The following is a 53,729-nucleotide window of genomic DNA, read 5'->3' as shown; positions in this document are numbered from 1 at the left end:
TTTAAATGCCGTTTGAATGATACAATACATTTCTTAACACATTCAGTACTTATTGAAAAGGACGAATTTGTGTGAAAATGACCTTTTTGAACTTTTTTCCTCGACTTGAAAACTTAAATTTTTTGATGCAAAAAGTTTCTTCAAACAAAAATAATAGTAACTGCAAAAAGAATTTTTCAAAAATCATTTTGCTTATATTTTTTATGATTTTTTAAAGGTGACACTGTCGGAAAAAATTTGTATGAAAAAGAGAAAAATATGGCTAAAATGCATGTTTCTAAGCATTTTCAAGAAATCATAAAAAATATAAGCAAAATGATTTTTGAAAAATTCTTTTTGCAGTTACTATTATTTTTGTTTGAAGAAACTTTTTGCATCAAAAAATTTAAGTTTTCAAGTCGAGAAAAAAAGTTCAAAAAGGACATTTTCACACAAATTCGTCCTTTTCAATAAGTACTGTATGTGTTAAGAAATGTATTGTATCATTCAAACGGCATTTAAATTACCTTTCCATTGATGCCAAAGTTAACAAGATGTAAGTTCAAATTATGAATATATTTAACTTTTTTTTTGTGAAAATACTTTTGACCACCCTTGTATATTGCATTTCTCTCGCAGTCACTGTTTACACTCGGTTAATCGAAAAGCTTATCCCGACTTTGTGCAGCACTTCATAAAAAAACACTAACGCGAAAAGCTAACTGCTTTAAAGGCACTAACGCCTTTTACTAACGGCAGTTGTAACTGAATGAAATATTTAAAAGTGGAATAAAATACCAATTATTGATCAAATTGGTACAACTAATAATTAGCTTAGGCTGTAAATAAAATAACTATCCTTAAGGTTTACAAAAAAGCAATAAATAAACAGCTAATTTGCTAGATAATTGGCTTTTTATGACTTATTTTCCTCCCTCTACTGTTTACCATCTTCCCTCCCGCTCGGATTCGCGCTCCTCCGTCTCGCTCGCACCCATGCGATGTGATGCTGCGTCTGCGCTGCTCTTTTCGTTCTTTTGCTCTCCCGTTTTCTCCTGTTTTATCGTCTCCCGTTAACCGTTATCCTTTTCGTTCAGCAATTCGGGTGTTACGTCCTTTGCTGCTCAACAGTTTCCTGCCAACGTCCCGTTACGACACACCGTTACGTTATTCCAATCAGGACACGGGATAGCGATTGGAGCGTCGGGAATCGGTCTTTAAATAGGATTTAATGCAACCACCTGCAACCGTTAATCCAGGGATATTCGGGTAATAGTCCCCTGCAGGTCCTTCACCGTTATCGGTCGGACTTAACCGTTATTTCGTTGTTTGTTTTAGTGCGACTTCATTTTTTTTCGCGAGTGTGTTCTTCGGTTATATAAGTGAGAATTTCTTGGGCCACAAAAAAAGATTACAATCAAAGGCAATCAACGCGATATTCCCCGCCATTGAAACAGGCCAAGAAAAAGTAATGTTTTGAGCCGAAGTTTCCCCCAAAAATTATCCCTAAAAGCATGCTAATATAGAGTAAAAATGTAGGTCTCCATGGCAACCAATTTCACTCCACCCTTTGTAGAAAGTAACCTCCATCGCCTTGGGAAATTAAGCCTATGCAATTTGCAGGTCGAAAAAGAGTTTTAATTCCATTAAGCTGCATTAGTGAGTGGGCGTAAAATGTGCACGGGGGTAATGGGGGTTAAAGGGCACTTACGGTTGATTGATTTATTGTGTGGCCCTAGTCACGCAAGCCCCATAGATGTCTCAGTGTGTGTGGGTCCTTTCTTTGCATGATTTGATTGATGGAAAGGACACGTGAAAAAATACCCCCTGCCAATATCGAATGATTACTATCATAATTGAACATTTAATACTTGGAGCTTTCGTTACCTTTTTTGTTACATTATAAGGTATTCGATTTAAACAATAAGTATTATAAAATTAAAAGAAATTCATTAAACTAATATTCTTAAAGCCTTAATATATCCTTAAGCCCATAATAAATTGATCTAACTTTATTTCTGTTTTACCTTTATTATTATTATATTATAAAATTCAACAAAATATTTGATTTACTTATTTTATTAAATGATAATATTAGTACCAATAAATTCTTCAACCTTGTTTTTCATCATTTCCTTTAATGAGTTTGATATATTATAAACTTGAATGGGAATTGTCAACGACTTTTGTAAGCTAGCAATTTTTATCATATTTTCTTTCTGTGCATGCAATTTGTATACAACTATTAGTAATACGTATTTCACTTGACAAAAGCAGATAGCGGCACTGCGATGGCGTCTACTACTAATGCACCGTTATCACCTGCAATTAAGCACTAACAAAAGCACCAAACCACAGTAAAAGCCACAATAAAATCCAGAAATCAGCTAAACCAAAACTAAAAACACAGCCACAAGGGGTTAAAATGCGATTTATTTAGCCAACCAGAAAAGTATGCTACGAAAAATGTCCAGTGAATTGGTAGTTACCTGAACGCAACACCAGGTGGCGCCGAGGAAAGTACAAGCAGAGCAAAAGTTTGGTGAAACGGAAACGGAAGTGATATAGAGCACACTAGGCACCCACACAGGCACACACACAAAACCCACACAGCACCCACACGCACACATATAAAAGTTTGTAATAAGTCGAAATAATAATAAAACGCAATCATGGCCAACACAGCTCAGTTATTGCGCCGCCAAAGCTCCCGGGATATAGTGCTGAAAAGCCAGAAGAGCATCGATCAGTTGGAATTGAGGGTAAGTCAAGGGGATTAGATTGAACTTGTTTATTTAGATATTTTAAAATATTTTAAATAAATATTAAAAGTTTAAGGATTAAGTATTTATTTTCTATTGTATGTTTTTTTATTTTATGGACATGTTTAAAGATTTAATATTATTATTTTAATTTTTTTTCTATGGGGGATATTACCAAAATCGCTAGGGTTTTAAAATCACTTTCAAACGTTCAGGGTCTAAAAGTATGCAGTGAATAAACAATAGTCACCTTTCTGTGTACTTCTGAGCTTAAAATATATAGTTGCATACTCTTAGACATCTAAAATGACATTTAAAAGTGATTTCAGAACCCTAGTGATTTGAATGGGCACCCCCGTATATACTGATATTTTAATACAACTTCACTGAACCGAATTACTTTTCCCAGGAGCTGCGAGGTCGCCTGGTGACGAAGGAGCATGGCGTCAGCCACCACCACCACACATCGCTGCACCACCACCAGCCGCTCTATGGGGCCACCAACCAGGGCTTCATGTCCGACGCCTTCGACGAGTCCTCGGAACTGGAGCAGGACCCGCCGCCCTTCGGATCGGAGGCGAGCACCTCCAAGGCCAAGGCCGAACTGGTGGCCAACGCGGATCAGCAGGACATCGTCGAGGGCGAGAAGGAGGGCGAGGAGCGGGAGAGCTGGGACAGCAAGATCATGTTCCTGCTGGCCACCATTGGGTGCGTTTAACTTTTGAAGGCCTCCGTATTCATGCTCGCTTAAAAGTTGCCTGGCAGATAATATAAACTTAAAATAATGATTTCCAAGGATTCCGAAAAGGTTTTTTTTATTTTTTAATATATTTTGTATTTTTACCTTTGAACATTTTATAAAAATCATGTTATTTTGCGGGATTAATATGGGGTGTCTAAAAGTATGCAGTGAACACCTGATTTCTGAATGAATTCATTGTACAAGTGTACAAATTGTTGCATACTTTTGGACACCTTCATGAAATTTACAAGTGATTTAAGTAGTGTAAGGAAATCTCATTTATTTTGTTTATCGGTTATTGTTATTTACCTTACCGTTTCTCGAATTTTTTACCCAGTATGAATACGGGGTTTTTTTATAATACCAGTCACTGACAGTAATTTCCAACCCACAGCTATGCCGTTGGCCTGGGAAATGTTTGGCGTTTTCCCTACTTGGCCCAGAAGAACGGCGGAGGGGCCTTCCTGGTGCCCTACTTCATAATGCTGTGCATCCAGGGCATACCGATCTTCTACCTGGAACTGGCCATTGGCCAGCGACTGCGAAAGGGAGCCATCGGCGTTTGGAGCCAGGTGTCGCCGTACCTGGGCGGCATCGGTATCTCCTCGGCGGTGGTCAGCTATATAGTGGCTCTGTACTACAACACCATTATCGCCTGGTGTCTGATCTATCTGCTGCACAGCTTCGAATCGCCACTGCCCTGGGCGGACTGCCCGACGAGGCTGTACAAGAACTTTACCTACGATCATGAGCCGGAGTGTGTGGCCTCATCGCCGACGCAATTCTACTGGTACCGCACCACACTGCAGTGTTCGGAGAGTGTGGATCTGCCGGAGAACTTCAATTACCACATGGCCATTGCGCTGATCGTCTCCTGGTTCTTGGTCTACATCTGCATGGTCCAGGGCATCACGTCGTCGGGCAAAATCGTCTACATGACCGCCATTTTTCCCTATGTGGTGCTCATAATATTCTTTTTCCGGGGCATTACCCTAAAGGGAGCGGCCGATGGGGTGGCCCACTTGTTCACCCCTCGATGGGAGACCCTCTTGGATCCAGTCGTTTGGCTGGAGGCCGGCACACAGATCTTCTTCTCGCTGGGATTGGCCTTCGGCGGTCTGATAGCCTTCAGTTCTTACAATCCGGCCAATAATAATTGCTACAGGGACGCCATACTTGTGTCGCTGACGAATTGTGGGACCTCCATGTTCGCCGGGGTGGTGGTCTTCTCGGTCATCGGGTTCAAGGCCACGGCGACCTTTGATCGCTGCACCGAGGAGCGGAATGGGTTGATGGCCCAGAACAGGACGCACAACCTGCCCGTCTGCGATCTGGAAAGGGAACTGGCCAATGTGAGTTTAACTATTATAATCAAGTTCTATAAGAATCTGATAAATAGTCAATATGTTCTTCCAACCGCGAATTCTTCAGGATCTTCCTATAACATCAATTTAGATGAAAAACATTTGTATATTTCCATAAAGGAAAATACTTTTATTTCGATACCTTTGAATCATTTTCTTAATACTTAACAAAAGTTATACTTTGTATATTTTAATGACCTTAATTAATGCACATTTTTAGAGTGCCTCGGGTACGGGATTGGCCTTCATTATCTTCACGGAGGCCATAAATCAGTTTCCGGGGGCCCAACTCTGGGCCGTCCTCTTCTTTCTGATGCTCTTCACTCTGGGAATCGACTCGCAGTTCGGAACTCTGGAGGGCGTGGTCACCTCGCTGGTGGACATGAAGCTATTTCCCAATCTGCCCAAGGAATATATTGTGGGGGTGCGTAATATGAACTATTGTGTACTTTAAAAACATTTGACTTTTACATTAATTTTGTTGTATACCTTGAAATTTTCCTTATGAGTATAATCCTTATAATGGTTCCTCTTTTTCACAGGGCCTCTGCTTCTCCTGCTGCCTGATTTCCATGTGCTTTGCAAATGGAGCTGGGAGTTATATATTCCAATTGATGGACAGTTTCGCCGGCAATTTCCCGCTGCTGATCATCGCACTTTTCGAGTGCCTATCGATCAGCTATATCTACGGGGTGCGCCGATTCTCGGACGATATAGAGATGATGACCGGATCGCGGCCGAGCTTCTACTGGATGTTCTGCTGGAAGTACCTGTCGCCCTGTGCGATGGTCACCATCCTGCTGGCCTCCTTTTACCAACTGCTGACCGAGGGCAGTAGCTATCCGGCCTGGATTGGAGCCAAGGGCGCCTCCGAGTCCATGGAATGGCCCCACTGGTGCATCGTCGTGGCCTTCTTCCTCATCCTCTCGTCTATCCTGTGGATCCCGATTGTGGCGGTGTTGCGGTAAGAGATATAGATAGATATGTTCCTGGGATATCTAATCCATTTCTGACTTTCAGTCTGTGTGGCATCAAGGTGGTGGAGGACTCGGATCCCGCCTGGTTCCCCGAGGCCGAGCTCAGGGAAGTCCACGGCATCGTGCCCCACGAACCAACCGAATTGGAGCGCAGCATTTTCTGCTTCAACATGGATGGAACGGAGGGTATGTGCTGCCCAAAGTACGGACTACCCGAAAAGTCTCTTGAGGAGGAGGAGTAGGGTCCCAGGGAGTCCCTGAAAGTAAAATAGACAACAACGACAATAAATGAATCCGAAACCGAATCCAAACCGAAATAGAAACGGGTGAAATATATGATGATTCTCGATGTAAATATGGACAATAACTAAGCATAACTCACCGATGTTAGGCGGCGTCGATATCAACACTCCTATATATGGTCCCAAAGACTGTTTGAAGATAATACAAAACCAAAAACAAGCCATACTAATAATGCAAAGCAGCCACAACCAGGAAAATAGGAAAATAGCAATACTAGGTAAAAACTCGACGCTGGATGCGCGGTTTCATTCAAGCAGAAAGCTATAGAAAAGCATTAAAAAAATTCAACGGCCGAAATCAATGGAAATATTTCCGCATAACTTCATTAGCATGTGGCCATATAAGTGTTTATATATAGGTACGCGATTATTATTTTCCATTGCCTTTTCTCATTCGCGTTTCTTTTTCGAAAAGGGCAGAGAGAGCGTAGAGTTGTTACTTGGCCACCCTTATAGGGTCTACATATCCGATTTCGCTATCATACAAAGAGAAACCACAACTTGCTGACTATATACGATATATACGATAACTATATATGATAACTACGCTGTATTCTAGACTTAATTGTTTAATTTGACCATATCATGCGAGCATGGGGCACCACCTATAAGAGATATATAACTATATAGTAACTATACCTACCACAGTTCATTCTCTGTTGTGATCAGCTCGGCTTTCTGTGTTTACTGTTGTTAATCGAGGATAATGTTGCTCGTGCAGGCGAAATCGAAATCACGAAATCATATCACATCCACAACCATGCTTAAGGGCTAAAATAAAAACACAACTTTAATGTCTAAATGTTATAGAGAAAAATAGGAGGGAAGATATATTGGAAATGCGTTATGTTTTGCCCAATCGAAAGTTATACGATAAAAATTGCTTGTTAATAACCAAAGATCAAGGTACTACACTTCCACTCCACTCCATTGTACTTATGATACGTAATGATAGGGGGTATATCCGTAGTTATATATTTACATTAAACTCAACATTAACAAATCGCAAACGCAACCGTTCAAATAGGTGGAAAAGGAATACTATATAGATATACATATACATAACTGGAAAAGGCAGCATAAGGTTTATCGACCCACGATATCATCGCATTGAAGAACTATTATTATACAACTAAACGGATATATATATACATATATTTATGTGTGTTGAAATTCAGCTAATGGGTGTGTGAATTCGTTTTAAACCATCAGATTGGGTTTACTTTTCTGAAAACATGGACACTACTTGACCATTTTTAAAATCGAGCAGAAAGATCTCCTTAAAATCAATTCACTCCCCCAAATAGCAAATAATTTCACTGTATTATAAATTTTACATTTCTTTATGGTATATTTATACATATACATCGATATATTATATACATCTATTTAAAATGAAAGGAAAACAGATATATTATACATGTATTAAGTGTTATTGATGTTGACAATAAAGAAACCCCTACGAAACCAGTTTTTAACCCGAACGAAACAGATGAGATATATAGACAACCTTCTACTACCCAAAATACACAGACACAACCCACAGATTGCAAAAATCCAAATGAAGTATGATAAAAAGCATAAATATATTTACGGCAAAGCAATAATTATACAAATACCAGAAGAGATTCGATTATAATTATTGTATTCTTATCATAATTTTGCTCCCTCTTAAGATCTCGTAATTGTTGTAAAATTCACTCATTCGTACTGATCACATGAAATGATGATAAAGTTAATACCACGTATCATAATTTACTAATGTTAAATTCGCAACCGATAAATAATACAAAAAATTACCACTAAATGACAATAAACAATAAAAAACTAAAGATCAGGTGGTATTTCAATTGGAATTGTAAAATTTTGGGCTTTTTCTTATGGTTTTTTTTTGTCTTAGATTTAAAATTAGGTTTTGCAGCATTTTTTTGTAAGCTTTTTACTATGAAATTCTTATAATTTTATTCAACAATTAGAATGTCCAGAATTTTTAACAACTTATAAATTTCCTTAGAACTTTTCCAAGTTCTGTGAAGCTTGGATAGTTTCTTGCCAGTGAGTAACTGTAAGTAATACACGGGAAAAAATGTATGCCAAGTGCTAGGCCGAAGATAAAACAAGGTAAGATATAAAGTAAAAATTGATTCACCTGATAATATTTATAATATCATGGCAGCAATGTGAGCCCCAATTTCTTTACTAGAACATTTTTTCATAATATTCTTTGACAAAACTATTTTTGGTTTTTGGTTTAAAATATTGTACTGAAAATATGAATTATGTCACAAAAAATGGTTTATTTTTAATCAAAACCTTTTTTTTTCGTTTTAAGTATTGTAATTAAGTCAATCTGCATTGAAAGTATTAAAAAATGTTGCTAAAGTTGCTGAACAATTAATTAAATGTTTGTTAAGAAACGCTGTGGACACGAAATTAAAACATTTGTAACTCTGGTCAATACTATGTTATATTGATGGGCAATATCTTAAAAGAAGTCTCAAACATCCACCTTTGTTACTAATTAAATGTAACACTTTTATTCTTCCAGTGCACCTCAGTGTGTGCGCATGTGCAACGGTAATCTGCATTGGGCAACGCCTGCAGCAGCCCTTGTGATTCCAGCGGAGCGCAACAGGCGGAAACAAACTGGCCAAGTGACCGGCCACTGAGCTGGGCGGTACGAGCGGTACAAGGGGGCGGTACGGGTGGCGGTACGTTCGTATATAGTCGTCATCGTCGGACGTCTCACTGCATCGAATTAGCGGTAAATTACAAGCTGCAATGCAACAGGTTGCATGTTGCTGCTGCACTCGTACTTTCTGCATACTGCAAGTGCAGCTTTACATTCCGCTGATTGCACACACAAATTCGAGGCGTCTTTCTTTCGGTTTCTTCTTTTCCTTTGCATAAACACTTTGGTATTAAATATAATTAAAAGCAAAAATCCATTGGCAATTGTTCAGCCAACGGAGCCGCTAGGAGGAAAGTTGTTGTTTGTTTGTATACTTCAAAGCGGAAATTTCGGTTTCATATTATGGGTATAGAAGTGGTGACACCAAAGATCGGGTACAAGGCACTGAAGACCCCATTAAGATGCATATACCAATAAATATATACTTACCGAAATTCTATTAAAGTCCCATATATTTTACAAAAGTATTTTGATGAGAAATTTTCAAAAGGTGCCAGCTTCTATAATATTATTATTAATAAACAATGCAATTGGGAAAAGTTACTAACGTACCCGTTTGGATATACAAATAAGTATATATTTACCAAAAAAACGTTAAGCCTTGCAAATAAATAAAAAAATATTTTATTAAATTTATAAACTTTAATCCAATAAATAACAATAAAGAAATAGTTCAGTACCCTCTGCAAGGGATAGAAAATCATAGGTAACAAAGCACTTTGTTAGATGAAAAGGCAAGAAAGAGAGCCAAAAAAACAGAGATAGGGATAGCAGTAGAGATAAAGATAGAAAGATATGCATAGCTAAAAAATGAAATAGCTAAGCCAAAAAAAAATAATGCAGCCACAGCCACAAAAAAAACCAAAGACGTTTATGCGACCGCCAGTGGCATGCACAGTGGGCTGAAATGCGTGGGGAGTGGAAAGCTACTAGGTCAAAAAGCATTAATTAAAATAAAAAATAAGTGCCAATGGACTACTTGGCCCACTCTCGTTTTTATAAAAAAAACAACTTCTAAGCTTTCGACGCACTACTGCTAGGAATTTTATTAAAAACGATCTCTAAATCTCCTTGCTTATTATATAATAAAAAACATTTACAGTTCTTTAAAAAAATAAAAAAATTTAAAGTATTAAAAAACTTTTAGACTTCCGAACATGAATACTTCTTCTTTCTCCACAAAAAGGAGATAAAGTTTATGAATTCTGTTAAAGTTGAAATAAGAAAAAATTTTTACTTTAATTTCTGTACTATAATAAGTTTTGTCAATAACTTGTATAAAAATTTGATATTTATATATTATAAATGTATTTTTTTAAGAAATGAGCGATAAAAACATTGGTTTTACATAGATTGTCAAGCTTGTAAGCGTTTCCTAACTGATATTTACTCCATCCATATTTCTGGGTTCGAACTCGACCAATCTTACCTGCGAGTTGTTTTGATTGCCAGCGGAATCGGAATTCCTGCTCTAGAGTTGAAGTCTCAATCGGCGGCATCGTCGCACCTGAGCCCCTAAAAACTGGAAACCAGTTTGAGGCCTTGCCACATTCCATCCAGCAAACTGCGGACGGCCACTGCCCACTGTGCCCCGCGCGCTGCTCGATGTTCCACTGTGCGGCAGCTGCGGCAGCAAACAATTAACTTTGGCAACAAACGAGTACTGCGCCACCAGCAACACCAACAACACCAACAAAACTAGCAACAATAACAATAATAAAAGCGGCGGACAAGTGCCGACGTCGCCGTCGACTGTGGCAGCGACTGCGGCAGAGGCAGCGACGCAGACTGCGGCTGCGCATGCGCACGTAAACAAATTCTCAGCGCCGCATATTTGTTGTACTTTTCGAAAGGGTAATCATGTTTTTTCAACCAACTTGGAACATAAGCTATTCAAAGTATTTTTCTAGAATTTTTCACTTGGAAATCTTAAAAAACTATAATAGCTATGGTAATTCCTAACCTTTTTGGTCTTAGCTACAGCTGATTTTTAGTTCTAAGTATTTATATTTTTAATACAACTTAAAACATAATAATTACAAATTTTATTTTTAATATAGAAATTTAAATTAATTTATATTTGAAATGGAACACTATAATAAAACTTTTAATTTAAATCTAAATTGTTATGCTTAGAAATAGAGTAGGTAGGTATGATTTTAAAATATAGTGTTGCTTTCTTTTTAATTTTACTTTAGTTGAAACCTATGACTTACTAATAATCAAATCCAAATGTTTTAATATATTATTATATATAATATTATGGTGCTAACATTTATACATGATTGAAAGCCAAAAATAAAATAAAAATAAATAACTATATATAATAACATAAACTTATCCGTAAAAATTGATTAAAAGAGGATCTTCTGCGTCAAACACTAAAACACAAAGAAAATATTTATACTTTGATTAAATAAAGTAATTTATTTACTATAAGTTTGAATTTAAAAAATCTTCACTTTAATTTCTGTTGAAGATTTGAAAGTGTATTTAAGTCTTCACTCTACGAAAGTGCAGCTCTCTTGTTTTTGTTTCAGGTAATTTCTGCGTCTGCTGCTTTTTTGTGGGTTTCTTGAAAGCAAAAATTAAAAAACCACAACAACTGGCTTCAGAAAGAGACGGCGAATGGGCGGCGGAAAGAGAGGGCGCTACATGGAGAAGAAGAAGTAAAAAACAATCCCTGGCGAAACACGCCAACCCAAAGCGACTTTGTTGCTGCGGTTTTCAGTTGCCAGCGCGATTTTGAATGGGTTGTACGCGCGGCGAGTACTCGAAAATATTTCCAAACCAATAGAGATATTATATCTCATAGACCCGAAGAAATACAAAAGGCCACTAAAAACAGAAAACAAATAAACCGAAGGAAAATAACAGTCAGCGTGCGTGTGCAATATATGGAAAATATACCCCAATAAAAAAATCTCCCAAAGTGCAAAACTGTTTTTCCGAATTTTCTGATTTTTGTTTTATTTTTTCAATGTGTTTGTGTGGTTTGCTGCCAAATGAAAATTGTGTGCAATAAGCGGCGAATGCAGGCCAGCAGCAGCAACAGCAACAACAACAACGGGTAAGCGCCGCTCAAATATTTCCAAACAACAAAAAAAGACGGAGAAATACCAGGTTCAAGTGTAACCAGTTTCCAGATTCCAACAAGAAAGAAAAAATTGGAAAAAACCGAAAAAAATGCCGCAGGCAGAGCGCGCCCAATATTTCAAGTTCCCCAGCTATTCAAATGTAAATCCCGACTTGTTCTTTCCTCCGAAGAACATTCCCTGTCGAAAATAAGAAGTTGCTACACTAATTGGTCTGGCTTGGCCCACTGTGGGTACAATGGGTGTCACAAGAACAACATTTATTGGAAATATGATGAGTAAAAAGAACAACAAGAAAGTAATTAGAGCTTCTTATGCACCTGTTGTTTGATAAATTAAGTATATCAAACACATGTTGCAAGTTGTTTATAAAGAAGTTTGGAACTACTGTTAAGTGAAACATTATCTTTTTCCTGTTCCGTTGTAGAAATCTTTATATCATCTGTAAGCCTAAGTATATGGTTTACAAATTTCACAGAAGTTGGAAATGTACCCAACAGATTTGACGAACATTTTCATTCTTTCTTTATATGTTTATAACTTTATTTCATATATTTCTTTACGTTTACATAAACAAATATATTTAGTAAAAAGAAATTATAGATTTCACCCATGTTTTGATTTAATGAAAGTAAATATATATAATCATATAAAAATGCCAACGAACTTAGCAGAAATGAGAAATCAAATTTTTTAAGATAAACCATTATTAAGATAATAATGAAAACATAAAGAGGTCATGAATATTTATATTATTAACACATTTCCTATTATGATAAAACAATAAACAGAACGCTTCTGCCGCAGGAAATCGAATATCGCTAGGTGGCGACACCTCAGCCGCCAGGTGGCGTCACCTACTTGAATTTCAGGGTATTCAGGGTCTCCCTTTTGTTTATGGCAGTCTTCTGCCTTTTCTGCCAGCTTTTTGCGGTTCGTGTTTATCATTATTATGATTATTGTTTTTTTCTGGTTTCCCATCTGTTCTTTTTTTTATATATTTTTTAACGCTGGCAAAGCTTTTAACATTTATTCGGCATCATCTTCGGTTTAAATGTCAAGCTCGTGTGGCGGCTTACACACTCGGAGAAATATGGGGTTTGAATTAATTAAATAATTATAAATACTTGAACGGTATCTACATATATTTACTTAAGTAGTCATAGCATTTATTTTATAACTTGAAAAAAAACATTATTTTTGGCAATGCATTTACCTTAGTTTTTTAAGTCAGTTTTGTAAAAACAATAGAAATCAGAAAAAATGTTCTGGAAAATTCATCTTCGGTCGTAGTCCAAAATTTTTGTGTCTGTCGCTCTAATGCAATTCTGGTTTGCTTCTTCTTTGCAGCAGCAACATCAGCAGCAACAGCAACATCAGCAACAGCAACAGCAATTGCAGCAATCTACATGCGGTCGTCTAACTGTAAAGCACTTGGCAACGGTCAGCAGCAAAAGCAGCAACAAGTGGAACGCACAGCAGCAACATCATTAGGCGGCGGCATTTGATTGCATCAACTTAGAGCCATAATATATAGGCATTTGATATCTGAAATCGGATATAGACAGCCAAATGCTGTAGAACCATGGCGGCAATCACCAGCAATGTGTCGCGATTGGAGCCAATGCGCGGTATTTCCATAATCATCGAATCGCCAGAAGTGGCAACAGCAACAGCAACATCAACGGCAACGGCAGCAACACAAGTAGCAACAACTGCCAAGAGCAACAGCAACACTGAAATGTCGCTCAAGTCCCAGGCTGGCATGTTGCTGGCATTTGGCGACACACCAGCAGCAGCAGCAGCAACAACCAAAGATAATTTGGAAACTAGTTACGACACAGCAGCAACATCAGCAGCAACAGCAGCATCAGCAGCAACAGCAACACCAGCGACCACCAAAATCTATCCACAATTGCTGCTGCGCATTGGCGGAGAAATTGCCGGTGCAACAGCAATAGCAACACCAACCACTACATCAGCAACATCACCGACCATAATCAGTTGCAATGGTGAAATTGCTGCCAGTCAGCCAGCAGCAACAGCAGCGGACACAGCAGCAACATTGCAACATAATAATACGGTGAAGATACAGATTGAAAGCCAGGGTCAGCCGCGAATTCTGGGCAAGCAGATCAGTGTGGTGAAACTGAACGAGGGCGTGGAGGAGATGCAGTGGACACCGGTGGCCACCAGTGGTCAGTACTCGCCATGCGAGACATTGGACAGTGGGACGGGCAGCGATTTGGAAGGTCACCAGCAGCAGCAGGTGCCGCATCAGCAGCAATTAAAGTCACCGCAGCACTTGGAGTTGCATCTGCAGACCACGCGGCTGAAGGTCAAAGAGGAGCAGGAGGAGGAGGAGGAGGAGGAGGAGGATTGCCCCCTGGTGACCCCGAATCCGAATCCCATTTCGATTCCCCAGCGGGCCTACAGCCTCACCGATGACAGCGAGGAGTGCGACGATAGCAGCAACTCCTCGCTGAGCTGCGATTCCCTGCATTCGGGGGGTCTCCTGCCCACCTCCCTGCTCCGGGACATCCGGCTGAGGGAGCGGGAGTCCTCCGGTCCCCTGGCCACCAAAATCGATGGAAGACCCCTGCAATACGAGGCGGATGGGTACTACACCTTCCATGTCAACGAGCACGAGAACTTCCGCAGCTTCGGCTCGAACTCTTCGAACGATTACGAGGCTCAGGCCTTTCCGGGGGAGCCGCAGGACGAGGACTTCGCCGGCTACCGGGATGTCCGGACGGAGGGCAAGCGGTCCGGCAACTCCACGATTCGATCCGCCAAGGGAACCGTCAGGGGCGTCAAGAATCGTGTGCGCAATGGAGTAGCCACCTTCTTGCAACTGCAACAGCCCAATGTCAAGGTGAGTTCTTAAATAAAAAAGAGTTAATAAAGAGTATCTCAAAAAATATCTCTTATAAAATCTCCAACATCTGGAAAAATAATGTAGTAATTGGAAGGCTTTATTATTCAATTTTTGTATTGTTTATTCAAAGCGGTTTTTGTTTACTTTAAATTAGCAAATATTAAACTTACCAATTATACTTAATTTAAATGTTTAACGCTTTGATTTCAATATTCCCCTTTTTAATGACGTAAAATGTTTTGGGTAAATAAAACTAATTGCACCTAATATTTGTTACCTTGACTGAAATATTTTCAAATATAATTATTCAATTGAATATGCTTTTGTATTTAAGCAAATATTTTAAACGAAATATTAATTGCAAATATTGGTTTATAGCATTCCATTTTTTTTATCAACGCAATTAAATAGTTTAATAAAGAAATTAAATGTAAACAAGAGAAACCCAAAAGGCTTAATATTATAGTCTCTTCATATGATAACAACATTAATAAAATTAAATACCAGACTCTAAAACAAACCCCCTTAAACAATCAAATGCCAGGGAAAAGTGCAGTCTGCAAATGTATTCGGTGAATGGCTACATCAAGTGAATTTATTAATTGCAGCTGAATAATTTTATACATTTCTTTGTTAAATGAAAGATATTTCAGTAATGAAAGTAATTGAATTCACTTGCACTCACCGCTAGCAAAAGAAATTTATCAAGTAAGCTAGTAGTGAAGTTGTCAAATCAATTTTCATGAATTTATCTGTGTTATTTTAAGGTTAAATAAACATTTTAGAATGTGACTTCTCGGAAGCCTTGACAACTGCAATTAAAGTCTCAGCCAAGTTGAGCAATTATATGTATTTCAAATTGAGTGTGCTTAATCTAGTGATTATGTCTATACTTATAGTGGAGTAAATGTAGGTATACTTTCGAAAAAGTTTACGCTTTAAGAAAAGGGTCTTTTATAATTTAAAATATTTCAAATCGTTAATACTATCTTAAAATAAAACAAATGAATATAAAACGTTCGTTAGGGAAAATATATGACAGAATGAATAATTTGTATTTCACACATTCACGGCAGCTCTTTTAAGAACAAAACTAAAGTTCACAGTTATAAAACTATGCAAATTCATACAGAAATATTTTATTGTCAGGGGAAATTCCGAATAGATATTCAAACAAGTTTATTCATGCTCCCCTGTGAACTTTTGATTAAAACCCATTTCTTCAAATATGCGTTTTATTAGCTTGCATTTAATTAGCACATGGGAAATTCCACAAAGCGTAATTGAATGCCACAAAATATTCAAACTATTATGTGGCTATTTTGAATATTCCGTTTGTCCAGATGATTCACACAAACACTCATTCAATCGCATGTGGGTGTTATTCATTGAGAAAGTTTTCGGTTTCGTTATGGATTTCTTTTTTATTTTTTGTGTGCGCAAGTTTTTAGCATTTTTTTGTATATTTTGTGTTTAACTTTTGTCTTTGGGTCGCTGACTTTTGCACACCCACACTTGCGGATAAAAAGATACAGATGCAGCCGAAACTTAAGATACAGATGCAGTCAGACGGCATTATGCAATGCCAATAAATATATATATATATATTGCATGTGAGGGCTCGTTTGTTGGCCTGTGTGAAAGTGAATCCAGACTTTTCTGTGATTCATCTCGGCTTTTTTCGGGTCTTAATATTTCTTTTTATTTCATTATGATTACTTTTTTTGAGAAATTTCTTTCTCGAAAGACAATTAACACCTGACTGCCGCTGTCTATTTGCGGAACTTGTTGTTGTCTCGATTCGCCGTTAAGTGGCTTAATATGTCACATATGTACGCCCTTCATCTCTATATGGTTCCAAATCTGAAAAGGCAAAAGAAAGCTGAAAAGCTGACGGAAGTACGAAGCCAGATAGTCGGCTAGATAAGTTAGATAAATGCCGGCTTAAATGGTCCGCCACTTGACTAATTGCAAGTGTCTTTTTGTCTCTTTTTTTCCTCCTGCTTTTGATTTCTGTTTTCTCTTTTGGGAAAGTTCTCTTCTGACGGGGGGATCAAAAAAAAAATCCAAAATCACCAAACAAAAAAAAACGAAATTAATTGACCTATTTTTCGGTGGGGGAAGCGCGTCGAATCGCTATTTTATTGAGCCCGAATTGGCCACGCTCGCACCTCCGAAATACCCTCGATTTTTGCCTTGTCATCAGGTTGATCTGTGCTATTGTATATCGTCTTTTTTTCTATTTTAGACGCCCTTTTTATGTGATTTTGCGAAATCAATTTACAAGACTGGGGGTATCGAGTTAACCCTGGACGTTGTGCAATATATTTACAAAGATCGAATTCTCCGATTTGATTGGCCAAGTGTAATGGGATTTGTTTATTATTAAAAGGCTTACAGAGATCTAAAAAATATTTATTTTCATTTTCAAGTAGAAAAGTAGTGGTAAATATAGTCATAGGAAAATTCTTTATTTGATATTATGATTGATTATTAATCAATTTGCTTTATATTTTAAATTGATTAACCGCAACCTATATTAGCCCAAAAATGGCTACTAAAAATCCCAAGGCAGCTTTCAACAACCTTCGCGAATTAATTAAAAATTCGACAAGTATATCATGGGGCTGTCATCTTCGGATGACCCCTGAAACTCATTAATTTCTCATCCGCGATTCAATCAAAAGTTTTACTGCCTCATCAGATTAAATGTCAACTTCTCGGACGACTCAAAAGTTTTTTGTCTTGTTAGTTTTTCTTAAGTCAAATTAGCAAAGCCAACCTTGAAACCAAAATCAATATATAATTATTGCCAAAAAAAGAGACATACGAACAAAAACGAAGGAAACCAAATTGTTTGGCTAAAAACAGCTTGCATAATTCTTCAAGAAACACACAAATTATGATAATAAAGAGCGACTAATGCGTTAATTATGCAACAACAACACAACTCGGATATACTGAGCAGACAGATCGAATTATATTTTATGGGCCGCAGTCGATTCCTTTTGGCTTTTGTTTCAGAGACGAGTTTTTCTCTCGCATTTGGAGTGGTGTCATTAAAATATCATTTAGCTAATTTGAGTTCGAGCACATGCATAGGAGTATGTTTGTGCACATTCGTGTCTAAGTTTGAGCACTAATCGGTATTGCCAGAAAATGAAAGTTTATCTGTGTGTAATGACCCGATGACAAGCCCACTTACACACGTAAGTCCCCCTCCAAAAGATTGAAATCGAATGATTTTCCCCGAAATTGCCCTTGAAGTGTACGACAAAAGCAGAAAATGTGGGAAAAACACCCTTCAACAGGTGGTTTGCCAAAAAAATTACCTTAAAATTGCTGACCTGTCCTTACCACTCATTTCGCATATTTTTTAATTGCTTATAAAACATTTTCACTGCCCCCCATTAAACAAACGAATTTTATGCAAACAAAGAAGTGAATTCGGGTCACAAATGGTAATCAAAAAAAAAAACAGAGAAACAGTACATAAAGAAAACCTGCAACTGCAATATTTTGGCAAATAACATTTATTTTTGTGACAGCAGTTTTGAAGTATTTGGAAATTGCTTAAAAATATGGAGGACAATGCCATACAAAGTTAAATCATTTCCTTTCCAAAGAGAATTTTCTAGAATCTCTTTTCAAGATCATACAGCAAACAAAGAAGGCAGTGAAATAGTACCTAAACAAAACCTATAATACAATAATATGTATTAGATATGATGAGCTGTAATGTTTTGACAAATAACATTTTTTTTAAGCCAGCAATAATAAAGAATTTAGAAATTTCTAAAAATATGGAGAAATATTTTTTTGAAACTATTTTTAAAGACAAAAATCTTTATACTTTACCACCTTAGAAAACTTTTTATATGGAATTACTATTTCTATTTACCTTCAAACGAAAGTGAAATTGAAAACGAAAATGTACGTGACTGCGCTGCAGATTTATGGCATTTTTGGGCGATCTTCAACATTGTACGGGAGTACAATAAATAAAGATACATTTCTGGGCAGACAATTAGGCAACAAAAGCTCGAGGGGCGTTAGCTGCATTTTAATTTCGATTTGCATTCAGGGCCAAAAGAAAGCCGCAAGAGCCGCCACCGAAATGGGCTTATTAAAATATCCAATTATTGCCAAATTGAAGCTCGTTCAGGGCATGGCAGAAAATACAAAAAAATACCAAAGTCTGAAAACACAAAGCCAAAACCCAAAACCAAAAACCAAACGAAACGAAAGTGAAATGCTTCCACTCCGCTCACGTACGTGTGTGAATTTATGCAAAAGAAAGGGGCATTGACAAGGGGGGTAAGGCGATATATATTTAAGTATATATATCGGTATAGCTGGGTGTGAGAACCGACTTGCAGACAGATCATGGCGCTACCTCAACCGCAAAATGTCGACAGCCCCCTTCAATACCATAAAGCAAGTGCATACAGTGCGTTTCGGCCCTAAATTGAAAATAACACATAAATACAATAATAGAAAAAATATATTAATAAAATAATTAATTTTAGAAACATATTCTCTACGGTTCTAGTTTGAAACCGAAATAAAATTAAGCAAAGCAAAGACAAAAACAATTTCCAAAGAATTAAGGTCTAACATCTTAAATAATTACATTTAAACTTTAAATTCAAGTAAAATATTTGAACATCTTTTACATAAATTAAAATGATATCAAAATAAATAAAAAACACTTTAGCATACATAAATACAAATTTTAAAAACAACATATTTTTCAAGTAGTTCCCCAACATTTAAATTCCCTAAAAATTTAATATAACATTGCAAGCAATCTTTTTTATTTTCTCCTTGGTTTCGCACCTAAAAAACCCAATGGACGTTCGAAATTCGTTCCCATGATTATGTGGCGCTGCCCAAAGAAATGAAATAAAAATAAATATCCATCGATCGGCATCGAGAAACGCACTTTCTGGTCGTCCGAAAGTCTGAAACAAAGGGTTATGTAACGCAACGTGTGACGTATTAATTGAGTTTTTTTTCTGGTTTTCTGTTGAGCATATGGGCATATGGGCATATCTTTCGGGGCTCCTTGAAGCCCCAGACCCAGATCAAAAGCTAGCGATTGCCAAAAGCCCCTCCTTTGCCGAACAACTGACCTGCTTTCTCTTTTGCGGCTCTTGAAAAACTGTTCAAGATGCTGATTTTTCAGTGTTTTTCGAGTGTTTTCTGTGTTCTCCTGAAGATGGCCAGATTTTTGAGTTGTCATTTGGCCTGCGGTTCACAGTTCACAGCCTTGTTTACATTCGTATTCATACGCGTGTTCTTCATTTTTTCTAGTATTTTTATTATCAGACTTTTAAGTTATTTGGCCTGCGGTTCACAGCCTCATTCATATTCATGCCCATTTCGTTGGCTATCTGTTTTTTATTCTCATGAACATGTTCATTACATTCGATGGCTTTGAACCCTCGTCGGAGGAGCGACAAATGACGCTTAATGGCAAATGGCAACTATTAATGTACCAGTTTACCAGCTTTACATTTGTTTACGTCTCTCCCGAGCGGCGTTATGTTTGGTTATTATATGCCATATATTAAATAACCGCCACCTGAGGCGATTTTGCGACTGGGCTCCAATGGGGGGCCACCTGATAAAGTGGATGGGGTCTGGGGATTCGACGCGGACTTGCAGCTTATGCAAGTGCAATGCGCCGATGCAAGTCGAGAAATCGTATGAGCTTAGACTTGGTAGATACCCTTTGTAAGGTATGGGAAAGAGGGTCTATGTATTTTTGCATTTCCTTGAATGAAGTAAATGTTTTCATTGTATTCGATCTTTTTGAAATGAATTTTTAATTTTTAAAAATGAAATCATTTTATTTTAAATACAACTATATAATAAGTTGTATGTACAGTAATATAATAAATATTAATTGGTATTTTTGTTCTTAGCCCAAAATAACCATATTTTCCATAGATGTATATTAAGACAATAAATTGTTCAAAAAATATATATTATTATATCGATTTTAATATAATCAAAACATTTTTATTGGCGCATTAAACAAATTGTTTAAATTACGTATCTAAGCTACTTTAGATTATTACTAGCTCAGTTTACTATATTTATTTCGTTTTCTTTATAGATTATAGATATTAAATACTGACTAACTTTAAAGACCATCCTTTCCCACTAAAATTTTTTAAATTATTATCGTCGTTAATATAATTAATAGCTTTCATTTGTTTTTAATTACACACTCCCGATGGTTAATGCAAAATAATTCCCTTGTGTGCGCGCTCAAAGAGCGAGAGACACAATTAATCTGATACCATTTCTCATGTTCAGATCACATTTCACCATCATAACTCTCTGGATAGTTGCCAGATGTCCTGCTCTATTAATTTATGTTTCTCATAACAATAAATCATGGCAAAATTTGACAACTCACTGAGGCAACTGGTCGCTGCGGGAAATTCGATCGAGTTGAAGGTATCGGCTGTCTTCGCCGATGGAAATCTAGTTAATCAGGCTGACTAACGGAAGAGCCCCCCCCCCCCATCTATACTATCCGACCAAAAAAAAAAGATATATAAACAAGTCCCAGTCGGGGAAAAATATTTCACATTTCGCATTGTGCACAGTTTTCACTTCGGACATTCATTTGCCATTTACACAAATTGGCTATGCGTAATTTTCAATTGAATCCGTTGTGATTGCAGTATGTGTATGTGGTATTGGTATCAATGGATAATAATGGACGGTACTGAGAGAACCCGTCTGAAAGAATGCTCTGTTCCCGGTCTTAAGTGGGATCCGCTAATGAGTCTGGCAAAGAAACTGGCTCGGTTTCGTTTAGCAAGTATTTTCGCTTGGCAATTAGCGGGCAATTTGTAACCACAATTCTTCATGTGGCTCAAGTGTTTCGGCCAAGGCTGTTACCATTTTTCTCACTCCGTGGGGGGAAGGTTAAAAACAAAGGCGACGCAGCTTTGGCGATGAAGCAAGCCGAAGATGCCCTCGATCCGTTGGCCAAGATATGTACAAGTTTGCTTATTGTAACAAACATCTCATTTCGGGGTGTGAATCAGCGATCAAGTGCCAGATATCACACACAGCCGGCTTCAACACAATAGTCGCATTTGCATGCTAAAAAAAACTCGAGCTTAATTCGTAATTCTAAAGTATTTTAGACCCCTTAAACAGAATCTTCAAATTGTCATTTACTTACATAGAAAAATAATTTTTAATGGCCATTAATGTATTCTATACATATTAAAAAGTCAACCAAAAATATACCTAACATTTTTAAAAAATATTTTAAGGGCACAGCTTAGCTTATTAATTATTATAAATATCATAAATACATAATACAATCTATAATATATAAAAAACATTGTAAGAGGGATGCTGTTAAACATTTTTTCGAATTTTCTAACTGAAGCTTTGCCCCCATTTAATTGCAGAACTACATGGAGAAGGACTTGGGCAAGGTGGTTTTGTACACCACCAGCATGGGAATCATCAGGGAAACGTATGCCAAGTGCGCCAACGTCAAGCAGATCCTGCGCACCCTGCTAATTAAGTTCGAGGAGCGGGACGTCTTCATGAGCGTGGAGTACCAGCAGGAGATGCGGGAGCGGATGCACGATGAGACCATCCGGGTGCCACAGCTCTTCGTCGAGGGCCAGCACATCGGGGTAATATATTGAAAATATAGTGATTCGGTATAACAGCTAATTAAAAATAAATGCATTTACAGGATGCCGACGTTGTGGAGCGACTGAATGAGAGTGGTGAACTACGGCAGCTGCTGAAGCCGTACAAAGTGAGCTGAAAATAGAATCAATAAATAAATATTTTAATAACAAATTATATGTTTGCATAGATATCATAGATATATTCTTTTAATTGCCAAAATTGTTTCTGCGCTTAAAGATTCTCGCTTATACTCATTTATAAATTTAATTACAACTTGTTTACACAAGAGATTTTTTTAATTGATCATTGATGTATTTTCTGCTCATAACTGTGTAATAAATTTTACTGTTTAACGTAATACAATAATACTCATATTAAAAAGTCAACCAAAAATATATATAATATATAATATATATAATAATATATAATATAAATAATATATATATATAACACTGTTAGACTTGGAATGACTAATTTTGGTATTAAAAAGGCTACAAAAATGTATTTTAAAATGGCTTTTCATCGCCAATACCTCACATGCAAACATATTTAATTGTTTTATTATCGCTTCAATGCAAACTTAATTAATCAAGTGCCCATTAATTTTTTCCAGTCGATTGCCACTGCGTATACGTGCCAGACGTGCGGCGGATACCGGCTGCTGCCGTGTCCCTCGTGCAGCGGATCCAAGAAGTCGGTGCACCGGAACCACTTTACGGCGGAGTTCGTGGCCCTGAAGTGCATGAATTGCGACGAAGTCGGTCTGGTCAAGTGCCCCAACTGCTGAGGAAAATGGGCCCCCTACCGATTTTTCTATCTGTAGTGCTTTTTTTTGTATCTATATCGAAGAGATTTTTTTTGCGCAATTCTTGTAGTCGCTTATTATTAACAGTTGTGATATTTGAGAGCAGTTTGAGCCGGAAACGAGTGGCCGAAACGGAAGCGAAACGAAAGAGAATGGAACGGAAATGACACAAACAAACACCCACACAAAGGAAAACAACCTATTCATACATATGTGAATTGAAGAGACAACGAATAAAATATAAACTGCAATTTGTGATTATTTTTCTTGTGGGTTTTTAAAGCGAGCTTTTGGGCGAAGATTTTAAAGAACACATTTTTTGTTATTGGTGGTTTTCTGAAAATGTATAGAGTATTTTCGGGCTTTTAAATACATTATTAAAGTAGAATGAGCTCAAGTTTTATTATTTATTATTGATGAAATTGTCTAGTTTTGTAGCAAAGGCGTCTTTGCCCATACAATATGAAAAAGATTTATAAAAACTCAGAAAAAATCTATTGAATGTACTATTTTAATAGGCTCTTTAAATATGCTTAAGTCCCTATTTTTAATCCAAATTATGGGTCTGCCATTCATACTCAAATAAAAAAGTTGGTAAGCTTGCCGGATAAATACAATTGCTTTATACCTTTTCACATCTCAACGATTTATTTTATAAAGCTGTGATTAAGAATCTTTCAGAATTTTTGAAAAGAATTCTCAGTTATTAAAATTATCCCAGAACCCAATCTGCAATAATATTTTTGTTATCTGGCAATAATGTAATAATACTTAAAATACTTACAAGCAGAAATTGGAATATAAGTTAATCTAAAACTGGCTTTATAAATGACAGCAGCATTAAATATTGCATAGGTATAAAAAGAACAAATAGAAGCACAGCAATTTTTGTTTGCCCTCAAAAATAGGCAACACATTACAAAAGCTCAAGGGGAAGTCCCTCGCAGAAAAGTAGGCAACAAAATGTGGTTAACTGAAGTAAAACCTAAATCACAATAATAAATTCTTATTAAATGTGTATAAACATATTTTAACTTTTTAAGGAATGTAAGTCCATGTTACCATGATTACTTATTCACAAAATGATAATTAAATCATTTGTAATATTAAATTTGATTTAAATTAGTAATAGACTCTTAATCACAATAAAAAATGCTTGTTAAATGTTCATGAACATATTTAACCCATTTAGCGAATGTAAATCCATTTTTCGATATATATATTCTAAGAAAATGATAATTAAATAATTTGCAATATTAAATTTGATTAAAATGATTAAAATTGATTAAATGTTCATGAAAATAGTTTACCCTTTTAAGGAATGTAAATCCATGTTTCTATGAATATTAACTAATTAACTAATGATAATTTAGTTATTTTGTAAAATTAAATTAAACTAAAATATGTGATCCTTATGCCAGCAATGATTTTTTTCACAGCCTTAAAAAATACATATGGTGCTTGATATTAGGATACCTTTTTCTTTTCGATCACCTGATCTATGCCATACAGTTCACTCCTAGCTCACAGCTCGTTTTAGAGCTTGTGCCTTTAGAGTCGTTATAATTTCATTTTAATTCGTACCAAATTTGTTGTGCGTGTTCTTCGACGAGAGGCGTCTTCCCTGTTTGATATTTGCAATCCATTGGCCCATTGGGTGTATCACGCCGCGATATGATGGAATCGGATCTGGAGGTGTACTACCAGTCGGATGGTCAGGTGGACGGCTCCCAGTCGGATATGCCCTACGATCTTGCGGATCCCGATCAGTTGGCCACGCCGCGTGGCAGCGGTGGATCGAATCAGTACTCGGAGGTGGATATGGATCGAACCTGTTGGATATGCTTCGCCGGCGAGGAGGAGAACCGGCTGGCCAAGTGGGTGCAGCCGTGCCGATGCCGCGGGGTCACCAAGTGGGTTCATCAGAGCTGCCTGTACCGCTGGATCGATGAGAAGCAACGCGGCAACCACCGGCGATCGGTGGTTTGCCAGCAATGCCAGACGCAATATATCATCGTCTTTCCCCGGATGAGTTTCCTGGCCCAAGCGCTGGAATGGTTGGAGTTTACGGTGAGAAAGACTTGTCCCTATGTGGCGGCCGGTATGTTCATGTGCTGTGTCTACTGGACTGCGATCACATATGGTGCCATCACCGTCATCCAGGTGATGGGCCAGAAAAGGGGCCTTGAGCTCATGGAGAGCGAGGTCTTTCTGCTGGTGGGTCTGCCCTTTATACCGGTGGGATTGGTCCTATCCCGCCTGGTTCGCTGGGAGGATGCCATTCTGAAGGCCATGCGCAGTAGGTACAACTTCTTGCGAAAGCTGCCCTTTTTCCACTGGGCCGGCGAGCCCGAAACTGACGGGGATTTGGGCGACCTCAGCGATGGTTCGGACCGTTTGCCACCCCTCCAAAATGCTCCGACCTTGACCGATCCCCTCTACGTCTCACGGCTCTTTTGCGGAGCTGTCTTTCTGCCCACCCTGGCCACCGTGGCGGGAAATCTGTTCTTCAGAAGCCAGGAGGATCCACTGCAGCGCACCATCTATGGCGGAATGACCTATATTGGGGTGAAGGGACTCCTGAAGATCTATCTCCGTCAGAAGCTCTACATACGCCGAAGGAGACGTCGCATTGTGAACTATACCGATGAGAATGTGGTGCTATATATGGGTGGTCAGATCGGGGAGGCCCCTGCCCAGAATCCCCAGAATCCACAGCCCGATGCCAATGATAACCCCAATCAGAGGGCGGGAAATGCCAGACAATTTGCTGGTTATGATGAGCACTACGAGGACATCGACAGTGGATCCGAAGGTGGTGACCCCGAAGGCGAGAACATTCAAGCGGCTGGGAGCATTCAGGTCGAAATGCACACGGCTGATCCACAGGACTAGTCGTAAATATATCATATTTCCTGTACCAAAGAATAGCAAAGAGAGCATACAGGACAGCCAAAGGGCAATTGAAGTTGGAAACGCGCAGTGATCTGAAGTTTCGCGTTGAAAACATAAAAACGACTATGGGAAATGTTGTGTTTATCGAGATTTTGTTTTGAATTGAAAAAAAATTTATATCTATTAAAAAAAATTATATGTTAAAATGAGTTAAATGATTTTTATTTGACAAACATTGATTATGTCTTATCTAGATATTGCTTAACAATTGTATATCCCTTGCAGAGGACGTAATATTTGGACGAAGTAAGAATTACATATCTGACTTTATACGGTATACATTTGTATTCTTGTACACAATGATATGCCAGGCCGTCAATGATTATTAATAAGACAATTGTATTATTGTATTAAATTAAATATTTTTAATTACGCCTTAAGGTAGACTAAGTTTTTTATAACAAACAAGTTTTTTGCAGGTAAATCTATGTTAAGAACATGTTAGCTTCCTTTCATGTTATATATGTCAATATATCCGAAATTTTATATAGACAAGCCTCGACAAACTGTAACTCTGAGTCTTTATTAGCAAATTATAAGGTAGGTTCTATATCGTAGAAGCCCGGTCTGGGACAAGTCCGGTCGTTAATGGAAATGTACTCGGCGTCGACGCAGCAGCGATACATGTGGTAGTTCTTATTCGGGACGAACTGCAGGTCGTCCATAAAATGCTGGCCATGCGAATGGAGGCGGTGTAGGAATCTTTTGAAGCTCTCGAAGGTAAGTTCGCGAAAACGCGGGCATTTTAGGTCATGATGGTGCGGCACGCCAGGGCAGAAGGTCCAATATCGTTCGGCGATCTTTTGGTTGTGGTACGGCTCCAACATATCCATAACGATCTTTCCCTTATGCCTTTTCCCCATCGCATTAGCCATGCGCGCAGCACAGAACATGGCGCTATCCCACATCCAGCGACAAATCTGCAATAAATCCAATATTTCATAATGAGCACTCCGAATCACAGCAGGAATAAAAAGTTTTAAAATTCAGTTTCAAAATGTACTATAATTAAACAAGAGTTCTTTCGGGGTCAGATGATTTTTAACAAGCTTTTCTGTAAGCTGTTATACTCATATACCCGAATTTTCTGATTTAAGTTGACCCTGAAAGTGAAAACGCGAATTCTTCAGTTTCGAATATTCTTATGCTTATAATGCAACCGCGAATTCTTTAGCTTTAAATACTTGTAAATAAGCAATTGACTTTTTTGAATACACTGTAATGCAAACGCGAATTCTTTAGCTGTTTCCATGGGTGTTATAATGCAACTTCGAATTTTCTAAATGTAAATGTTCGTAGATAAGCTTTTATCCCAGCACTGCTTTAACTTGCTATCATTCAATCAACTTCTTTGAGTTAACTTATATGCAAACGCGAATTCTTCAGTGACTTTAATTGGAAATTTGTGTTTCTAAGAACTAGCATTGTATACTCACCTCTGGCATCTGGCCAATTTCGCCGATGCAAGCGTTTTCGGGATTCTTGTCCATGGATCGGAGTAACCAGGGTGATAGAAAACCAAAACGCACTTTGCTCATCAGATTGACCGCGTGTTTCTTGCGTTCCGCCCATGCGAAATCCAACCAATAGACGGCGGCGAAAAACACCTCATCCTCACTGTTAACACACAACATGTCCTGGCCCAGCAAACAGGCCACCTCGTTGACATCGAACTCGAGGAACTCCCGCGATGCCACCACGGGCAGAAAGCACTTGCGCAGGCGCGACAGCATTACGGCCATGATATCCTGACAATGGAACTCCCTGGCCATCAGGAAGGTGTGAAAGGCGTTCAGCTCCCAAAGGCCACGATCGCCGTGCTTCGAAAAGGTGCCCCAATACTGTTCCAACAATGTCTTCACGCCCAGGAACTTGGCCGCCGAGAAGAAGGGTATCAGTTCGTTGCCAATGGGGAAGGCCAACTCATCGCCCAGCATCCATTCGTAGATGCGCACCAGCATGCCCATCTGCACCTCTTGCACTGGGAATTGCAGAAAGGAGCTCGAACAGCCGCGAAAGTTACGGGCGTAGTGGGTGAACAGATAGCGGTCCACGTAGTAGAACTTCGACTCGATCTGGATCTCCAGGTCGTCATACCAGCAGTTCTTGATCGCCTCCCATATGATCTCATGGATAGCTGGGGAAGAGGGGAGTTTCAAAATATATACGACTCATGTTATCCTATTTTTCACTGTTTTATTTTTATTGCGGCTTAAATTTTGAGTCTGGAAATATTATATTTAAGAATATTAGTTTATCAATAGACTTTTATCTGTATGCCTTGATTTGGCCAATCTACGATGGACAACTACTAAGGAAATGACTATTTTTTACAAAAATCTGAATACTTTATTTTAAAAACGTTTACTTAACTTAATGTATATATATTAAATGATATCATGTGTTTTAAATATGATAAATATGATATTTCAGCCTGTTTACTTTTGTGTTAACTCTATGAAATATAGTGTTGCAAAAGAGAGGTTTAAAAACTTCCTTGCTAAAACAAGCATTACCCAGAAATGTATTTCCAAAAATGCCATAGCTTTTTTCTTGGGCTTAATAATAATCTTTCATACTTACCCAACTGGCGATTTGCTTTGTTTTGAATTATCTCGGCACAGCATAAATGCCGATTCATATTGGCCAGACTGTCCGATTTCCAAACGACCTCGAAATCATTGGCGGTGACCCCATCGGTGAGCATGCGATCCACATCAGGAGGTGCACAATCCGGAACCTCGAGCCATTCCTTCGAAGTTTTGGGCTCTGGCTTTAGCTCTTCTGGTTTCCCGTCTTTGGGCATAATATCCTCGATACTAAAGGCTTTGCCCGCACTTCGGAGACGTCTTTGCCGGGCAATGGATATAATGTCAGCGAAATCGGTACTCATGTAATTCGGATACAAAATCGGTGGCGGCGGACATGGTGACATTTCCCCACAAACCGAAGTGACGGCCGCAACGCCACTTTTATCTTGAATATCAAGCTTGGAGCAATTGGATATGGGCGATGACAACTGGGGATCGGCGACATCCAACAAGGGATGGGCCACAGGGGGCGGTACAATCTGGCGGTTAATATATTGGTTCCAGAACCAACTGGGCGTTAGCAATTTGTTGGGATCCTCCAGCTGACTGGGCTTCTTCTCGACATCCTTGATGGTTTTTACCCTTTCTTTTCTCTCCCTTTTTTCCGTTCTTTCAATATCTTCATGTCTATCAATATTTTCCTTTCTTTCTACATTTTCAACATTTTCCGTGCTTTCTTTTTTTTCTTTCTTTTCCTTCTTATCTTTATGTTTCTTTGGCTTCATCAAAATCATGATTTCTTTTGAAAAATATACAAATTTTTAGGACAAGATATTATATATATTATATAATATAGAACTTATACTCTAGATGATGAATAAAATGAAAATATAATTGTAATTTAAAAAGATTTTCCAAGGCCAACTTTCATATTATTTTATTAAGTATTTATCTTATATATTTATGTATACTCAAAAATTAATAGTTTGAATTAGAAAACCTCAAGGACCCCTTGCAGTTTTCAGATTTCCCCAACGATGAAAATTATTTTTAAAACAATATTTAATAATTAGGTTTTTCGCAGGAAAAGTCCAAGTTTTTTACCAACTGGCAGGAGGCGTTGACATTAACTTTGGGCTCTCCAGATTTGTCAGTGCTTCGTTTGGATCATTATCACACAGCTCGTTCAACGTTTCGGTCGACACATTCTCGAGTCAAACTGAGGCACCTATTCGTAAATCCAGAACAAATTCAAATTGTAAATTGTATCCTGTAACTTTTTAGTAAGTTTTGCGTTCTCTTTCGATGAAATTCCGTTGAAAACCGTCAACAAACTGAATCCCGTGGCCAAGCCAGCAACAAGAAGTCATCAACTTGCTTGGAAAGCACAAAAGTGAGTAACCAAGGCCCAAGAATCTGTGTGTAGTTATCTAAATAAGCAAACAATCGAAAGCAGAAGAAAAGCAGTGGTTCTGATCTTGCTTACAAAGCAAATAAGCAAGAAAGCATAGGTTCTCATCTTGCTCACTAAGCATAAAAGCAGATAAAGTGCTTTAATTGCATATGAAGAAAATAGCCTAGCCAGAATTTAAGATAAATATTTTCAATTTCTATTTGACAGAATTTAAGCAGTTTAGTTACCAGACAAATGATACAAGGCATTTTGGCTAAAAAGCAAGAAAGCAGTGGTTTGTGAAGCAAGCAGTGTGCCCAAAGAGCAAGTTTACCATCTATAAGAAAGTAGGTTCCTAACTCTAATAGAATCCTAATATAAAGGAAGTTGGAACTTTGGAAACCATTAAGCAAATCCTAGCAAGCATTTGAGCTTAAAAACAAGAGAACCATTAGCAGTGGTTTGCAAAGCAAGCAGTTTATCTTCTCTGAGATACCAAGTTCCTAACTTTAATAGAATCTTGATATAAAGAAAGTTGAAACTTTTGAGCAAGAAAATCTTCCAGTAATATTTCTGTTGGACATATAGAGTAGTAACTCGATCAAGATGTCGGACAACTCGGCTGTGAGCACCGTGCTCAACGTTCTGCTCTGCGGAGCCACCGGCTTTGGATTCTACAAGATTGGGCCCAGCGAGCATCCCTATGCCTTCACCGCCTGTGTGATTGGATTCTGCCATGGACTCTTCGGGCTGGTGAGCAGCCTGACTGGGGATGAGAATGCCAAGAAGGTCACGGACACGACCACCTCGATCATGGAGATCATACCGCTGCCGCTGGTCAATGTGGATCTATATTTGGCCGCCGAGAGCAACAACATTGCCCTGGGCCATGGACTTTTCATAGTGCCGCTGGCCGTCAGTGTGATTATCAATCTCTTCAAGGGCGAAAGCGGCGAGGAGGGCGAGGGTAGTGCCCTGGAAACCCTGAAGACCCTCACCATTTTGGGTAACATCACATCGCTACTATACCTATCGATCAACGAGAGCAGCTGGAATCTGGCCGGCATGGCCTTCTTGGCCTTCATGGCCAAGTTCGGGGCCAAGTTCTTTGAGGAGCAGGTCAGCGAGGGCAGCGGCGAGCCGGTGACCTACTTGAGTTGGTCGGGCTTCTACGTCCTCACCGCCTTGGCCACCACGGGCGAAAAGTAGATTCTTAGATCACAGGATACAACCTTTTTTCGAAACTTCCCAAGCAAATTTCCGGACCCCAATCCATTCGACCTTGGACGAGCAAAGTGATGAATAAATTATTGGCCTAATGATGCGGCTAATCCTTAACTTTTAACATTTTGGCTTCCTTTATCAAGAAATATACATATATATTTTCGAGTGGCAATTTTGTTTTGTATATTTTATGACCTATTGGGACAACAAAATGATTAGGTGTATAAGTAGTTTAGTTATGGAGATTCGTATATACAAACATTTTTGGTCAATAAGAAAACCATTTGATTTACATAAAAAAATAAGCAATAAATTTTTATTGTACTTCAGGTATTTTGTAAAACTAGTTTTTTACTTTTTTAATTAAATTAGCTTTTGATTGTTTTTTGAATATCTTATAGTCGTAAAATAAAGCCAAGGTTCCTTATACTAAAACATATTCTATTTGAAAACGCAAAAGTAAAAGTTTGCCTGTTTTTGAATATATAATTTTTGTAAAATAAAAAAACAATTCTAAAATTTGGTACATATCAAATAAATTTTGGGCTTCCGATTTTGTAATAACTTGGCGAAAGTAAAAGTTCGAGAAGTTGTAGCGACCAGATAAAGGGTTTTATTTTCAACTTACTGGCTGACAGAACCTGGAGCACTTTATCAGGGTAATAAAGAGAGACCACTTTTAATTGTCACTAATTTAATTGTTATGGCATTGCATTCCGCTCGAATCGATTCGATTGTGACCGCGGCATTAGGCAACCGAAATCCCATTGGCCACGCCCAGGGCTTGCCTCCCCCCAAAAAAAAATTACCAAAAAAAAAAACCTACACCAACCGCTGACAATAAGAACTAATAAATTTTAAGACCTAATGTCAACAAATCGCCAGTAAGTAGGGGCACGCACAATCCGAACAGTGAAGCCCGGCTACCAGGGCAGCCTCCCCTTGTCTTAGGCCGAGAAGCAAAAAGCGTGCTCAATGAGCATGACAGCCACAAACCAAAAAAAAACCAAAACAAAAATACAGAAAAAGAAAAGATATCATAAAAATTGTTGTACATTTTTGGGCCGTGTCTTGTGTCTTGTTCATTGTTATTTTTATGACTTAGTGCCAATGGGTTTTCGGTTTTTTTTTTGTTTTGGGTGGGGTGGGGTTCGACCCGATGTTACGTGCTAATTTCTGGCCGACTGACGAAATCGAAACTGAAACTGAAAACTTAAAACTGAAAACTGGGCCCCAGAACTGGTTGTTACAGAAATATTTGTGTTATCGCTGGTAATTGGCTGGCATTGTCTGTTTTTCTATCGCTTTTCCCCGCTCCAAAAGTCGTGGCATTGGTTGAGATTTGGAGATCAGGGACCATCGGGCTTTATTATCTGCCAATCACATCCGCTTGTAAAGAATAAAATATTTTAAAAGACAGTATCAGCTTCGATCTGGCTAATTTGTTTCAGAAGTCTAACAAAACCATAACTTAAATAACTGAACTATTTATATAATTTCTTTATTTTGTATTTTTAAAATAAACAACTTTTGTAATATGATGTTACGTTACTTCATTAGAATATTTATTAAATTCATTATAACATATATTTTATGTTCACATATTAATAGATTGGAGTTCAATAACTTATTTAGTTTCAAGTGCCATCGATTGGCAATTTTATTTTATATTTGAATTGTCTAAGTCTTGTCGCTCGTTTTCTGCTCGGCATTTTCGGATCCAAAGCTTTTGAATTTGAATTGAAGTGCCCTGGAATGGAGTGGAGATACGGCCAGTAAGTTGATTGGTTTTTGTGTCCGCATATGTAGATCGATCGATTGATGGCTGCTCTGGGGGAAATTAGATTTATTACACCAGGCGATGATTAAGGGAATTTGCGGCAAGTGGCAAGTGGCACTCCAGATGAGCCGGTGGCCCCCTCAGCGGTTCCACATGCCGAAAAAAGCACTGAGATAAACCAACGAAGTTCCCATGTTTTCGAAAAATGTATTATTTATTATTAATATAAATCACACAATGTGGAAAACTTAAATACAACATCAAAGTATTTATTAAAAATATGTTGTATATGATTAAATTAGCATATTTCCTTGAGATTGTAAAATTATTTAAATACCATATATGATTTTAAGAGATAATCCTTTAGATTTTCCATCAATTTTTTGGCTTCGTGTACAAGTACTCCTTTGTGGTGTTTCCCACAGCATCGGAGCTTGAATCTGAACCAAAATCCGAATCAGAATCTGCCTCAGACATCGGCTATATTAATCTCTTGTTATTGTTGTGGTCTAAACAGGCGGCGGAGATGATTAATCGCTTTTTGGCAGCGAAATACTTCGAGTGGCGCAGCCATTGAGTCTGTCTATCAGTATCAGTTGTGGACTTTTTTGGGTAATATTTATAGTACTGCCCCCCGATCATATCGATGTCCAGACCGTTTCGTAATCCCAATCCCTTGTGGCCCTTATCGCACCTGCTGCAGGTACCATGTAGGTGTGTTTATACATACACCGCCCCCCAGTTTCAGCTGTCAACGCCCTCTTGGGCCCAAAAGTTATCTATATAGCAGGTATATATATTAATGGCTGTCGAAACGTCTACTATTCAGTTTAGAAGGTATTAATAATAATAATAATAATAAATAATTGGATTAATTAGTAGATTTTAATCACCAATTGTTATTCCTCTTCAAAATTTAAATGAATATGCATTTTTCTTCTCGTTTAAATTAAAATGATTTTGTAATTGATTGACAATGAAGTTTTCTTTCTACACTCTTCATATGTTATTAAGGTTATTTTCGCTATCAATGCCTAGTTTTCCGCCTGAGACGTTATCACCTATGTTCCAGTTAAGGAACTCACTTTGCCAAGGAATTTTAATTCCGATTCAAATTTCCATTTGACAGACTGGCCTTATTTAACTGGGTGTAAACAATTAGCTGCAGATAGTGCCATAGTTTTTATTTCATCCACGCTACCCAGTTACATAATAGTGCAAAGAGGTTGGGGACAATTTAATATTTTATTTGTGCCATCGATTTGGCCGACTTTTCAAACTCCAATCGATAGCTTGCTCTTTTTAGTTGGGAATTCTTTTATGGGGCTGCACAGGAAAAAATATTTTGTATGTGGTTTGGGGACTTTACTAATGCTTTGAAACACAAATGTTGAATATAGGGTAATACCACAAAAATTAAATGTAGAAGATATAATCTTTAAACTCATATTTCAAACCAATAATAAAAGTTGTATAAAATTAATACAATAATAGATAAAAGAGATTTCTGATGTTAAGATAACATATAAATATTTTTTTCTTTAAGTTGGTCAACAAAATTTATTTCATATTAAATTATTTAGAGAAATCATAAAAAAACATAATATAGATAATATGACGTTTAAACTTATATTTCGAACTCAAAATAAAAATGATATATTTTCCTGGCAGTTTTTCGAGATAATAGGTGGCTTAGCTAGGCACATACCAATTTTCATGTCGTTATGCTACCGATAACAACTGTTTTGACACGGAAAAGCATCAAGTTAATGACCGATTTTTGTGATACTTTTTACATTTGTGCTTTTTTGCACCGTGTGCGCTTGCACACATACATATTTTATAGGCCGCCCGAGGGGAAAATTGGCCAGGTACGAGGTATTAGCATTAGCATTCATGGGGCATTCAGGTTTCGCCGGAGCCGGAGCGAAGAATGCCGGCCTCCCCCGCCAAGCCCCTCGCCAAGGTAACAGGGTCTTGGTATGCGAATGCTGGAACTTTTGGAATTAGAATGTAAAGTGAAAGGAGTTCTACGGGTTAATGCCATGCCAAAAGTCCCCCCCGTCCGCTTCTTTGGTTTCTTCATCTTCTTCTTGCCCAGTCTTCTGCTGAGCAGTCTTCTGCTGCTGCTGCGTCTTCGCCATTCTTCACCATTCTTCGCCGTCTTTCTTTCTTCTGCGGACGCCATGCGACGTTTTAATGAATGAGGAATGACTGCATGAAAATTACCTCTGCACGATACGTTCAAGAAAGCAGATATACTCGCATATATATGAGGTACACCTATATGATGCAGAAAGGAAATACCTGCAGAGAGAGAGACCGAGACCCAGACCGAGGCCGAGACCCTTGGGCTGACTGTGCAAATATAACCATTGCCACATATAGCCCATTGCGGTAAAGCTGGCAGGCAAATTAACGCCAGGCGGCTAAAAGTCAGATGGAACCTCAAATGGGTGGAATTTTTCATGGGGATTCGGATGCGAGATCCGGAAATTTAGTCTCCAAAAGGTAGCCGATATTTCTGGGTTGTTTTCTTAAAATAAATACAAATATAATCTTAAATGAGCTTTCATATAGTATGGGGTCTATCTACCAACATATATTAAATATAAAATGCTTAAAACGTCTCAATGGTAATAATATTTACCTAATCTACTTAATAGTTGAACATTTAACGGTTCTGTGGAATGCCTGTATAATAATAAATAAAACCGAAAGTGTCAAGAAAATTCTAAACAAATATTTCCACACATTTCAGCAAGCGTTAACAATTTAGGCGACTTTAATCCCACACTTTTTCGAGGTAAGTGAATGGCTACACAAAGGAGCAGCTCGGAGCAATTTGGATGCCTGGATCGCATAGCTATGAGTTTCTCAAGCAGATTATTAACACCGAAATAGTTTTTCGTGTAGGATTAGTGGGAATATTTTTAGGCGGACAGCCAGACAGAACCAAAGCGAACCGACCCGTCGAGGAGGTGGAAAAGAGTGGGCGGCATGGGATGGGATTGGATGGATGAGATGCGGAGAGATGGGATGAAGATGTCGCCTGACAACCGAAGGCACTGAGAGCAAAAGTACTTATTATAAACAAAATGCTTGTATTAAAAATGCTAATTGAAATTTTAAGTGAAAATCATAGAACAAGATTTGTGGTTTATTACTTAATCAACTAAATAAATTTTAAATTACTTTCAGAAATATAATAAAATTGAAAGTGCAATTTTAATTACATAAACACAAAAAACTCTAAGGTAAAATTTAGTTAACAATTTGACCAATGAATAAGTTACTCTCCGTAGAACAAAATACACAGAACTTACAACTTTACTTCAATGAACAAAACAACAAAATAAAAAATACACATTTCTATTTTAAATAGTGGTTAATCTTTTTTATACATCAACATAACTATCCGTATTTGTCAATTTTAAACATGCTATTTTTGTGAGTGTATAAATAAACCTCTGGTCGAACTTTCTTCTTTGGAATGTTTGTTAAAAATTTATAAATTTTGATTTACACGATTTGGAAAATGTATGATTATTTTTCGAGTGCAGAGAACCTCTTCGTTCTTTCTTCCGCATGTCTGAGTCTATTTTTGGGGCAACTAATCGCCTAGAACGCTGAAAACGTCGCCAAAGGCCGCCAACGCAGTCGCAGTCGTTCCCACTTTTCCATTTTCCACTCTCCATTTTACAGCTTACATTTTCCGATCTCGATATGCCTATTCCCATCCCGATTTTCATTTGGCCGAACTTCAATCTTCAGTTGGCCAGGCAAACGTCTAGTTGCCATAGGACGCACATAAATTAATTGACATTTATGGGGACAATTTTCTTATCTCCGGGGGAAAAATATTCGAGGAAATCGAGGAAAAGCTAACATTGCCCCAAGTTTTTTTTACACTTGCATGGAATTTTCTATTTGTCAGCGGCGACAGCTCATAGATACACCTCTCAGTGAGTTTTCCCCATTTGAAAACGGTCTATTTTATTTTTATACAGCCAAATATTTGTACGAAAACGGGGCTACATTTTCCCCTCTGTTTTTTTTTTTAAAGATATACGTTGATGGCGCCTTGGAATACACTGGTCAACAGGGCTGCTGAATATTAAATTAATGGAGGATGTTTAAGGTAATTAAGAGGAACTATTTGCGTTTTGGTTGTTTTATTTATTTTTCTTATTTGGTATTTTGGTAATTAAGTGTGTAATTTAAATGTTGACATTCAACATTTTGAAATTATTTTTACTAGACTTGTTTGTAGAATTATTCTGATTTTTAAATTACCTGTACCTAATTTTAACAAAAAAAAATACATGCCATAGAACTTTTTAAAACATATGAAAAAAAACAACAGAAAACTTTAAAACTGTTCTATTTTTTGCAGCTTAGTGTTGGGTTTTGTTTTTTGCACTCGTTTTGCTAGGCGGGCACTTTAATCTGGCCACGCCCCCAACTCAGGCCACACCTGAACGCCCACCTTAACCCCTTGTTTTTTGTTTTCTGCGATCAAAATGCAGTGTACATGTGTTATTAAATAATTGCGAGTGTTGAGCATTTTCAGTGGAAAAACTCCGACGTGACTTCCGTTGCCATGCGAAAAACTTTTCCCCCGCCCCTGGGAAAACTGAAATGGGGGGGTTGGAAAATCACGAGGGGGGGGTTGGGGGCTGTCAACAGGATATGTCTGCTTCGTTGTCGCCGTCGGTTTGCTGATGGCATAATTAATGCCTTGCTGTGACAACGACTGCAAATGCAATACGGTATGTTTTCCACCCCTTTCGGCTTTTGAAGTTTTCCTATTAACACACGCTTTTCCGGTTTGGCCCCAGCGCTTTCCATTCGACTGGGAAATGGGGGAAAGAGGCGTGTTGGTCGGTGGTCGGGGGTCTCGGAAAATTGAAAAGAAAAATGCAACATTGATTGACAGCAGCCGAGTGCTGCCCACATTTTGGCATGCCAAGTGCGACTTCCAGGTTTCCAGCAATTTTTCAAGAATTTTCCCCATTTTCTTGCTTTGATATTCGAGTTAGGCAATCCAAAAGTGACGAGAAAACATCAAAAACAAGATGGTATTAGGAAGGCTATTGCGGAATTTTTAAAGAATTTCTAGGACAAGATTGCTTTAAACATAACTGCATGCTAATATTTCTAAAACCAGTTGGAATATGATAAACATTCTTTGAAATAGAAACAAGGAAAACTAATAATAATTTTTAAAATTGTTGGGGATATAAACTTATAATTAAGGATAATGTTTATTTAGATATAAGAATATAAAAGTGAATACAGAATACATAAAATCAAAATTAAGTTACAAAGATATTATTTACAATTCAATGTGAATATCTATTGTCTTATAAATTTTGTCATCGACATTTCACAGAACACTTTACATATCGACCTATTTTATTAAAAGATTCTGGTTTTTATTTAATAACTTAATCGTGATGACATTTTAAGACCCCCTTCATATATAAATTCCAGCTTTTGGCAATTCCTGGCAAAATTTCTATGGCAAATATTTCATGGTCCCACCCGTTTTCCCAGCATTTTCCTGGCCAAGCCTTTGTAGCATTTTCCAGGCTAAAAAAAGGGGGAGGCCACCCACAATGTCTGCGGGCCGTCGAAAGTGAAATACTTAACCGACCTGGAAAAACTGTGTGGCACGGCGCATAATAAACATATTTTCCAATCTCCCGAAAAACTCGTTTATCCGATCCATTCCGATTTGATCCGTTTCAGCCTATTCCGTTTCGTTCCATGCCATTTCGTTCCGTTTCCAACCAGACAGCGCGTCTGCGCGAATGCGGATGCTGGGTGCGAAAGAGACGGTCTCTAGCGAAAAGAAAGAGACGGCTGCAGTCGGAAAAACTCAATGAATGGCAGTAAAAACAAAATACATTAGCTGAAGGCTGATTGCACTGCAAAAAACAGAGGGGCAACAACTTAAACCGGAAAACCAAGGAAAGAACATAGAGATAAGCAAGTATCAAAAAGGAAAATACGGCTTTTATATGTATATCAAAATAAATATGTCGATAAACAAGAATTTATTTAAACTTAAAATTGCAAACTGCATGTGAAATAAATGTAAAATATTACAACTAAATATGATCCTATTGTAATCAATGTGTTGTATTGCATACTTGAATTAGATACAAAAACGTAATAATTAATACAAAACATATAAAAGTGATTTCATGTAAAAATATTTTAATCAATTTAACAAATAATATATATGTAAGAAATTAAAATTATTTTAAGCATTTTAAGTCATTAAATCAAAAAAATACCCATCAATGTTAAATGTAATATTTTCACATTCAAATATATTAGAATACGCACTAGAGGAAAAACAGCCAAACATTCTTAGGTTGAATATAAAATATGTGAAGTATTTACGTTATCAGTGTATATAAATAAAAAATCATAAATGTAAAAATAAATCATAATTGAAGAAATACTGATCCAATATAATGAGAATTTTCTTTGTGTGTAGCTCGAGACTTGCCTGAATTTTTGTACGTAGGCAGCGATTGAGGATCGCAGACAAAAGCGCCATGAATTGTTATGGCTTGTAGTTGTGATCGCTGTAGTTGCAGCTGAAGTCGGGGTTTTTCTATATCTTTTTCTATGCATCAGATAAGTTAATTGGCCGCTTTGGCCTGGCCCAAAGGGAAACGGCAAGAGTTTTGGCCGCTGATGCTGCCTGTTGCCGCTGGAAAAACTTGTTGCTGCGGTGCCGTGCCTCTCGGAGTGCAGCAGCAACATTGTTACACCAGCAACATCGAAAATTGCAGCAGCAACAGCTACAGCAGCAGCAGCAACAACAATTGCCTCCAACTCGTAACCCAGTGACACAGTTTTGATTGAATTGAATGGAATGGAGTGGAATTGAGTCCGTTTGTGCAAGTTGCGAGCCTCAAAATCCGATCCGATCCGATCTGATCGAGTGCCAGCCGCATTCTAAGTGTGTATTTTCAACGGCAGGGGCAAAAGTTTCCTAAATCCAATAGCTGCCAATTATAATTGTTGGATTTGTCTAGGCATTTGCATAGAATACGATTGTAATTAATAAATATTGTAAATACAAGTTATTTAGGCATACATACTGTATATCAAATTCGATTTTCTATATTTTGTTTTTGTGTATTTTATTTTTTGTTGGTATATATTATTACCATTATTTTAAAAAATATATAACAATTCTTTCCATATCTAGACATACTTTAATTATTATATAAGTGTATTTTTCAGAGACTCTACCGGATATATCTTTTGTGGGTACAAGTTTTTATACCGGTTAGTTTTTGATTTTTATTATAAAAGTTTAAAGTAACTATTATTTTAAATTCTTATTTTAAAATACTTCAATAAACGTTATTTTATATATATTTTTTTTTTAAAGTCTTTCATTTCAGTTCCTAATGACTTTTCAAAATTAAACTGTTTCAGTGTGTAACTTTAATTTGCTTATATTATTAAAATTTAAAATGCAGCTTACATACGTGCGTAAAAATATAAGCTTCTATATTATTTAATATTAATGTTCACTGTTAAGATAGTTAATTTTTGATTATTAATAAAAAAGGATAAGTATTTTTTTTTAATTTTTACAACTTTCTATTTATTAAGTATGCACACATTTCTGGCATTAGCATTAATTTTTGTAATAAATTATTTCATTCCCAAGTGACATTTCCCCGCACAAATTTCGCATCGCCCCCTTAACCCCCGTGTGCCATCGTGCTTAACCCATCACGTTCTACACCGCCACGTTTTTTCATTTATCTGCCCGAAATTCCCCGTCCCTGAGTGCGATAATTTAATTAAGCCGACATGACAATTCACAAAGAGATAATTGCTAAATTACCGCCAACAACAATGGCAACTACAACGACAACATCAAAAAAAAAAAACAGCAGAAAATAGCAACAAATGCAATGGAAAATGATTTCAATAATTGACCAAAAAAGTAAACACAGAACATTTTTGTGAGAAATTAGTTAGCCGCATGCAATTGCATTGATCGGGAAATCAGAGAGCGTATCTATTGATGTTCATGTGTGGGTTAACTGAATGGACGGCAGCCACAAAAGGGTTAAGCAAAGTAAAATGACTGAAAAACTAACATTTTCCATGTTTTTTGCTCACTTTGGCGCCACATAGGATTTCATTCATGAAATTGTTAAATTGTTTACCACTTTTGCAGCGCAGTCTTGAATACTCTTCCAATAATAATAATATTTAAATAATATTTTTAAAAATAATGTAATAAAAAATAAGTTAATGTTGCTTTTTAGCAATAGTTATTTTGAATAATAGATATTTATATTATAGGACTTTTAATTATTTTTAAATATAGCTCTTTTCCCTAACCAATAAAATAATAAAAGTCTCGCAAGTCTCTCGGAAAAGGGTATTAAAAATAGTTAATTGAAGAAGCCCCGCCGGTGAGCGGAAGTGACGTAACGACGGCACTCGGATCGTGCGAGCGAGACGGGAAGAGGCGGTGCGAAAGAGACAGCAGGAGACGCGCGCCGCTGATTTAACGCACCACTGACTTTGAGTTTGTGGCCAAAGTCTTTCGTTTTCGTTCCCATTCCTGACCTCGTGCTGCATTTTCAGCTTTTCATCGGAAAATGGGGGTGGGGGGGGGGGGGGGTGGGGTGGAATCAATTGTCAACTGCATGCAAATCTGAAAGAGACAGAAAACTGGCCATGCAACCCGGCTTGGCCTCTTTTTTCCAGCGCGGAGTTTCTTGTTTTGTTATACTCTTGCAGAGGGTATTGCAAATTAATTAGGGATTTGGAATTAAATTAATTTAAAATATGTTTATTTCCAATCTGCATTAAAATTCTCTGTTCTACTCTACTGTTACTCCCCGGATATGGATATGGATATATATGGACTATATCTTAAAAATTATTTTTTTTATGTTTTTTCGTTTTAGAAAAAATATAAGTTTAACTTTCGATTGAATGTGGTTGCTTCCAGAATATTTAAGTCTTGTTTCTTTTGAAAATTGTGTAATATACTTCTTAAATATTTTTATTAAAACCAAAAATTGACTTTTTAAAATGCCTTTTCATTTCAGAAAAGTATGATTTTAACGTTGGTTGGAGTGTGTTTGCATGCTATAATTTTAAAAATTATTTAAAGTGGTATCTACTAATTATTATACTCTTATTGATAGGGCATATGATCCCGGCTTATTGAAGTGCCTTTTTTCTCCACCTTTGATTCTTTCATCGTTGCAGTTTGCTTGCAGCGTAACTCGTGACGTAAGTGCACTGCAAGGGGGGCGGCGGGGTCCAGAGGTTCATTGAGCAAAGTGTGCAAATGTCACTTGGCTTTGACACATTGCCAATGAATTGCGAACTTCAGCTACCATCGATGTCAATATGCAATATGCCAAGGCGACTTCGCAGGAAAATTGCTTCAACGAAAATATTTATTTAAAATAATAATTGATAGCAATTTGAAGACGATATGTGTAATATTAATTTGATATAAATTATTTGATATAAAATTAATAAAATACAATTTTTAAAACTTTAAGATAGGGTTTAAGGCCTCATTTAAAAGCAAAAAATGTGTAATATTAATTTGATATAAATTATTTGATATAATAAAATACAATTTTTAAAACTATAAAAAGAGGTTTAAGACTTAATTTTAAAGAAAAAAATATTTACAAAATTAAAAGAAAAACCATTGATTTATAAAATGAATTAAAGTCAAGCACATAATTAAAAATTAAGTGGGTAATAATTTTTTTTTAAGGCCTTTTTTCAAATTTCAGTTTCCTGGTTAATGCTTAAAGCATTGAAAAATAAGGTTTTACAAGATTTTTAATTATGGAAAGTTATTTTGCTCTGTTTTTTCTTTATTTTCCTGTTGCTTATTTTAAAATACTATTCTGTGGAATCGTTTAACCCATATTTTAATCAGGACTGCGGACCACTTGGCAACCACAGCGAATCGGTTGCATAAATAACTCTTCGGGCGCGTTCAAATGCGATTATTCACTGGCTGCATTCTGGAATGTCGATATGCTAATCACTTTAAATGGGTAGAGAAGGGCAGAAATGCCAAATGCATATTTTCCAGCAGTTTGGGACTGTAATTCTGAGGAAAGTTCTGAGTTCCCATTTCCATTCTGATTTGCTTAAATATTTTATATTTAATATAATACATCTTAAACTAACAAATTCCAATGCATGGCAACAAAGTTGCCAAAATATCTGCAATATTTGTTGCAGCAACATTATTTCTAAGCATGGGAAACACTCAAAAAGCAAAGACAAGGCAACACGCTCAAAGAGAAAACACTCAAGAGAGCCAGAGAGAGAGAGAGAGAGAGCGGTGAGAATAGTGTCTTGTGTTTGGGGAACAAATTGAAATAGCTCAACCGGCAAAAAAGCTTTTCAGAGTTTCACAATTTGGCGCGAAGAAAACGAAATCGAAATCTCTTCTGGGCAAGGGCAGTACGAAAAGCGCGGGGTGTTTATATTTACTATATCATTCACTCACTTTCTGAGTAAAAGAGTCGTAGCGTAGTATTTCTCTCGCTAATTCGGAGAAGATTGTGTTTTTTTTATTGGAGCCCTGCTCTTGGGAAAAAGTTGCGACCAGTAAGTGTTCTAGGAATAAGTAATATACGATAGATTACAACTATGTATTTTACTTGATAAAAGCATTCATTTTACTAAATAAATAAATGTTAATGCATAAACATTTATATATACATATGTAAGTATAAGTATTTTCTTGTATACCTATGTTATACATATGAGTTTATGTATTTACATTCCACCTGAAACGACAATGTCTATAAACTGTCCTGTTTTATTGTTGTCATTGGCGAGTTCTTAAGTTAGTATTCCAGTAATTTACGACCAGCATATACATATGTACATATGTATGTACATAAATATTTAGTGCTACTATTTCGCGCACAATTGTGTTTGTATCTCTGTGTTCAGGGGCGTATAAATGGGGTCCGAGGCCTTTGGATTGTAACTGCAAATATTTATTGAACTATTTATTACAATCTTTAGTAAGATATGTACATATATAAATCATAAAATTTTGGATGATCCCATATATGTAAATAAGAAATGCTGATCAGTTTAAAGTAAAAGTAAAATAATTCCTAAAAAAAATAAGTAGCTCTAACAATTAAAAAAACATTTAATTTAAAATGATTACAAGCAATACCTATATAAACTACTATGTGTATTTCAAAACATTATCAGTTTCGAATTGTCCATACTATCATAGCGACTAGCAGAATAATTTATAAGTTTGTTGGGATATATCCAAGTATATAAATAAATATGAATATATATTTAAGAATAGACTATTAAATATTCATGAATGAAATAAAAGTAAAGGAATTCCTAAAAATAAATTCCTATAACAATACTACTACTATGTCTATTTCAAAACATTTTTAGTTTCGAATTGTCCATGATATCATAGCGACTAACCAAATAATATATAAGATTTGAAACTGGTAATTCTGGGATATATCCAAATAAATAAATAAATATGAGTATATATTTAAGAACACACTATTAAATATTCATAGAAATATTTCATTCAATTTTTAAGTTAGGTATTGTGACAATATTAAAGTATTAAACTGGGCGTAGTTTACATGGATCTTAAGACCCCTTTTGCCGACGCATGTGACTGTGCCTTCGGCGAGGGCGTCGTCCAAAATGTCTGCGAATTTCCCGCTTTTCCACCCGCTTTTCCATCGGACGTGAGTGAAAGGAAAAGTGGTTGCCTTGCGGCATCACCGTTACCAACATATAATGCTTTCAAGACAGAAAAGTAGAAATAGGAGAAAAGAAGACGAGGGACCCAGACAAATTTAATTGCGGCGGCGACCTAAAATACGTAAAAGGGGGAGTCGGAGATCTATTGATTTTTTCCGCGACCGCCACGCCCAGTTGGCTGTGCGAATATTTATGTTACAGCCGGATAAAGATAGAGATCGGTGCGTTGTCGTCGTAAAACTTGTCCAAATTTATAATTTGACATTTATGCATTCTTTATGATTATTTATTACGTTAATTTTTGATTAAAACTGGCGTCGTCAACAACCCCTAACTTGTCTGGTCTCCCAATTTTCTTTTTTTGTGTTTCATATTTTCCTCCCGGTCACTTAATTCATTTGCGACATTTATGGGTCCGCTTTTTTGGCTCAATTAGATAAACTTGGGAGGGATGGATGGAGTTCGTGATCTTGAAATTGATTGAAGAGGCTTCCACAGAAATAACCACAATTACACGATTCTGTGGGCTCTTTTTCTTCGATGGTTCATTTATTAGAGTTTAAAATGCAGATAATTAATATTACGAAGAGTAGTTTTGAGTTTTTATATTTAAATATTTTTAAAATTTTTTTTTTGTAATACACACATTAAAATAAAAAAAGTTCCAAGCAATCAATTTATAAAATATATTATAATGATATAAAATATATTATAATGATATAACATAATTATAATAATTATTTTTAAAGTCTTTTAAGATTTTAAATATTTTGAAGACCTATTGATAAACTTTTTCTACCTTTACCAATTTAGACATTAGGAAATGTGATTACTTTTCAAGGTAGTAAACAGGATCCCGATAGCCTCCAACATTCTGGATGGCACACGTGCTTCCACTCATTGCACGCCCAGTTGGCACTATAAAATGCGAATAATTATACTATATTTCCGAGTGGCGATTAATGCGAAATTCGCATTCGGCTTAGAGACAGGGAAGAGCCATAAAGTGCAAAATTTTGCTGATTATTCAGAAGCATACATAAATTACACAGACAAATGCACACCAGACACATACTATACATACGTACTATATAGTAATATATGCCATATACACGAGTCCATTATCGTGCATTCGAAGTCGAGATTTCTCCCCATGCTTTTCGCTGATTTACTTATTTTAATTTCACATTTCGCGTACACTTTTTTTCGCTTTATTGCCCGTCCAACTTCCGTCCCCGAACTTTGTCAACTGCAGTTAAAATTTATTTTATTTGATATTTCTCGGCGCACGGAGCTCTCTATAAAATTAAATGCCCGTATAAGTCCGTTGCGTCTTTTTACATGCTGTGAAACATGGGAAAACAGGTCGTAAAGTTGGTCTAAAAACTCTGAAAACTTTGAAATAAAAGTGCCAGTAAACGAATATGTGCACGGTTTCTGTCGTCGTAAAAAATGGCGAGTGACGTACAGAATTTGCAAACTCGCAAATCGTGCCCTTGGCCCTCGAGTCGAGCTTAAGCTAAAGATCATGATGCTATGGCTAATGGCATTATGGCTCAAGTTCGTCTGTTCCGGCTTCGAAAATTGGGATACGGTTACTAAATTGTTAGAACTTAACACTTAGAGGACAAACATCCTCGGTTAAGGACTTTCTAACTCAGGATATTCCACAGAAATGACTAAACTAGGGATGGTTTCCAGGCACTTGGCTTTGGATAAAAGTCGGAATAAAAAGTAACGTACTCTAATACGAAAATTCGCAGATAAGATAACAGATCTAGGGAGATAAAGTATTCATATAGAAGAACTAATAAAGATGAGTGACAGGTAACTACGTAAAAAGTGGAGTATCAGTCCCTTATGATGATTATACTATATAATGACAGTACTTCAGTCGATTGATTGATATAACTTTTTTTTATAACTACGCTTAAATGGAATAATGGCTATAAAAGCATTAAATGGTTGCAATAATAGATGAATCTATTTCTGGTAGCAGAATTGAATCCTGGTCTTATCTTCAGTTCCGTCATGTTTTATACTATACGTATATTCCAAATTGCTGCAATATACTGAAAACCTGATAATACAAATGCATGATCTCATACTCTCGGAAACAGTAAATCCAAAAATAAAATAATTTCATATCTGCTATTACCGATTTCCTATAACTCATGCAAAAATACACATCTACATATGTACATACATATATGCGTTTAATCAATATAGCGAGTGTTCGTGGAATTTACACTCAAGTTTCTACGTTTGTTATTATTATTTTATTTGTTAAGCGAAAGCACAATAAAAGATCGGGACTCTGACATTTGATACACCCTCCAGATTTTTTTGTTTACTTGTTTTTGCTGCAGTTTGTAGTATTATTATTATTATGTCTTGGCTGCGTCTTTGTTTATATTTTTGTTGTTTTTGCCCGCCGCCCTGCTATTTTCTATTTTCTATTTGCAGCGTTTGTTTTGCATTTTTACGTAATTTCATTTCGCCGTCTACTTTTCCCTGCACTTTGTCACCGTCTATCAGTCGCTTTCTGTTTTTTTCCTGCTATTTTCTCTGTTTATTTTTTATTTAGTTTTTTTTTTGTGTGCATTTGGCAAATTAGCTTCGCTGCGGACCCCCTTCTACCGTTGGTGTAAAATGTCAACGCAAGAGGTGCAGGTATCGTAAATTTCTGTTTGTTTTCATGGCACCCATTGATTGTAATTCTAGCTCTGGGAAGTATGATCTTTAAAAAAGCAAATTTTTAATGTAAGCGTTGGTTTTTTCTTTGTGTTGATAAACTTTGAACACATCATTCTTTATTTGATTTTAAAAAATAAAATGTTTTTATATTTAAATTAAATTTTAATGACGAATACATATATTTTATATGTACAACAAAATCAGAAAATATTTATCATTTTTTAGCTGATAATCCTTGATAAACTTAACTTAATAATATTTTCAATTTCAAATTTTATTAATAAATGTCTATATATATAAATGTTTTTTATGGCTTATAATATTTAACACAACTTTTAAACTTTACACTTTGGATAAGTTTTTTTTTTTTGATTATTTATCCAGGTCATTTTTCAGTCGCATAAGTAATGCTTTGTTTATTTTGTGTGCTTGCCATTTTCCACAGGGATACTTATACCAAAACAATGCCAGGGTATCTCCTTACTGGCCACTCATTACTTGCAGTCTTCCCTTTGTTTCAGTCGCTTTATCAGCATTTCAAATGTGGGAACCACAGACGAGCCCCGCCCCCCGCCTACCCGCCCACCACTGCCATCGAAGGGCGTGGCGACAGTGGGACGCCTAAACAAATTCTAGGCCAAAACAAATTTCCCAAGGCGCAACAGTTGACACTGAGGGAATTATTGTGATAAATCATCTGAGAACATTTATTTTTATAGGTTATATAGATTAAAAATTTATTAATAATTTAGATAATTTTTTGAGAAAAAGAAATGTTTTGAAATAAAACTTTAATAGGGTTTTTCTTAACACTTTTAAATGTACTTTTGGGTGTCTAAAAGTATGCAGTATTTTAAGAATATCCGTTGTTCTGAGTTCAAATATTTTGTTGCATACTTCTGGACACCTTAAGTGGCATTTAAATGTGATTTAGAGAAAACTACTGATTTCTTTAGCGCTTCCATAAGTCTTAGTTTTAAGCAAATATTCATCTCACTTAAATGAAATTTACTATTTGGTATATGTTATATTTTTTTCGCATTTCAAGGCCTGGTTTTCTCGCAGTGCAGCTGATAAGGCCGCAGTGAGAGGACATCTGTTAATTAGCCATGCACGTGGCTTTATTTTTATTTTTATGGAGCTTTGGCTTGGCGCCATTTGCTCTCATTTGGGGAGCGCGGGCTTTTTGGACCCCCTTAACCCTGCGGCGGCCCCGTCGCCCTAGTGCAGTTTACAGTTACGCCGATAAGCTGAAAGTACCAGGTAAGAAGCGCTTAGTAATCGCATTTGTTATTGCATTTGCACGAGCAGTTCTTGCCGTTTTGCACATATGCAAATGCAAATGAATATGCATGTGCATAATATGCTCACCTAATCGCATGCAAATGCCACTAAAAACATTATATATAAGTCATGTTTGTTATTAAGATTAACGCATTGCTCTAACTTACTCATTCCCTTTCCAATGATTATTGTTCTTAAAATCTTACATATATTTATTAGCCTGTGTTTCATATTTGGACGATACAACATGGTATTGATATTTCTTAAGGTTATTATAATATTATATTAAATATATGTTATTATATGTATTTTTTATGATGTTCTGAAATACATACAGTTTTGAAGACTTATATTGGCAATAAATATTTAAGTTTTTCGATTTCATATTATAAAAATGATCTGATAACTTAATGGGTATTTTTTTTCTATACTTATAACCTTGGTATTCATTTGTGATAAATATCTTTTTTTTTTAAGATTAAAGAACGTTTTTTTCCATCATTTTCTGAGTGTATTCAACTTAAGCATTAAAATGTTGACCGATAAGTAAGAATTAATCTGAAACGTCAGTCAGTTCAGCCTTTCCATATGGGGCAATTTCCCCAAGAGAGTTCCGCCACTTAACATTTTTGGCCATTCCCTGATTATGTTAAAATTCGCACTCCTCTAATTCACTAAAAGACATATGGGTTCTATTAATTTGTTAAAAGCCGCTGGGAAATATTAATAAAAGAATTTTTAACAGGAACACTTATTTTCTATGGATACTATTCATGTTTAAGTCTCAAAAAACTTTTAATAATCTTGTGATCACCGAAGAAATTAACTTGGAACACTTCTGAAACTCGTTCTCGATTCTACAGGTGTTCTTCTGTTCTCTCATTTCGAATTTTTTTTGCGTTCTTGGGAACTGGAAAACAATTTGGCAAACAGCATTTAACTACTAATTGTTGATGCTTTCGCTGCTGTTTGCTGTAACTCTTTTATCTCTGGGCCAGCTACAACACAAATACAACCAAAGTCAAGTTCATAATTTCAATTTTCAAGGTTTTTGGTAAACATTTTTCAACAAAAGGGGCGACGAAAAAAAAACAGAAACGAAAAAGAACAGCAGAAAACAAAGTAAACATGCCTAGTAAAATAGCGCGAAAAGAGTGCAAAAAAAGTGTGCAAAAAAAGAAAGAGTAATGGGGGGAAAATCGGGGGTCTGTCGACAGTGTTTGTGTTTTATTCGACTTCTCTTTTTTAATTTTTTTTCCGGCTCCCCATTCTCCACCCATTTGTTTTGCTTTGGCCTTTTGTTTACGAGTGCTTTATGGCGGGCCAATAATTGGCCTGCACTCCCACAGTGGGTCCTCGATATGGGCGATCGATCCAGATGCAGATTAAGAACTAATTGGGCCCTATCCGATCGAACTCAAGTAGTCGCGAATGCGAGTAATGAAATCAAGTGGGCGAAACCAGATTGCATATCTATATTTAATTATCAATTTGATTATTATGAGCTATCAGTTATCATCTTTAAAACATTCAAAGTTATACCTAAAGGTTCTTAACTGTGAAGAAATATTTGTATGGTTATTTACTAAATTTCTAGGTGTATTTACTAAGTATAAGAACATTTAATTAAAGTAGAATATAATATATATAATATACAGTTATGAATATATTTAAAAAATTTCATAAAATATTTGTTTCGATCCAAATTTAATATATTTATATTTATTGGGAAGACAGCAGCTTCTATAAAGATTGAGTATTTTATTGTAATATTAAAAGTTCTAATAACACAAATAACTCTAAGTTTATTTACTAAAATAAGGACTTATAATTAAAATATAATATGCAATATGAGAAATAATGAACTAAAATGTGTTTAAATAAATGAATTTGTAATGTTAATATCTATGCGAACTAAATATATTTAACTCTAATGCATATAATGCGTTCTTCCGTTTTCTCCAGCCTAAAAGGTAGAGTATGTAAATGAAATATAAATTAATTTATACCCCTATCTCGATGAGCGATCGTTTCGGTAGTTACGGGGAGTTTGGGTGATTTCCCCGCGAAAAGGTTTCGTGGAAACTACTTTCCCAGATAATAGAAACTGGCGCCTGTCTTGCCGGCGTTTTGCGATAATTCTCCGACAAGTTGAGGTGTGAATATTATGGTATATGGGAAATCGGGGCCGAGGCGGAGGGGAATGACGGTTTACTCACTGCATTCCGGGGAAAAAACTCACACAATTAGCGGTTGGCTCCCCTCCGAAAGGCTCTTTGAACCCTGCGATGTGATATGCATAAGTTGTATTTGATCGGTCTAAAGATAGACTTATCTATGCATTTCTAGGGGCGGGCAAGATATACGATTTAGCTGTAAGTCGCCACAATTAAAATTCCCCATAAAAGCTGCCCAGTCATTGCCACTGCATTCGCTAATAAATGAATGAAATGAACTGAATGACTTATAGGTAAATATTTACATTCACATGATGCCTGAGGCAAACCTATGTCAAAACAGCGATTTCCACTGTTTATTTTTTTTATGTGGAAATTGAAGTTCGATTACCTGATTTTAAGGAAGCCGAAAGGTGACATTAGACACGTGTGTTTATTAACAAATATAGGGTACTATTTAAGAGGTACCATTTTATTTTCAGTGGAAAATCAAATCTCTTGATTAGTGTTTAAAACAATCTAGCACTCAATTAACACCAAAAAATGTTTGATGAATGCTATTTGTAATCAGCAAGGTTCCTAGCACTAATCTAATGGGACCTCTCACCTCGGAATACTACGTTTTACACAACAGATGCCGCTGCTATCGTTGCTTCCGTTTTTACATTATATATAGAATTCATATTCCCGATTCGATGCGCTTTCTAAATGCTCTTGGTAGCCTTCATTTTGATAAGACCCCGATGGCTGCGGTGTGTCAAGTGAGGGCAATTATGTATGTGCCGTTCGGTATTATCTCACTTCATAAGGTTGGCAACTCACAAATCGCCAGATGAGGTGACCATATCAATTCCAAAACCCAAAGATCCGTGGGTAAACCTCTCACACGTGGCGGCAATTAATTTTATTGGGGTTAGTCACTTTGCCATCGGTTCTTTTCCGCATTCTTTTACTTACTTCTAATTTCTTTTATTTTTTCGCAAAGTCTTCGCTTATCAAAATTAGGTCAAACTTGATGTAGGCACATTTTGTTGATTAGTTACCGGTAGAACGCAAAAAAAAAAACGAAACAAAGGCGTTAGCAATTTATGGCTGCGTTAACTTTGTTGCCATTCGCCTTTTGGCGGGTCGTTCGGCGGGGGGAGTTCACGTCTGTGGGGTTGATAAGAACCCGGGTCTTATCAGTGGGCCCCAACAACAAAAACGAAACAAATCAGTTCTCCTTGAGCGCCGTCGAGTGGTTGCCGTGTGCACGACTATCACCTTTGCACAGAAACATCAACTGGGCAATTTGAAAATATTTGGATTTTCAAATGCCACACAAGTATTATAAAATTACAGCTTTTTAGTCAAGATTGCAAAACTGTAGGCATTGGACTATTTGCAAAAGCTTATCATTAACACTCAATTATAAGAAAAATTATAGATAATTTTAATTAATTATAATTAATTATATGTAAATTTCCTCTATGACTTATACGATTTAAGCTCAAAAAAGTCAGGATATTTAAAAAAATAAATAAAAGTAATAGACAAAGTTTGCTTACACTCGAATATAAAATCCAATATCTAATAACAACTGCCTTAAAAATAACATTAAAATCATTTTAAAATAAATATCAAAACAACCTTTTTTAATCTTAAAGCTACTAAAATCTTTTCAAGATTAAGAACTCTATAAATAGATAATGTAATAAATAAATTCAAATCCTTTAATGTCCTTACCTGAAACTATTTTTTTTCAGTGTGAAAATACTTTGTTGAATTTTGTTTTAACTTGCAAAAAAATGATAGTTTCTGTGGGCAGATAAAATATTTTTGCAATGCGCCTGCTAATTGAGATAACGGCATAGCTTTAGTATAGTATTATTTATAGGCCCACGCACACAGAAAGCAGTCACATGCGCCAAATAATGAATCTTGATTGGTGATTGTTTTCCGGGCATATAAATCTCGTGCCAAAGTTGGGGATTTTCTTGTTTGCTTTGAAGAGGTTTTCTTGCATTATAATCTTTAAGTTAATTTTATTTATGAAACGATAACCTCGACGAGAGTAAATTCTGAATTTAATCACTTAGAAAATATTTTTAACTTTGGTATTTCCAAAAAGTTGTCCAAATAGTTTTTTTTTGCGCAATTTCTGTAAAAAGAGAGCTATTTACATACGATTCGTGGAAATGATTTATAGTTTCAACTGCGAATTGGGCTTGGAGTCAATTTTGTTGATGTCCATAATATATTTTTATAATGTACAAGTCGTAATTTAAACAAGAAGACAATTAAAATAAATAGTTGTTAATCATTAATCACTTTTAAAGAGAATTCTTAGTTTTGTATTTCCGAAAAGTAATTCAAATGCTAAATACAAGTACTTTTTGTACGAAATTTATGGAATATGTTATTACCATACGATTCGTTAAAGAGATTGATAGTTCCAAATTATCAATAACTATTTCGGAAGTTTGGTGGACTCCTAAATATATACTTGAAATATACTTGATATTAGCATAGAGTTAATTTTAAGTTGCACAATATACTAAACATTATAACGCATTTAACAGATTTTAATCTTTAATAAAGTCATTATTATTTGATCATTAATTAAATTTC

At 36.6% G+C, this 53,729-nt stretch overlaps 5 protein-coding genes across 8 annotated transcripts; 4 read left to right on the top strand and 1 right to left on the bottom strand.

Moving 5' to 3' along the window:
* Positions 1–1,103: 1,103 nt before the first annotated feature.
* On the top strand, positions 1,104–7,958 carry LOC119557191 (sodium-dependent neutral amino acid transporter B(0)AT3). Of its 4 annotated transcripts, XM_037869841.1 has the most exons (8): positions 1,117–1,248; positions 1,318–1,447; positions 2,257–2,741; positions 3,151–3,449; positions 3,878–4,835; positions 5,068–5,271; positions 5,390–5,811; positions 5,868–7,958. In XM_037869841.1, the coding sequence occupies exons 3-8, from the start codon at positions 2,652–2,654 to the stop codon at positions 6,064–6,066; spliced, it is 2,172 nt and encodes a 723-aa protein (XP_037725769.1). In that variant the 5' UTR covers positions 1,117–1,248; positions 1,318–1,447; positions 2,257–2,651; the 3' UTR covers positions 6,067–7,958. The 4 variants fall into 4 exon arrangements, with proteins under 4 accessions (XP_037725771.1, XP_037725768.1, XP_037725770.1 ...); XM_037869843.1 differs by having other exon boundaries at positions 1,104–1,447; positions 2,665–2,741; XM_037869840.1 differs by having other exon boundaries at positions 1,104–1,447.
* Positions 7,959–13,464: 5,506 nt separating this feature from the next.
* Positions 13,465–23,527, top strand: LOC119557890 (glutaredoxin domain-containing cysteine-rich protein CG12206). The gene is made up of 4 exons (XM_037870891.1): positions 13,465–14,788; positions 22,237–22,470; positions 22,533–22,598; positions 23,085–23,527. Exons 1-4 carry the CDS (start codon positions 13,499–13,501, stop codon positions 23,256–23,258), a joined length of 1,764 nt encoding a protein of 587 aa, XP_037726819.1. The 5' UTR covers positions 13,465–13,498; the 3' UTR covers positions 23,259–23,527.
* A 1,256-nt stretch (positions 23,528–24,783) lies between these two features.
* LOC119556926 (E3 ubiquitin-protein ligase MARCHF5) lies at positions 24,784–26,329 on the top strand. Its single transcript, XM_037869414.1, has one exon. The coding sequence runs from the start codon at positions 24,951–24,953 to the stop codon at positions 26,169–26,171; it is 1,221 nt and encodes a 406-aa protein (XP_037725342.1). The 5' UTR covers positions 24,784–24,950; the 3' UTR covers positions 26,172–26,329.
* A 415-nt stretch (positions 26,330–26,744) lies between these two features.
* Positions 26,745–29,577, bottom strand: LOC119557562. The gene is made up of 3 exons (XM_037870347.1): positions 28,815–29,577; positions 27,668–28,368; positions 26,745–27,151 (listed from the first exon to the last, which is right to left on the bottom strand). The coding sequence occupies exons 1-3, from the start codon at positions 29,554–29,556 to the stop codon at positions 26,765–26,767; spliced, it is 1,830 nt and encodes a 609-aa protein (XP_037726275.1). The 5' UTR covers positions 29,557–29,577; the 3' UTR covers positions 26,745–26,764.
* Positions 29,578–29,933: 356 nt separating this feature from the next.
* Positions 29,934–31,552, top strand: LOC119557563. The gene is made up of 2 exons (XM_037870348.1): positions 29,934–30,155; positions 30,384–31,552. The coding sequence occupies exon 2, from the start codon at positions 30,762–30,764 to the stop codon at positions 31,362–31,364; it is 603 nt and encodes a 200-aa protein (XP_037726276.1). The 5' UTR covers positions 29,934–30,155; positions 30,384–30,761; the 3' UTR covers positions 31,365–31,552.
* Positions 31,553–53,729: the final 22,177 nt, after the last annotated feature.

The sequence above is a fragment of the Drosophila subpulchrella genome, chromosome X, assembly GCF_014743375.2.
Source record: "Drosophila subpulchrella strain 33 F10 #4 breed RU33 chromosome X, RU_Dsub_v1.1 Primary Assembly, whole genome shotgun sequence".
NCBI classification, from domain to species: Eukaryota; Metazoa; Arthropoda; class Insecta; order Diptera; family Drosophilidae; genus Drosophila; species Drosophila subpulchrella.
The sequence above is the reverse complement of the archived record's forward strand: the minus strand, read 5'-3'. Positions and strand labels throughout refer to the sequence as shown.

Bases quoted from the DNA above. Each gene is read 5' to 3' on its own strand.
- LOC119557563 (XM_037870348.1), top strand. From the start codon at position 30,762: ATGTCGGACAACTCGGCTGTGAGCACCGTGCTCAACGTTCTGCTCTGC.
- LOC119557562 (XM_037870347.1), bottom strand. From the start codon at position 29,556: ATGATTTTGATGAAGCCAAAGAAACATAAAGATAAGAAGGAAAAGAAA. The intron at 28,369-28,814 runs GTAAGTATGAAA...CCTCTTCCCCAG, and splicing joins CAAAGCAAATCGCCAGTTGG to CTATCCATGAGATCATATGG. The intron at 27,152-27,667 runs GTGAGTATACAA...GATTTATTGCAG, and splicing joins AAATTGGCCAGATGCCAGAG to ATTTGTCGCTGGATGTGGGA.
- LOC119557890 (XM_037870891.1), top strand. From the start codon at position 13,499: ATGGCGGCAATCACCAGCAATGTGTCGCGATTGGAGCCAATGCGCGGT. The intron at 22,471-22,532 runs GTAATATATTGA...ATGCATTTACAG, and splicing joins TCGAGGGCCAGCACATCGGG to GATGCCGACGTTGTGGAGCG. The intron at 22,599-23,084 runs GTGAGCTGAAAA...AATTTTTTCCAG, and splicing joins AGCTGCTGAAGCCGTACAAA to TCGATTGCCACTGCGTATAC.
- LOC119556926 (XM_037869414.1), top strand. From the start codon at position 24,951: ATGATGGAATCGGATCTGGAGGTGTACTACCAGTCGGATGGTCAGGTG.
- LOC119557191 (XM_037869840.1), top strand. From the start codon at position 2,652: ATGGCCAACACAGCTCAGTTATTGCGCCGCCAAAGCTCCCGGGATATA. The intron at 2,742-3,150 runs GTAAGTCAAGGG...TACTTTTCCCAG, and splicing joins TCGATCAGTTGGAATTGAGG to GAGCTGCGAGGTCGCCTGGT. The intron at 5,272-5,389 runs GTGCGTAATATG...TCTTTTTCACAG, and splicing joins CCAAGGAATATATTGTGGGG to GGCCTCTGCTTCTCCTGCTG.